General features: G+C 44.1%; 1 protein-coding gene and 1 long non-coding RNA gene across 3 annotated transcripts; one reads left to right on the top strand and one right to left on the bottom strand.

Annotated features, from left to right (window-relative positions):
- Positions 1 to 34004: 34004 nt before the first annotated feature.
- Positions 34005 to 71393, top strand: lrig1 (leucine-rich repeats and immunoglobulin-like domains 1). Its single transcript, XM_034584914.1, has 18 exons — positions 34005 to 35015; positions 45682 to 45753; positions 46534 to 46608; positions 53012 to 53149; positions 53537 to 53680; positions 54837 to 54980; positions 55552 to 55695; positions 57449 to 57592; positions 60286 to 60366; positions 62669 to 62740; positions 63257 to 63328; positions 63571 to 63734; positions 64034 to 64387; positions 65201 to 65482; positions 67003 to 67437; positions 67923 to 68057; positions 68307 to 68585; positions 69307 to 71393. The coding sequence occupies exons 1-18, from the start codon at positions 34813 to 34815 to the stop codon at positions 69507 to 69509; spliced, it is 3141 nt and encodes a 1046-aa protein (XP_034440805.1). The 5' UTR covers positions 34005 to 34812; the 3' UTR covers positions 69510 to 71393.
- LOC117761218 lies at positions 40158 to 49674 on the bottom strand. 2 transcript variants are annotated; one of them, XR_004613809.1, is made up of 3 exons: positions 47748 to 49674; positions 44280 to 44543; positions 40158 to 40498 (listed from the first exon to the last, which is right to left on the bottom strand). It is a non-coding gene; the product is annotated as an uncharacterized LOC117761218 (long non-coding RNA). The 2 variants fall into 2 exon arrangements; XR_004613808.1 differs by having other exon boundaries at positions 44440 to 44543.
- Positions 71394 to 72089: the final 696 nt, after the last annotated feature.

The following is a 72089-nucleotide window of genomic DNA, read 5'->3' as shown; positions in this document are numbered from 1 at the left end:
TTTGTCTATAGGAGGGCGCCTGTTTATGGACTAATGGTTATCCTGGTTGTGTGTCGATGGCATGAGTCTGACAGCCAACTGTTTGACACTGAGGCCACAGAGACAGATGGCAACCAAATGCCTTTTATTGCCTGCCTTTAGCACTTGTGTGTCCCGATCACATCAGTCATGAGCACTGCAGGGACGCCATGACATGAAGCTCTCTCTCTCTCTCTCTCTCTCTCTCTCTCTCTCTCTCTCTCTCTCTCTCTCTCTCTCTCTCTCCCAAATCTACAAAGTTTCCTCGGCCTTCAGCCCATCAGATCAAAATGAATTCTGTGATACAATCAGTGATTTATGCTTTTCATATTCAAACCTGCTGCATACTGCATGCGTGTCAGTGTACATCTTGAATGTGTATTTCTGTGCACATGCTGCAAATGTTTGCGTGTGTTTGTGTGCGTGCGTGTGTGCGTGTGTGTGTGTGCGTGTGTGTGAGTGTGTGTGCGTGTGTGTGTGTGTGTGTGTGTGGGTGTGTGTGTGTGTGTGTTCCTGCTTCACAGTGTCATATTGCCACAGTATGTGCTGACACAGCGCCTAGAGCTACAGGTTGCACCTGGTGTGTGAGAGCAGTTCACCAGCTGCTGATGCTTGAGTGTCAGATGCATACACACTCATAGACACACACACACACACATGCGCACACAAACACACATTCATACCATATCCACACAACTGTATATTTGTTCATTCCATTCCTTGCACATGTGATCATTGCACTGACATATGGTCTTTCGTGTCATGCACGGTCTGTAATGCATGAATGCATATTTCTAAATTCACAAATGAAACAAAGAACGACACAAAGAACACTAAGATACATACATACAAATGTATGTATGTATCTTAAAAGTGGTCTCCATATTATTTATCAAGGGAATATGTTTTTGCTAATGCTAAAAAGTCAACATTAGCATTAACAGGTGTTTATTTACCATTTACTTTGTGAGTTCAGCATCAGTCTTCATTCTGTTACTTCCCAACAGCTGTCTCCAGATGTGGGAAGCAACGCCAATAGTAAAAAATGTAAATAATGCAGGGTCAGGAGGATAAATGTAAAGAGATAATTTCTTAATTCTTATAATAAACCGTACATAAATCATGTTAATTACAGTCTAGCTTCTAAATATAAACAAGGATATTACACATAAGAAACACATATACACATGAGAAACAAACTAAGTATTGTTGTAATGCCTGATTACGCTCTCAATTGCAAACACTTCTTTGGCCACAACATAAAAATTTAACAAAGACATACCTTTACCGCAGGGACATAGACATAAGTGTGTGGCAGAAGTAATGATTGTTTGAAAAGAAACCAATAGCAAATGGTGACCATCACCACCTGCTCTCAGCAACAAACCATTTTGAGTGAAAACTTATATATAGCACCTTTAAATGTGTTGTAAAGTTATTCACAATTTTAAAAGATGGTCAAAGATGGTTTTTCAAAATCCGATTTTTTATGTAGCTGTTCACATTATCTTTTAAAAAGTGGGCTGGTTCACACTCTGGTCATGGCCCTGATGTGACCCGCATGCGCAGAAGAACAACACATCACACGCAGGACGCTGTGTAAGGAAGTAAACAAGAAGAAGTCGATAATAAACATGGAGGCCACAGATGTGAGCGTTTAGAGTTAGATTTTTCTCTTGATATGCTTTTAAACATTTCACCCCAAGTAATTACGAAGTCTAAAACCTTACTGTCCCTCGACTGACTACCTCTGTTGCAGCTGTCTTCCAATGTTTGTTTGCGCTGGGCGACTTCCGCCTGCCCTTCGCCTGCGCACAATTATGAGGAATGTTGATGTACAGTGACGTAAAGGTTGCATTGAATTCGGATACGGTCACATGGCTGTTCAGACTGAGGTCGCACTTCAAAGAATCAGATCTGTATCTGATTTAGAACCACATTTGAAAGTGGACCAAATCTGATTTGAAAAGATCACTTTTCATGTTATATGTGTATCATTAAACAATCTGTTCTGGGTCACATGGGGGGGATTCGGGCCCATAGTCATTGCCTACTGTGCATATATGTAGTGTATAGGCAACCTACACATAAACACATTTTACACCTTACTTTAATATCATTCTGAAATCAACATCATCATGACATTCACTTTCTTATTGATAGATTGACAAGATTTGACTGGTTACTATTCTTGAGAGTCCATTCAATCTGCAGCCAGCTCTCAGTTAGCTTAGCTTAGCATAAGAACTAGAAGCAGGGGAAAATCTGCTTATCCAAACCTCCAATGCTCATTAATTAAAACATTATAAACCCTTCATATTTAAAGAACATATATGAGAGTGGTTGTTCTCATCCAGCTATTGAAAAAATGTGAATAAACTTATTTCCAAACAAAGTGGAACCACTACTTTTAATATAAGTAAGTAATTTCCTGTTAAATTCCCTGGTAGAAAAAGGTGCTCCATTATCTTTCATGTAATAACCTCCTCCAATTTTTATTCAAATAAAAATGTCACTTTTGGTCTTGCTTTTATTTGTTTGTTATTAATGAATAATGCTCGTTAAACAGTAGGCAGGTACACTGGGTCTGTGACATTGTAAATTATCCAAAGCTCAGCCTTTGTGATTCTTAACTCGGTCATGTTCTTCTGGCTGTTTACTTTGTCTCGGCCAAGTTCCAAGTCACATGTGTAGAGGTTTGTTCCCTTATACGCACGGCTCTGCACTGATAGCACGGTAAGGGAATTCACACATTGTCCTGACCGCTAACGCAAACAAGACACGCAAGATCAAAAGACTGTCTAGACTCATAACCGCGGCGGTACTGTGCAGTCAGAGTGGAGCGCCGAGTCGCCTGACATTTTGTCGAGATAAAAAACTGACACGTCATGATCCTGAATGAAGCAGCAATTTGCCAAAAGTGTGTGGCTGAAGTTGGAGATAAGGAATCAAAGTTGAGCGGGCACCAGTTGAGCCACCGTTGGGGCTTGGAAGGTGACGCTAGCAGAGTTACTATCACTTTCTCCCAGCGCAGGCTAATCTAATCAGCTGTATTACAGTAAAGACAGACTGGAGGTGACACTGCACAGACGCCAGAAGTCCAACACTCCAGAGATTAAACTCACCTCAGACGAGACAGGAAACAGTCTATGTGAATGAATCAAAAGACTATAGAGAGGGAAAGTGGCCCTTTCATTGCACACAAATGAGATTAAAACTAAAACTATTTGTAGAGGATATGTACTATAGCAGTTGAGTCACAGCACAAAATGCTGGGCCTCTCCTATCGGGAATTTCCTCCACGCTCTGTACTTGTTGACACACATTTGTTTGTGGTGGAGGCAGGGAGGAGAGAGGAGGGCGAGGTGAGAGGAAACCATCATACCCCCTTCCGAGATGGACAAGCCCCTATTATCCCCTCATTCACCCTCCCTTCTCCTTCTCCGAGTGGGGGCTCATAATTGGACCTTTGTGCTGTGTGTGAATTCTTCGCCTGCACACACTTTCCCAGACTGTGTCCGGCCACCAAAACAGATGGGGTCTGTATGCACAGGGCACACACACAAACACATGCACGCACATACACCATGCGTTGGTCCACAGGACATGTCACACACCCACGCCAGACCCTTCTCATGCCCCATTTTATAGAAAAAATGCAGCAAAATAACAAGAGAAGGGGTTTGAGGAGCTCTCAGCCCCTGCGAGGAGGCCGTGCACCCCTGAATCAGCGGCTCTGAAATGCACAGAATGTTCAATAATGTTTTTGTAACTGCGACATTTGAAGTCATTGAGGGAGACTGCATCATTTTTGGGGAAAGGGGGGAGAGAGAAAGGCTGTGGCTAAAGAACCATTGTTGGGTCTTTCCTTGTCTTTGTTCACATTATTGAACATTGTCCTAAGTAGCATGGCTTGGAAGAAAGAAGCATATTGCCACGGCAACCAGAGCCTGTAATTGTGTGTTAGGACTTTAGAGCTTGCAGCTGCAGAGGCTCTTCTGTGAAAGAGCCCTGTTTTGGCCATTGACAATAATGGTGGTGGAGGAGTGTGTGTGTGTGTGTGTGTGTGTGTGTGTGTGTGTGTGTGTGTGTGTGTGTGTGTGTGTGTGTGTGTGTGTGTGTGTGTGTGTGTGTGTGTGTGTGTGTGTGCTTGTACAGATATCTTTGTTAAGAACATTTTAAACCTAGAATTTATGTATTGAGGAGATTTCAAATAAAAAGTTGGTCCTCACTTTCTGACCCACTCTCATAAGTACGTTTGAGGGTTAGAGTTAGGTTTTGGTTAGGGTGAGGAATTTAGTTGTGATGTTTAGGATTAGGGTAAGGGTCTAGGGAATGCATTGTGCCAATGAGTGTCCTCACTAAGCTAGTACAAGTGTGTGTGTGTGTGTGTGTGTGTGTGTGTGTGTGTGTGTGTGTGTGTGTGTGTGTGTGTGTGTGTGTGTGTGTGTGTGTGTGTGTGTGTGTGTGTGTGTGTGTGTGTGTGTGTGCCCTTTATCAAGTTTTCCCCTCCTTCATGCTCTCTTCTGTCTCTGCACCTACTCTCTCATTTCTATGGCTTGTTTCTGCCATTCACTCACTTTACAACCTCATCCTTCACTTTTTGACCAGCTCTGTCAAATGCCCTCTTTACTCCTTTCACTCACTCTTCTGTCATTCAGTCCCCTTGTGTTTTTTTCACTCACTCTCTCCCTCTGTCAGGTACCTCTGCATGTGAGGAGATAACCGCCCTGCACAGCCGATTTGTTCAGTAGGACTTGTTGAAGCTCTACGATTCATATCTTCTGAGCCACGCTGGAGCCATATTGTATCAGCAGAGTGGCAGGAAAACCTGCACAGGGAACGTTAGAGACAAGATGATGTGATTTATGTCCTGAGTCAAATATAAGGAGTAAATTGTATGAAAAAGACAGAAACACATTATAGGGCAAAAGAGAACTAGGGAAAAGTGCAAAAAGTGTGCCAGCTTACCGCCGTTTAAGTGCAGGACATATGGGAGCGGGACACTTTCGCAATTCAAAGCAACAGCATGATGGATTCTAGCAGGGATTTCCTCCAAATCAATAGTCATGCTCTTTGGGATGGAATGTAGCTGGAACATCTGCTGCCTGAGGCTGACCAACAGGTGCTGCGGAGCGGCACAGTGTCGTGAGAACACAGAGCCTGCTGGGAGCAGGGCAAGGCCAGGTGCTCCAGAGCCATGTTCATCTGCGAGGGGAATCCGCTTTATTAAACCAAGCAGAACTGTAAACTTGATCCAGGACAGAGCAGGGTTTAACACGGGGCCAGCTCGCCCACGCAGGCCAACGTTGCCACATGTGCCCCTGCACAGAGAGGAGCAGCATTACTCATCGAGCATCTTCAAACTCCTGCAGATCCCTGTCACAACCACCTCTGCTGATGCAAAGCAAGCGAGGGGAAGACTAATGTCCAATTTTTATAGGAAATGTGGAACATGCAGAGGAAAAATACTGAAATATTTGCAGGAGAATAGTTTTGTCTAGCTGCATAGTCTGCATACTAGGGGGAAATTTACAGAGGGAAAACTATTCAGAAGAAAAAAAATAACTGAAACAACACTTCACCCAGAAATGTTTGTTTTTCACATTTTGGCGGTATTGACATAGCTGTTCTTTCGTTCCGGCCTGTCCTGTCCTTTCACAAACACACCCAGGTGCATGTTGGGAGCGCAGCAGCCAGCCAACCTTGTCGCTGCAAGCCTTCACCACGGCAACAAGCCCAGTGGAATTGAAGATTTTCAACACTTCACCCTCAGGGAGTGTGTGTATAGATCGCTGCCTATAGGGACGTCAAGGTGTGTCTATGTCAAAGAAGAGACTACTACCCACAAAAATATCAAATCCTCTTGAATTCAGCAAGTGATTTTCACACAGATGATTGCATGTTCCCCTGAAACTTGGTATTCAGGCGTGATGAGCCAATCTTTTTTGTTAATTTTGGGATATTGCTGCCAGAAATGTGGTGTGATATTTCACTTAAAGGGGAGAAATTGTAAAGTCCAGCTGTTGGGGTTTGACAGTTTTAGGCCACAGCTGGTCTCGGGTGTGTGTGTGTGTGTGTGTGTGTGTGTGTGTGTGTGTGTGTGTGTGTGTGTGTGTGTGTGTGTGTGTCTGTGTGTGCGTCCATGTGCGTGGATGCGAGTGCAGTACTTACACAGTGGCTCATATCCATTAATACCATTTACTACAATTTGAGTAAGTTCTTAAAAGCTGCTGTGATGAAATATAATGTTCACCAATTCATTGTACCTGAGAAGTGATGCATGCAAGATTAAGAAAGACAAGAAAGAGAAATTATCAGGTGTGAAATTAAGGTATAAATGACTATGAAATCCATCATTATTTAAGCACCTCTGGCTTGGACTAGCACTTTGCAGAATATAATAGTAACAATGTAATTATGAATATTTGATTCACCCAATTCAATCCTGAAGACTGATACAATCTTTTCTATGTCATCAACACTATCTCCACTTGCTCCTAGCTGTGGGTCTCCAGTGGATGGATGGAGGGAGGGAGGGAAGGAAGGATGAGTGAGGTAAGCTGTCACGTCCCCTGGGTGTGCTGCAGGGCTGGATGTGCCTCGACCGTTCCCCACAGGGATCAGACGCAGCACTGTCAGACCCAAACACCGTCCTCTGCACTTCTCTCCCCCCCTCCCCTCGTCTCCTCCTTTCTCATCTCCTCTAACCCCATTGTTCTCACCTCTCCTTCTTATCTGATCGGGCATCCACTCTCTCCTATTTGCAATTCTAATGAAAATCAGACACCTGCCCTGCCAACCTTCGTCCCTCTCTGTAAATCCCTGCCACAACAACCAGGAGAAAGAGACAGGGAAGAAAAGCGGCCGGGAGAAAAGCGAGCGAGGTAAAGAAAGTGGGAGAGAGACCCTATCAGAGGAGGGATATTGTGTTACTGCTGGCCCTGGTAGATTGGATTGTCAGATGTTCCCAGTGAGGGAAGAAAAAATGGTCCCTTTCATTCTGGGTTGCTACGACAGAGGTCTTCTCACACAGTGGAAGAATTACGATATGATGTTGGCTGTCAGACTATAGTCGGGGGACCTAATCACCCCCGTGGGAGGTCTATCACTTGGGTGACCCAGGCCTCTGTCATTCCTCTGCATGTTTAGGGAAGAGGTCAGGTTTTAAGGTGGTGATGTTATGAAGTCCATAAGGATTGTAAAATAATTAGCGCTGATAGGCGTCGACAAATCGAATAGGAGCTTTTAGTTTGGTGCAACCTTCAGATATCACCTCCAGATTGTCATTTCATTTTGTCAATGATATTGCATGATGTATAATGCCTGTTAATATCACAACACACAATCTGCACCTCACTCTGGCCCTCACATGCTGATATCCCTGGGTTGAGAGTATCAGCCACCTTGAATGTGGCCTTTAGAAGACAGCAGACTAAGGAGAGGGAAAGAAGCAGGTGGGGAAGTATAGGGAGATCAGCACGATGCTATCAGTCCATTACAGACCAACGAGGACAAAAGCAGCTTCTCTCCCTTTCAGTGTGGCCTAGTTGTGGCCAATGCAGGACCACTTCCCTGCGCTTCACATATGGGTACCTGGACAAAGACGCCTTGATCCAGGTGTCAAGAGGTGCCATTCATTTTGACTGGTCTGTGTGCTGAGTTCAACGCTTGTTTTAGGTTACTCTGCAGAGGGACAAAGCAACAAATTCCCAAAGAGGCCACTTGCCTTGGTCATTCAAAAGAAAGACCATTATATAAAGACCACCCTAAATGTAAGGACATATTCAAATTAAGCTCCTGATTCAGACTTTGTTGTAGCCGCTGGGATGCATATGCCACAGCCATAAAAAGTACTCCAACAATCAAATTTAGTTCAGCCTTGACTTTAACCAGCCCCTGTTTTGTCCTCCTCCCAATAACCTCAGTGCTACCTTGATGGGACAGAGAGAAATGGTTTGTGTGGGGGCCTCAGGGACAGCTAAGAAAAAGCAACACACACCTGTTTCATCCCTTTTAATGCCTTCCCCACCCCTTCCTTCCCCTTGTGGAGCAGCTTCTGGGGCACGGAGAGTGGACTGTACCGGTGCTTAATCCGAACGGGCGAGGACAGTGGTATTGTCACCTATTTAGAGGGTGCCGGGGACACGTGGCTCACCCTTTAGCATGCTCGAGGGGCTGTGGGTGAAGGCAGGCTGCGGGCCGCAGTGGCAGGTGCTGTGACGGATGTCCTGTGGAGTGCCAAAGCAAACACAGGGAGGCGAGGTGGGGTCAGGGTGGGGCAGTCAGAAGGGTAAAGTGGGTATGGGAGATTAGTGTGCTATGGCCCTGCCCTTTAAAGTGAGGGGAAGGGGAGGGAGGGTGTGCGGGGAGTGCAAAAGAGAGGTGTCAGGACATAGGGTCACATTCTGCTGCATCACGCCTCTGGGTTTTCGAGCAAGTTGCTGAACAACTGACTTCAGAGGAGAGTGCAGTATGAAATAATGTAAGGGAGAAAATGAGGAGTGCCTCAGTAAGCTTTAATTTCTCGGCCAAGTAAAGAGGCAGTTTTGGATCGGCAATTATCTCTCCATCTACTCTTAAGACAACTTTGAAGTCCAGCTGCAACTTGCAGCACCGGCAGCAGTGACAGGAAGTATGAATCAGGTAGAGTTTCACTTGCCTCATGTCCTCTAATGGCCCACCCAATCACCAGGACATGAGCATTACACAGAACATGTGCACAGGAAGCCTGGAGGTATTGCTGTTACACAACAGAAACTGGATACGCCTTGTTCGCTAACTTTGGGTCCCTGTCCTGCCCTCGGCCCCCCTCACACCATTATGAGGGCGACGAAAGAAGAGCACAGAGAATGTGTGAGCTTGAACCTATTCTGGACCCTCCACTGGTGGGCAGCTCCGCAGGCTATACGGACAAACTGTCTGTGTGTGTGTGTGTGTGTGTGTGTGTGTGTGTGTGTGTGTGTGTGTGTGTGTGTGTGTGTGTGTGTGTGTGTGTGTGTGCGTGTGTGTGTGTGTTTGTGTGCGTGTGTGGACAAAAGGTTCTATAGAGGTTGTGCATTGCTAACTAAAAGTCTGAGACACATCTGGAAAAGTCTGTAAGGTTTCCATAGCGATGACATGCAAGGGGGTGGAGTGTTGGGTAAGGGATGGATGTGAGGAGAGCATTAGACGAAGCAAAGGTTACCCTGCAGGATGATTTGATCAGGCAGTACGAGGGGCTTATACAACTGTTAGTCTGGGTGGTGGTGTGTGCTTTCGAGAGTGGGCACTTTCGAAGTAGATGGAAGAAATAACCTGATCACAACTGCCCAAATATAATGTGTTCTCTTCTAGATGAGCACCGTTGTCAGGTCCGTCATCACATGGGGAACCAGGAATGAGAGTAGCAGGTGGCAGTATAACTTCCAGTTGCTGGCCTTGAGTGAGCCACGCACCTCAGGGAGCCTCCAGTCAAACTCAATGCAACTCCTTCTCTGTTGTTTTAACCTTTTTCTATCTTTTTCCTCTACATGCTCGTCTGACTCTCTCGTCAGTCCTCATTAAAGCTGCCATTCTCTGTGCCTCCACACAACACAGCTGACCACACGTGAAGGTGCAAGTGTTCATAGCCGTTTGAGACAGCCACACTCAGACAGCCAGATGTAATAATCGCCAGTTTTCTACATGATTTCCTGAAAAACATTCACATTGTTGCGATCATTTTAACAAATATCCAAAATGAGAGAGGTCATTTCAGATATGAGGCCAATTGCTGTTAATGCAGGCAACCTCCCCTCAGTTTCGATGTTTGATTGTTGTCAGGAGACGAGATGTCAGACACAAGCACTTTGGTGGAAGCTTACAGCTGCCTTGTCCAATTTTTCATTGTGTATCTGCAGCGTGCTGTTCCAAAACCAGGGCTGAGATGTCTAGTCAACCAAGCAGCATACATGAGCGCTAAACATGAGCTGAGGAATGTCTGATAGAAGTTCAGAGGTCAGAACGAAGCATGCCTTGGCAGGGACAGAGGGACATAGCCACCTGGTCATCTGGGTTAATTATAAATGAGGCAGGCCGCAAGGGGGGAAGATGAGCTGGACAGCTGTCTCTCCAGACACACACGTATAAACACACACACACACACACACACACACACAGGATCACAGTCCATATGCACAGTCCGCTCCACTGAGCACCAGATCCCAGGGGCCCGTCGTGGCTGAAAAGCACTCCGCTGCAGCCAGGTGGAACTGGGGAAAAGTTCACCATCACAGCCGCCAAACTCTGTTACACTCACTCTCTCACTCCGTCTCTGTTTCTCTCTTATAGCCTCTCCCACGGAAATACAAGACGAAGTATGTTCCTTGGATTCGTCTATTGTAATTCTCTGGTATTCTCATAATTATCCTGATAGAAAATAGACTTTAGGGGATCTAAAGAATTGAGTGAGTACTGGTGATTGGCTGAGGAAATGAGCTCGATGCAAGAGAGGTGAAATTCTTATTATACATGTATTTTTAAAAAAGAGGATAGGTAGTGTCTGGTTGGATTGTCTATTCAGACAACAGAAATCTGGAAACCCATAGGAGCGACTACTAGACACACACCAAAAGAGAGAAGATGTAATGATGAAGAGGAGGAAGAGTAAGAAAAAGCAAAGCATCGTGAGAAAATGAGAAATGGTAAAGGTGACGGGGGGAAAGTGACGAATGGGAATATGTGTTAAAGAGACACTAAGAGAGTGAGAGATATGAAATTGAAATTCATGCAAGAAATGGGAGTAGGAGTGATTATTTGCCGAAGAGACTGATACCAGCCAAATGTCTCCCTCGCAGGTTGTGAAACTGGACACACGTCGGATTCTGAATATCAGTCATATTCGGCACCTGTGTTATAACTTGATAATATTTCCCCGGCTGAGTGTTGATGGAGGTAAAACGATAAGGCAGATTGTTTTTTGCTGATCTTGCACATAAAGCGACGCGCTGCTCGAGACATAAGTCACACTGAAAAGTTAGACTGTGGTCAGCGCGAACGAGCTTTGCAGCCTGCAAGTGTCCAAGTGTCGATGGAAAAGCCATCGCAATAAAGCGGAGGAGTAATCCTGACAGGGCCTGTCTTTTCACTTAGGAAACCCATAAGAATCCAAGCCTTGAGCAGAATGCCTCCCCTGACGCCCATAGCTGAGATAGCAAAGACAGCAGCAGGGCCACTGTGTTTGAAATAAACACAAAGCCTGTGTCCACTGGGGACAGTAAGACTGATGCTGGCTTAATCACTCTCATGGCAAAGAGACAATACTCTCTGTGTGTTTCAAACAAGTGAGAGTGCAGGAGCAATAATAGCATGCATCAAGAAATATCTGACATTTCATGAAGGGTCAAAGTGCAGAATTTGCGGATGCATCCTTGTTCAAGGACTCACCACATTAACATGATACCCTTCCTACAACCTTCTGGTTGCATCAATGACAAAAAAGTAAGAATCTGCCCGTCATTTCTTTTGATTGTCATACCAATCTGCCTCTTTTGAAGTCCAATCCATATGGATCACCACACTTCCCCGTAATGTGGTTTGTCAGATCAGAGCAGACGAACATCCTTAGCCTTTCGTTTTCAGCTGCACAATGACAGCTGGGGGGGGGGGGGGCAATCTGCTGAGTATCATCCACGCAGAGCCCACTTCTTCTCACGAGCATCTGCCTTTGAGAAACGACAATGTCACCTGTCACTCATGAGCGCCATTATACTAAATGGGAGATCTGATTAAGTGGGACTGCCAGCCCCACTTATCATGGTTGAAACCCACTGTCAACAGCACACAGAGGTTGGCCAGAAGCATAAGATGGATGGGGAGTCTCGTGTAGAGATGTGGTCTGATTGAAATGTTTCATGGATGCACAGATTAATACCAAGGTGTCAGTGGTTTAGTTAAATTGTGTAATCTGTCCTCAAGAAGGATCCATCCATCTATTATCTATACAGATTATCTTTATTCTTGTGTTTATATATGATGTATTGTAAAATCCCCTTAGGTGTTTGGAAATGCATCATGAAGTGAATTTTAATATTATTGCTATTATTATCCACTGTGGGCGAGAAGGCACGTTTCAATCACAGGACAGATGAAAAAAAAAACAAGAAACAAATATCTCAGGATGAAAAGGCGGTGCCTTACACGTAGAAGACACTGATGAAGATATCAAGAGAGTTTGTCGTGACAAGAGCTGACGCCGGTCTTGTTGTGCTTAAAATAAAAGCACGTGATCCCTGCAGTGGAATTTATACATTATGTCCTGCCTCTACCTGCTGCACCACAGCTCACCTGAATGCTGCGGAGATTTTTTATCTCAGTAAGTTTTTGAATGGCTCCCAGCTTCCAGGCTATGCTGTCACTGACCATGAACTTTGAACTCACTCAAGTACTCAATATAAGCTTTTTAATCGTTTTACTAAAATATGTCTTAGAAAATCAGCACTTTAACTGTCTGCGTTGGACTGGCGACCTGTCCAGGGTTTACCCCGCCTCTCCAGTGTCAGCTGATTGGCTTCAGCTCCCTCCATGAACCTCAAAAGGATAGGCAGCATGGATGGATGGATGGACTTTAACTGTGTCACGTCTCAGTCTTAAGCTACATCCACACCACTATGTTTTCGTATAAAAATGCATCAACATCTACAGCAATACGTTTGAAAACAATGACGTAGACACTCACAACCACTTGCTTATTGGATCTTTTCAGTCATAATGTAGCCTTCGCTGATTTGTCAGGTTCTTATCACATGACCCCCTTCCGGAAGAAAACAAATGACATTAGCCTCGCCATTGTAGAACATAACATGGATATTCAATTACAAGAGTTGCTGACCATTGTTGTCTTTGCTAACAGCTGTTGTGCAGTTAAATTCGGAACTTTACTGGAGCAATTCCTGCATATCAGCAAGCAAATTCCTTCCTGTTTACACTGGCATGCGCATGTCCACTGTCCGTGAGTGATGTCACATGCGTTTTCAAGTGCGATAGTATGGACATAAAATTGATGTTGAACCAAATAGCTCATGCGGACAGAGATTGTTTTAGTTTGAAACTAGAACCATAGTGGTATGGATGTAGTAGTATGGCTGTAGCCTTATATAGGCACTGACCACGGCCCCATGTCAGCTACAGCAACCACAGCCAAACCAGGGGAAAAGTTCTGATGAGCTGCAAGTTGAGCCCAGTTGTTGCTGGGGCTGGGAGACGGGGAGCAGAGAGAAGGGTGGGGCGGCGACTTAAAATGTGCAGCACAGGGAAAAGGGAAGAGGTGGTAGTAAGGTGGTGATAGCGGTGGGAGTGCAGCAAAAGGAATACAGGTGATGGGTTAGGCATCAGGCTGAAGTGTTGGGTGAGGGATCGGGTGGTGTTTGGCCAAGGCCTGAGGAAGTATCATATGCGACACCATCATGAGAGAAGGTTATTCCAGGCTGAGGCAGCCTCCTGGACCACAGGCCTCAGGAAATGCTTACGGAAACACAAGTGCACACAGACAAACACACACACACACTGCTCACATTCACACATACTCAAAGATGAAGGCAGTCACTGAATCACTTTCTCAGCTGTTTGCCAGCGCACACACTCATTGATTAATCCATACGGGCGAGCACAAACACAGCAGTTTCTAACAGCTGAGTGGTGAAATCGAAGGGCTCCACCCAAACAAAGCTTAACAGGTCACACTGAGTTCAGTAGTCTGCTGTCCCTCACAGAGCCTCAGCACCACGGCAACTCCCGAACAATCACTTATAATCACATCAAAATAGACATTACATTCAAGTGATGCAAGTATGTAAGCAGTAAGTAATAGGATAATACAAAACAGAAGTATCGCAGCAGACGATGGGAACATTTGGCATATCAAAAGCCAGACTTTCGTCATGATGCATGAATTACTTCTAATGCAACGAGGATAAAAGAAAACCATTTATCTTAAATGTCAGGTCAAGTGTGCATCCATCCTCATGACAGAGATAAAAACAACACTTTCTATTCTATCTATAGATCTATCTCTCTGTCATCCATCTATCCATGCAGGATCAGCTTTAGCTCTTATATTGTGCTTTCACTACAAAGATAACTATGCTGAGCTTTGACAAACTCCTTTCCCTCTCAGGCTGAAGTGTCCATTCAGCAGGTGGTCTGGAGATTGACATCAGAGCGAGATGTGATCACAGATAGCCCTCCCTCTCTATTCCACCTGGAGTTGGCCCGGCGCTCGTGACTGACAGCTCTGCTCTCAATAATTCATCTGGCCCTGGGTGTCTGAAGGTCAGGAGATCATCTGCTTGAGGCTTGGGCGCTGAGGAGAGGTGGCACTGTCATCAAATATTTATTGACCCTCTGTACTCCCAGCACACGCTCAAAATACACAATCTCCTTCGCTAAACACAGCACAGATTCGCACCCAGCAGCTTCGGCGGAATGGCAACAGCTACAGATACTGTTTGGCCGGGCGGGAGGCTGGCTGCCTGCAGAGGTGGGGTGCAACGCAGTGTGGATATGAGAGAGCCAATGTGCTATCCTGTTTCAATTGTACAGCCAGATGGAAAATAGCTTTGAATGCACCGACACTCACACATTGCAATGCTGATAATAATCCAGTATTTTCTTTGGCTTTAGGGTGAAAATTGCATGTACTGAATGAGAAAGTCTGATAAATTCATTATAATTATGATATTTCTGTCCATTGTCACCATCAGTCATAAATTGTTTACTCGCTGCCTATTATGTGGAAAGATGTGGGAAAGATGAACTCCAGAGAAAACACGGCAACACTGGGGATAAGGACTGCGAGCCTCCGCCAGCTTTTCAAAAAATCTTGTGTGTAACAGACATCATGTTAGAAGCAGCTGTGGCTCAGGAAGTAGAGTTGGTCGTCCACTAACCAGAAGGTCAGTGGTTCAATCTCATGCTCCTCCAGTTTGCATTCCGAAGTGTCCTTGGGCAAGATACTGATCCACAAATTGCCCCCGATAGTTTTGTTAAGTGTATAAATGGTGTGTGATAGAAAAAGTGTAGCATATAGAATGAATAGTATGAATGTGTGGGTGAATGGGTGAATATGACATGTACTGTAAAGTGCTTTGAGTGGTAGATAAGACCAGAAAGTGGTGCATTAATACAGAGCATTTACCATCTCAGATCCATGACAATGCTTGTAGGTGTTAGTGAACATACATATCACTGGTCAACTACCTCACTAACCCCACACTCTACTTTGTATCCATTGACATGCAGCCATGCTCTGCTATCATAGTGTGGCATGTGTAAGAGGCAGGGGCGTTACAAGGGACCCAGGGGGCCCTGCACAAGTGAACTAATATAATCAGCCGGTCAGGGGGGCCTCCTTTGCAGGCATTTGCCTACTTTGCCTTCTCTGTCGCAACGCCCCTGGACACATGGTTTACTTTCAATTGCAAGAGTTTGAGATGATTTCTGCAAAAAAGTCATTTTTACTGAAAGCTGTAGGAGGTGTATGCTTCCTATCCTGATCAATGTTCTTCTTGCTAACACCATTCAGCTCTATAAACAGTATTTATTATGACTCAGGTCATAATTGACCAAAATAAAATAATAATTTGACAAATACTGAACCTCCCTGTAATGAAATACATTTGTAATTCCATGTACATCATTATGCCATTCAGTGTTTGTTACTGAGGCAATAATAGGCCTCTGAAAATCTGTAACCAATCATTTGACCCATTATACCCCAGAAAGTCACATTTCTGGTTTCAATTCATAGCAAAGTGCTGCTCATATGAAATATTTTGAGAGCAGCAAGAACCTCCATATGTGGACATGTCTCCACCAGTCTCCCAGCAGCTGTGGAGACGCCAGCAGAACTGATGACCTAATGCTAGTCCTGCTTCATCACGATCACTCCTGAAGGAACACACACACACACACACACACACACACACACACACACACACACACACACACACACACACACACTCAGGCACACACACACCGAAATACACACCCTCTCTCTGAAGCCAAGGCATTACGCTCCACTCAATCCCAGATTTCAGGCAGGTGCTGCTGTTTGTCCGAGTGTTTGGCAGCACAGTCTTGGATTGCAGCATTTCGGTGCATCTGTATCAGTTTGATATGAGCGGTTACGTGTTCCGAGTGGTATGCCGCAGACCCCACTCGCAGGGCCTCGCTGTTCTAGCAACAAGGTCTCTCAGTCCGAAAGGAGAGTCCAACTAACTATCTAACTACGTATATTCAATGACTTTGTATGAACTTGCATGTGCATGTGTAAATGTGAGTGTACGCACAGTGGGTGTGGTTGTTCACGTTCTTATACAGCACGGAGGTGTGAAGGAAAACAGTGTGTGTTTCCTCCAGGTTTCTGAGAACGAGCCATGCAGCAAAATAATGGGGGCCCCTGCTGCTGCTGGTTATAAATTCTGAATTCAACAAACCAAACTGAGGGTGTCAGGGCACGCAGAGAATATCAACACACATATAGGTGTGTGACTCCAGTAAGAGTGTGTGGCGGTACGTGCGTCTCTCAAGCAATTAACTCTGCTGGAGAGAAGTTTCCATTGTAAATTACAGAGTTGATCATTTATTTTATTCATGAGATAAGACAGGGATTGGTTATCATGCGGTAGGTGAGTGAATATGTGCCTCAGATTGAGTTTACTCATGTGTGAGTAATTTTCACCTGTATAGAGGCTGATGAGTTGGGCATGTTTGACTAGAGGCGTGCACAATGTGTCCGCAGCGACACACTTGTGGTGCCAGAGAGTGGGAGTGGTTTCGAGTGGGGGGGAGAAAGAACTGGTTTGTTATCCCACAAATTAATATCAGCAAACACAGCTCTATCCAAACTTTTCATTTAGATATTTTTAAAGCAATGTTATAAATTAGTTCTACACGTCTGGGTGCATAGGTTGAGGTAACTTATGTGGTACAGTGTGATTTAATGTGCTGTCATTTTATATCCAGGCCATGTAATTTGCATCACTATGACTTTGTCATAATAATAAGTGTGATGTCCTACTTGGCATCCAGCTCGAGACGCCACGGCTTCTCATTCTCTTGATAAATTTACCTGACATCAGACAAACAAAATGATTTATAAAATAAAATAAACTCAATCGCTAAGCTATTAACTAGGACTACTAGATATACTGTTTTTATTGTTTTAACATTGGCTCCCAGTTTGTTTTAAGATTGATTTAAACATTCTATTGATTATTTTTACGCTCTTCATGGCCTGGCCCCAGAGTATAATTCTAATCTTGTAACTCCCTATTTACCACTGCAATCTTCAGGAAAGGGTCTGCGGTCACTTCTTGAATTCATAGGCTGAAAACTAAGGGGGGGGGGGGGGGGGGGTACTTTATGTACCTCCTTCTGTAATTTAATCAACTGTTTTCTTTGTACTTTTATGTTGATAATGCTCTAAAAATAAATTATTATTATTATTATTATTATTATTATTATTATTATTATTATTATTATTAATAAAGAAATGGTTGGTACATGTAGGAGATATGCAAATAGAATATTTGGATAAGTAGTATTTATGCACATACTGAATGTTTTTACCCTTTTGTCTGAGTATATACATGGCGCTCATGCAGCTTTTGTCGCTCACAAAATTCTGACAAATTGTCGGGGCATTAAAGTGTTCAGAGAACAAGCTGTGACAAACGACTGGGCATTGTCTGAGGATCTATGGAAGATACGAGCAGTTGTGCTGGAGCTCAGGGTGTTGGAGCCACAGGTGTTAAACAGCTAAGCACTTTAGCTGCTCCGGGGGAAAAAATGTTATTGAACCAGAAAAGGCTTCTAAAACAGCCCCTCTCTGCAGGGCAACCCAAAGCCCAGGGGTCAAGGGTCAGGTGAGCAGCAATGGAAGCCATTTGTTTGGTTGTCATGGCTCAACAGGTGAGCCCTGGGTGGAGGGAGCAGGCTTCTCAAAACATCTCACCCCCGGCCAGAGGAAGAAAAATAGCACCAGAGGCTCAGTATCAGGAATGTCCACCACACACGGTCACTCACTCACCACACACGTCACAACAACCCGTGTTTACCCTTATTCCACCCACTGTTCACACCACTGTGTTTGCTTTGTAGCCCTGTGAGCGTAGGCTGCCCCCAAAAGATGCAGGGAGAAAAAGAAAAAAAATGCAAAGAAAACCACGGCCACCATTGGTGCACGGCTCAGTGTTTGTTTTTGTTTGAATGACATAGGGCCGTTTGTCTTTTTTGTCTGTTTTTCAGAGGGAGCCACCAGAGCTGCACCTGTGCTACAAGTGCCTCCGGATTGGGAGCTCCAACGTCCAACTGGGTTGTTTTGAAAAGGATGGACCCTCTGGGTTCGGGCTACAGCAGACTAATCATCACATTGAACATGTTGCTGCACACATTCCTCCTCCCATCAGCCCATTGTACGAACTGTGTGGCCAGTGAAGCATTTTCTATAGAAGCTGCACAGCTCATTTATACAGCTTTTGGGTGACTTCCATTTCTTCACAATGAGACCTGATTGCTTGTTGGCCACAAGTCATTTAAAGCTAATTTTCAAATTATGTCCTACATTTATGGGTAAATGATTTTCTGTGGACGGTTGCAATGTCCAAGTTATAGGATGAAAAAGGGGATGGGGCATGAAATGCACAGTGGGAAGCAAATGTTATGATTTTCGTAATTATCATGAATAATGGAACATTACGAAATACACAGCTAGAAACTGAACTCAAACTATCAGGAGTTTACTCACAATATAAAAAAAACCTGAATATGATGAAATGTCATAATATTAAATTCATTTAAAAATTTACTTCAATAATAGCAGCTTTCATGTCAATGCATCATTGAAGATATCTAATGATTATTAAAGCTGCAGTAATCATATATAACAAACTATTTGTATTTTAATGATAGTATTGTACAATTGCTACTAAAGGGTCAGAATAATTCTTCCACCAGCTGCATGTGTAGAAGAATAGATATCTTACAGGCTTCTTAATGCACAGCCTGTTTTTCAGACAGCGGAGCGGTCTGCTAACAAGCATGAAGTTAGGGTCCGGAGCTGAACACGACAGCGCATTAGATGAATTATCAGAAGGGGCCATGACTATTTTAAAGCTGTAAAAACAAGGCGGTGCACGTGAAAACATCTGTTGTGTGTGTGTGTGTGTGTGTGTGTGTGTGTGTGAGAGAGAGAGAGAGAGAGAGAGAGAGAGAGAGAGAGAGAGAGAGAGAGAGAGAGAGAGAGAGAGAGAGAGAATGAAAGACAAAGAGAGAGAAATACAGCAATTACACACCAAGAAAAATATATGGAACATCATTATCTCAATTTTCGGGCAGTCAACAGGCTCAACAGCAAATGTGCAAGTGAACACTCACACATACACACACACACAGATGTCCTGTGTCGTCCCGTCCTGATGGCCTCTGCGATAGAGATAATTATGTTTAAATGCAGCCGTTTAAAGATAAATGAGCAATAGAAAGTAATGCCGGCTTATTTCCCATCTGTCTGTGCATCGCTCGGCAGCTGAGCCTCGTGAATGAGCGTCAGTGTTCTCGAAGCACAGAAACTACTTCAGAGCCACAATTTTTCTCACCAGTCATAAGCGCGTGACATCAAGCGTGCAGCAGCAGCTCAGAGAACGGATAGCACGCACGAAACAATTGTTAGAGAAAGTCACACCTAGAAGGAGAAAGATATAGTTGCAATTTTCCGTGTGGAGCGAACACGAATGAAAACCGGTTGAAGGATGGACTTGTTGTTCTTTGTTACCACAACAGTCTGCCTGGTTCTGAAATTGTAAACCAGACAAGAGAGACAAGAGCGTTCAGGCAGGACTTAATGCTTTGCAGGTTGATTGGAACCAGGCCACTGACATGTAGGAGAAGGTTGTTGGGCTGATTGAAAAAGCAACTGTGCAGAGGGAAAATAAAAACGACGGTCCCGGGCTGCGTGAGGAGCAGAGGCCCCAGAAAACATCCTGCACACACTTCAACAGAAACTTTACAGCTTCTCCCAGAGAGAGCGAGGGGGACAATGGCCGGCTGGAGCCTCAGCCACCTGTGTCGATACGTTACTCTGCTTTTGTTTGTCTTAGATTCATCTCTTTTAATGTCTGTTTCCCCTAAACATGTTTCCCTCCTTCTCTCTTTCTTGTTTTTCTGACGTGCTTTTTTCTCTTCCTCCTACTTTCTCAACTTGTCCCGCACGCACACGCACAGATGCCAAACAAGTCCGGGGCATGCAGGTGTGAAGGTTGTGTAAGCAGCTTATCCCAGGTGCAGATCAAATGTTTCTGCTATGACAAATGCTGCGTAGCGTTTCCACATTCCAATACATTATTAATCTTCTGTTTGGTTCTAATTGTTTGAAAAGGCAGGAACTGAATGGCTGAGTTTGCACATTCGATACATCTGCTGTTTATGTCATATGATACGGAGACTTCAGAGATGTCTCGACAAGGTTAAGCTGGCTGTAAAATGTGTTTGGGAAAGAATGAAAAACAGTTACTTACATTTTCTCAAGTCAGTTCAGTTCCAGTAGAATCTCGTCCACTGTTTCTGGCACGAGTTCCGCCAGATTAAAACCTTGTAATGCAAACTGAAAGCAGATAGAATAAGTGTTTGGTAAAATTGGGTGAAATATGTGCTTAACTTTGCGGAACAAATCATGACGCACAGTCTACTGAGCCTGACCACAGTCTGATTGATAATCTTGTAAAGAGGAATTATATTGGGGACGTAAGCTTGTCAGAGACACACTGACTCCCATGTGGCAGAGCAGAAGCCCATATAACTGTCACCAGATGCAGTGTTCATTAAACTCTGTAGAGTTATGATGACAAAGTGGCACTGTAAAGTATGAGAGGGTAATCATTTCCATAAATTTGCAGGTTAAACAACTTTGTCTGTGTCTTAATTGACCAATTACCTTTGACATATACTGTAATTTTAATCCAGCGTTGAAGGGTTGATGACAGTAATCGTGTACGTACAGTTTATCTCAATACTTGAGGGAATAAAACCAAAAGCACCTGATGAGTGTAAGACATTTTCAGCCATACCAGTAAGGTTCCCTGGTCTCATTTGCACTGTACAACTGGGTGGATTGCTCTCGAATTTTGTGCAGAGCCTCATAGTCCCCAGAGGATGAATCCAAATGACATGATGGTGATCCTTTGACTTTCCCTCTAGTGACCCCATCAGGTTAACATTTGTGTTTTAAAGGGAAAAATCTCAATTAAGATAGGATGAATTTCCATGAATTCTTCTTGTCTTGTTTTTGTAAACTCTTGCACAATATCAGCTTTTCCTCTATTGCACATACCATACCTTGCTGGATGTTTGATTTCTATTGGACGCAGAAGTGTTCATAAAAGCGCGTCATGGTGAAAGTTCAACAATGCTGAAGTTGCACTGTGCTTGCGCTTTGCTCAGTGCAATGAAAAACCATCCGTGCACTCGCCATTGAAAAGATTGGGTGTCAGAGGGTAGCGGTGCCGCTCGTGCATTCTATGTGAAAGGGCCTTAACGATTTTATTACCCGACAGGCACAAGGAGAAACCTGAAGCATTTTTTTTTGCAGAGGACATACATTGGCAGCACAGCGGGGAGTTTGTCCCCTTACCTTCTCACATCTTCACACATTTCTTCAGCAGCTTGAAGATGCTTCGTTAATCTGTCCAATCAGGCAGGAATTTCCTGTCCGACCTACAGTCAGAAAGAGAGGAGAGGAAAGAGGAGAGGGGAGGAAGATGAAAGGGTCAATAATGGAGAGAGATGGGGAGAAATCATGCAGGAAACATTGGTGTCATTACTGCGGCAGACTGTGCATGTCTGCAGGCACGCACACCCACATTCACGCCTGCATATGGGTCAGTAACACTCAGACCAAATGTTGGCTCACATGCCTGCATGTATGCATTCATGCATGTTGACATATGCACACACATAATGCGCAGGGCGTGTAGAGAAACACAATATGGCAAGCATGCATGTCCATAGAAACCTGACAGACAGCAAAAGTAAACAAACTGCACACTCACTGTGGAATAAATATGTTTAAACGAAATAATGAGTTCACAAATAACTGTACGTCTTGATTAATGAATTAGAACTCCATCTAATTCATGCAGAATAAATATGACAGGTCCTGGTCCAGACCAGTCCAGTAGGAAATCTGAGATGAGTGTGTTTTAATCCAAGACAATTAGTCTTCTCCCCTCGATGACTGCCACACTTCAGCACTCCCCGTCTCACCCACACCCCGATTTGATTTCCACTGCAAATTTCCTGTTATGGTCATGTTTTAATCAGCCTCGCCGTGTTTAGGCTCCTCACAGGTGTCAAGAAATGAGATTATTCTTAGGACACAACGTTTGACTTCCCCCCTGCACGAGATGAAGTATCCAGCAGAGGCCGGCATGCTCAAAATATGCTCTTACTATCACAGGAATGCTGTTTTATAAGAATAAAATACAGGGGTGCCGAGTGTTTGTTCTACTGTAATGGATTTTTAAAAAAAATTTAATAATTTTTCCACAATTTGATTATTAAAATAAAGTTGTTTGTGATATTATAGTGTATTTTAGGCCTCTGCTTTCAGGCTGTGCATACAGGAGAGCAGGATATACAGAGACAGAGAAAGGTTGTGAGAGCTGAACTGTGCTGCATCTGCCTCGTCACACTCGGACAGCCTGAGGTGCCAACGCTAAATAAGCATAACAAATTCATCACAGGAGGGTGTGTGTGTGTGTGTGTGTGTGTGTGTGTGTGTGTGTGTGTGTGTGTGTGTGTGTGTGTGTGTGTGTGTGTGTGTGTGCGTGTGCGCGCGTGTGTGTGTGTGTGCGACAGGAATGGGGAACATCAGCCAGGCTTGACAAGTAGCAGCAGCACCTCACCGGCAAAAACTAATCACCACGTCATGTCTGCAGTGCAAGAGGTTAAACTGATCTGCAGGAGTTAAGTCGAGATGGAAAAGATCCAGACGAGTGTGAATGACAATTCATTCCCGTCAGAAGCTGTAATGAGCTAATGGGGAATAAATGCAACCTGTTGAATGACTTCAGCAGTGAAATAAAGTGATGCTCACAATATGGGTCTCAGATGTCAAAATCTCATTCTGAACTTGAATTTAATGCCTCGCCTCTTCCAGACATCTGCTGCTTATTCATAGTTACAGAACATATTGAGCAACACAAAATCACTGAGAAACGTCTTATTCATGGGTGTTCTGAGGACTGAGTTTTGCAGTCTGGCATATGGAAGAAATTGTCAAGAGTGAGTGTGTGTAATGCTAGATGTTCAATTATCACATTTCATGGCGTGGAAAATTTAATTTTGCAAACTTGTTTTGAGCAGCATTTCGAATTTGTCAAGGTGCAGAGGAATGTCTATTTACACCATATGGCTGATTCCTATTTTTTACTTTAAGATGATGATAGTTTTATGTTTCACCCTAATGATGTTTCCTATCCCTGAATTTAATTGTGTGTGTGTGTGTGTGTTTGTGTGTGTGTGTGTGTGTGTGTGGTATTACTCATGTTGTGTGGACCTAAACCTGTTTACATATAGTTGCATTTTAGGGACTTGTTTTCCTTATGGAGACAAAAATCAAGTCCCTATAACATAATCATTACATTTTAAGGTGAAGACATGATTGAAGGTTAGGTTAAAGTTAGGTTCAGGTTTAGGTTAGGGTTGACTTAGTGGCTTATTCCTCGAGACTGTCTTACTAAGAGAGTCCAGAGGAAATAAACCAATAAGCCAATGTGAAGTCCTCTGAAGCCATGGAGCTATAACGGTGCGTGTGTGTGTGTTTAAGACAGAGACCACGTTCTTTAATGCACGTCAATAAAAAAGTGTGTGCATTCACACATTAGTATTTTGGCTCTAAATGTGAAGCTCTCACTGTGAGACCAGCATTCTTCCAGCTCCAAAGAATAAAGTAGAGGTTCATGCTCAAATGTTATGAGCATCGATCGAGAACTTTTCCAGCTGGATGCACAGACCTGACAGTTTCTGGCTTTGCCTTTGCTCCACTTTATCTCCAGTGTTTGCTCCTTTACGGGGGAGAAAACATTAGCAGAGGGAAATCTCACTTTACCTTTTCCTTTTCACTCATTCCCCGGGTCTCTTATAGACGCCTGCCATAGTGGTAGACTCAGACATTGTTTCAGGGAGAACTTGCCGGCATCAGAGCTCAGATGTGTGGCAGGATGTCTGCTGGGCTGCAGAGGACTTGGACATGCACCAGGAGCAGAGAACATCTGCTGTGCAGTTTAAACAGCAACCACCGAATCTGGCCAAAAACTCAGGAAACATTATTGTCTGCATGTTTCCGAATAAACAGATGCAGCTAAATGTAATATATTTTCAAAACACTGTAAATCAGGCTCTATCTCACCTGCTTCACTGTTAAATTCCTATGATATACAGTCTATAAAAGTGTCCGCAATTTATCCTCCAACCTCTTACTTAGCTTTTAAGACTCCGACCAACCAGTTCCACAAATTAAAAGCCAACCTCTGGATACATTTTCATAAAAAGCTGTTGATAACATTATCTAAACGTTTAAATAAACTCTATTCAGAATGTATATACAGTTGACAAGAAATCAACAAGCTCCTAATTACAGAGTATGAGTTACAGCACACAGCCCCAGGGCTGAGGAGCCATGGTAAATGGCTGAGGGATTAAACGCTCTTAACTGGGCTTCTAATAAAGCCTGAGAAGAGAATGGTGAAAACTTCGTAACTGTGGTTACGATGTTTAATCGCTTGTGGAATCCTACGTGTGTCAGTTTGTTAAATTAGACTTTTAAAGGAGATGTAGAAATTCACCCCCCGCACCCCTGTGCAATCCCTGCAAATGCTTTTAAACACGTCCTGCGTTCCCCGTCAGCCCGATGGAGCAGGAAGGCACACACACACACATACACCTACACACAGCCCTGAGCACTGCTCTGTGGGTCTTAAGTGTGCATAACATGGCAGCCATTATCCTATTAGCAGCAGCAGCGCCCTGGGGGCAGGCACGGGGGAAGGAGTGAAGAAAGGAGTGAGGAAACTGGCACTAAAAAAAGAGGAGGTACAGTCAACGGAAGGTGATGAAGCAGCGGCCTGGCCGAAAAGAGGGAGGGAGGGAGGGAGGCAGATATTGATGAGGGAGGTAGAGAAGAAGGAATGAGAAGTGCTCGGGGGAGGAAAACAAGCTGACATGAGCTCAGCAGCTGTGGCTACGGCCGTGCAACAGTAAAAGCAGAAACTGTAATGACAAAGACACAGATTCATATAGGATAGAGGAAAAATGGAGGAGAAATGAGACAGAGATGGCGTGAAGAACATTGAGCTCTAAAATTAAAGCAAAAATAGTTACTATAACCAGGATATACCCACAGAAATGTACAAATGTCCTTATGAGAACGAACCAGGGGAGCTGCTGCGTGAATATCGTTTGTACTGTACCACTCATGCATTTGAAAGCTCTTTAAAATACTTATTTTCTCTTTGAGCTTCAGCAGAGGCTCTGCCAAGCTTGATTTGGCCGGCATCCGCAGATCCCCGCTCCAAAGTCAATCTCCCCTTTGAACTGCCCAAATAATGGACTTCTCCAACCGCTTCATTATAACATGCTAATTTCCATTATGATTGATTAAACTAAACTGCTCTTCCTCTCTGTCACAGACCAACCCCAAGAGCTCTGTGCACTGCAGGGGCATAATGACGGACTTATGCAAACTCTGTACCCTCTCTACTCCCAATTACCCCCCACACACACACAAATACACGCACACACTCAGCCCTCCTCGCTTTTTCTTTCTTCCTTCCTTCCTTCCTTCCCTGACTTCCATTCCTCACTCTCTCTCCCCGTATTCAGCCACCCTGTCCAGGCTCCTTTCACAGGGTCTCTATTGAAGCCAGGGAAAAAGGCTCAGCAGCAGCAGCTGGCCACTCTTTTCACCAGGGCAGGTATAGAGGGGCTGGGAGTTCTCTGCATGAGTGAGCCCCACTCCTCCAGCTCCATTCAGCTCCGCTATTTTGCCTCCGCTATTCACCGGGGCCCTACTTTGTCAGGAACGAGGGAGTGCAGAGAAAAAGGAGGGATCACCCTTTTCTCTCTTTGTACTCTGCATAGCCATGCAAGCCTTCCCAAAGCCTCTGCTAATGAGTTGGCCTCCGCGGTGTTGTGAGTGGAGAGCGAAGCAGGTTTGTGTAAAGAGAAAAGGTTTGATTGATATGGGTTCATTCTCCTCACTGATGGAATGTCAGTCTTCTGTTCATTAGCCAACTTGGTGGTTTTGCTTTTTAAGTGCGTCTGTGTACACCTGCTTTAAAGTTTTCAGATGGAGAACTTGGCAATTAAATGTTTTATTAAAATGCACAAGTGCAAATGCAGTTAACTGCGTTTTTTTATGGAATCACTGTAATTTGTGTGTGTGTGTGTGTGTTTGTGTGTGTGTGTGTTTGTGTGTGTGTGTGTGTGTGTGTGTGTGTGTGTGTGTGTGTGTGTGTGTGTGTGTGTGTGTGTGTGTGTGTGTGTGTGTGTGTGTGTGTGTGTGTGTATGTGTGTGTCTCTCTCTGTCTTTGGCATCAGTTAACATACCATCTAATTGCCATTTCCCCACAGTTAATGATACACTCAAGATAATGTAATGATGCTGAATGAATTGCTCATAAACATACACATCGCACACCAAGGGAGAGGCCATATGGTCAGCCGTGCAGTAAATGGGTATCCAGTTACTTCAAATAAATTGAATTTTCCACCTATGGCCTGTGGTGCCATTGAGTGTGTTTGAAGGCCTAATTGAATTTAGACTGGCGGACCATACTGATTTAGCTGGCTAATTAGACCACTCAGTAGATATCTGCACGCCGGGGCAATATGTAACCAACCGTGAAATGTGACAGATCAAAGGCAGATCTGCCAATTTTATTCTGCATTGGTTTAAATATAATAAAGTTCAATATGAAACACCAGATAAGAAAATGGCTTTTCTTACGGCGTATTAGGGCCAATTAAAGGGAAAGAAATTCAGAGATTTCAAGAGGAGTCATAATTGTACTAGAAAAATAGTTGTAATTTTACAAGATTAAAGTCTTAATAAAACAAGAATGAAGTCATAATTTTAGCCTAATTGTTATTTGACAGGGGGAATATCAGAAGATCAGCATTAAAATGAGGAATCGGGAGCATCTTGTTAAGTTATACTTTAGTAAAAGTTTCACAAATAACACAATCTTTTCACATATCAGTACCACATTATCATACGTATGACTTTGAAAAGATTGTGCAGGAAACTTAGTCTATTCTTAAGAAAGAACACAGACTTGGAGGATGTTGCCTCTTTTGTGGAGGAAATGTCTGGTCGTGGTTGACTGTAAGGCTGTTGTTAGTCACATCTGGGGTTTCGTAGTTTCTCAAGAAACAATGAGATTTTGGATCCAGAAAGAGTGGAAATAATGGGTTCTCCTCGCTGCTTATTCCTAAAAATATTTTTGTCTTCATTGTCGTAATACTTCATCTATTTTTTCTGTGAAAATTTAAACTTTATTCTTGTAATATTATCAAATATCTGTGACGCTTCTCAGACATCCCTGTCATGGAATCTTCAGGAGGTGAAACGTCTTCAAGAAACAGAAGCAAGTCCAGCTGCCTATGTTGTCCAACTCCTGAAGTAATATTATATCATTTGTCTTCATTAAAGTACAACCACATTGTCGTAACACTACAACTTTTCATCCTCATTACTACTTTATATAACAACGTTATTCTCGAAATCTCAAGAATTTTCTTTTCTTCAATATGGCCCTAATACTGTGTCGTACTGCAATTTCAAATCTAGGTTTTTGTAGTGAAATATGCAGAAAGGGCACAGAGCTTAACAATTCCAACAGTGATAATTACAGTATATTCCATGACATGACAAAAGCTATGTTTAAACCACTGTATAGAGAAAAGAGAGAATGGGATCGCTTCTTGGTGCAAATGCACTCACACTAAAAACACAAAAACAAAGAGTGCTGGCAGACATGAAGCTGTTTGGCTGCCGCAGCCGTGCAACACAGAAGTCACCTTTCAAAGAGTGAAACGAGCACATTCCTCTCCTTGCACCGAACAAAAACTGTTCCAGGCCATTGCTTCTTTTATGAAATATTCAACTGACAAGGCCTATTAAAACAACCATAGCCAAATCCACAAGAGAGTGGCCCTTCCCCACACTGCCTGTCAAAAGAAGCAGTAAACCAACAAGGCACGGCTTTGATTTTGGTCTTCGCAGGGTGAGGATGTGAGCAATGTGGACACAAGTAAACACCTGCTGAAAGGACATGGAAACAAACTTCCATTTTGCCCCTACATTCAACAATGCATACCTTCATCGTGGCTGACACTTGCAGCTTGAAGTGTAAGCAAAACAGACTGGGCGAGCACCTCCAGGCCACGCCCACCTCATGATGGAACAGGTTGGGGAGCTGGTATGGTTTGTCTCTCAACGCTTGCCGTTGGGATGCCGAGCCGCGAGCCTTACCTACTGACAGGAACTTGGCACGGCACAGGCTGATTCACTCTCCTCATTAGACAAACAGTGATGAGAAATGTAAATGTTAGCACACACTTTCAATATAGATAAAGAAAATATTACAGGGAGAAGAATAGCCAGAGCTGTGTTGTTTAGACACCTGCACACCATGTGGTTGTGTTGAAGACAAACCACAGTTGAGTCTCCTTTATTCAGATAAGCTTCTTTTAACAGTTGTTTAGTTTAGTTCATGACCTGGTTGAAACAGAAGTCCTTCATATGGCTGGTCTAATTGGTCACAACAACAATTCATTTATTTGACCAATTCTTGGATTTGTAAAAAATATACTATAGGGTAGTAGTGTAATACAATAACAATGTATTTACAACGGTTTTAGACAACATCTACTTCTTAGTTTTTTCTTTTTAGAGCGCTTTCACACCTACCTTGTTAGGTCCGGACATTCAGACCTTTCATTTCAGTCCAAACCAAAAGCGATGGTCTGGGAACCATGGTTCAGTTCATTTGAAGCTTGAAAACTCTTTTTGGGATCAATCGGAGTTTTGGAACATCTGCAGGAAGTTGAGAAAGCTTTAAACAATAGAAGAAGAAGCAGATGTAGAAGCAGCTCACTGGACTGATTGCGGTCAACGACAACACTTCAATTTAATGTGGGAAGTGTTTTGTTTGGAGCACATCAACACCAACCTCCTATTATAAACAAAAGTTCTTGAATCTCTTTGTCTCTCCAAATCGACAGCCGACTTTATTTCTGCGGTTGTAGTTAACATTTCCATGGTTACAGCAAGCTCCAACAATCCCAGATGACACTATTACAGCTGAGAATTGTGGGTAGTTTAGTACTTCTCATTGACATTGCGAATAAAACACCCTTTCCTTTTCCTTTCCCTTTTCCAGCTCAATTGACATTATGAACTTGTGGCTACTACAGGAGCAAATAACATTGTTTCACAATCTCTTAGCTTGTGATAAGTCTACCTTGGATGGTTACAATATTATGGCCAGTAATGAAGATCTATATTCAGAAAATCAATGGGAATTTTACCTGCAGAACTACACTGTTGAGCTCTTTAGGGGGCTGGCAGGAAAAGTTTGGGATAATGTCAAAAGCCTCTGACTTTGAAATTTGTGCTCTCACATACAGCCCCTACAAAAAAATCAAGTGACCTATATACATATGTAGTTTAAGTTATTAATGGTAATGAACTGCTAATCAAGTAATCAGTGACTTTTGTGTTGCAGCCAAACAGGAGAGGTAAAACAGAGCCTTTAGTTCAGATTGTGTTGGACAAGAGATTTGGTCAGTTCCCCATGAGTCTCATCACTCTGCGTTTTGTCCCTTTACATTTTTCCTTTTCTCTACATCTGTCTGGCTTTTCTCTTCCCCCGCTTCACTCATGTTCTCCCCCTTGTCGGCCACGCATCACGCCACTTAGCAGTCAGCCTGCTATCGACAGAAATGACCATGCTCTTTCTGCTTCCTATTAGCCAGGCATCTCCGCGCTCCCTGCAACACCCGTTAGCCACGCAGTAAGAGTATGATGAGTTGGCCGGGTTTCACGCCTCTCCATTTTATAGTTGATGAATAGCTGCAGCAGATGGTTTGTTATCTTTGAAGATTCCAGCAAGACGAGCGTGATGAATTGCTCCAGGCCTTACACAGTCATCCCCCGTCTCACCACCACCACCCTCACGTTACCCCTCCAGCATCAGAAAAAGTGAAATGCGAACAATATGTAGTTGACTCATCAGACGCACCTAAAGAGCTACTGCTTTCTCTTCTCTTATACCAGCCTCAAAATCTTTAGTCCGCACTGACACCTTCATTCTAATCCAGATGTGTAAACACTATTATGGTTGGTTTAAAAACAAAATGCAGCAAAAAGAGACAAGGGCTCATCTGGTGCAGCCATTATCTTCTTTACAATGCACGCTTATGACATGCACTCTTCTCATCAGTCACAACTTCACACAGCAGCACACGGGAGAATAAGCCGGGCAGTTATGGTAGCAAAAGCTGCTAATGCTTTCCTTACAGTGTGAATTCTTTGTCGGGCCCTCTGTTTCTCAGATCATGCAATAAATCAATCAATACCCGGAGAGAAATATCACCTCAGGCTGGTGCCATGTGAAATGTCTGAGGCCAGGGAAAGACACTCGTGGGTGTAAAAAAGGGGCGCACATGTTCGCTGCCATTAACCTATGACAAATACCGTATAAAATGAGTACAGTGCACACATGAGCAAAATATCCATGCTCATTAAGATATAATATGAATTAAGTCCCCTAAAAATTTGTTTTTGCAGCGACAACACATGAAAAATGTGAGTTACTGTGTAATGCAGAACATTGCAGCATGTGCTTTATCAGTGAGAAGAAATAAGATATTTAATTCATCATGTAGAAATTGGTTGACCTTTATCAGGCTGGATTTACAAATACAACAAGTCCCAAACTTTTATATTAATGCACAAACATTTCTCGCGAAGGACCCTTGAACCTGAGCTTAGCGCGCGTATTAGTAAAGTTATTTGTGTGCCAAGTCATCCTGAGCGGGTCATCCAGCAAATAAATCACATTAAAAGACGTGTCAACAGTCCCCTCGAAATAGACCCCCCCAAAATACCTGGTCCACATGTTCCAACTGTTGAAGGAATGGAATCAAAATGCAGGGTTGAGCATACTTGGGATGGCTGAAATTGTCTGCATCCTGACACTTGGGACCAAAATGTGCACAGAACGCCTGAAATACTGCGACAGACCTGAAATAAAGAAAATGTAAGTGCAAATCAGTCTGATCATCAAAATCTTGTGAAATTTTTTTTTGAATTCAGTAATTCTATTATTCATAGATGCAAAGTGGGTAGATGGTCGATCTTAGTTCTGAAAGACACACTCGAAAATGTTTAGTTCTTGTCTTGATTAATTAAAACTCAATGCATAATTTCAATTATTGCGCTATTATAAGTTGCCATAATATACTTTCTCTACTTTTCAAAGGTACTCATATCAATGAACAATTTATCATTAAATTCACATTTCAGAGTCTAAAATTACATTTTTAATCTTGGGATCCATTAATCATGTATTCTTTCCAAAGGCGTTTTACAAACAAGCTCCAACTCTCCGAGTATTACGATTTCCGGACGAGCCCTAGAAATTAGTCGTCCTCCATTGCTCTTTTTTTCCATCACCAGTGAATTCATGTTTTAACAGCGTCTCATTGCTCAGATATTTTCCTTCCTTTGCTACGAAGAGTCGGAGGCCTCACCTGTAGGCTACTGTGCTCACTCACACATGCATGATGCAATGTGAGACCTAACTGAAAAAGGAACAGGGAACCGTGCCACTGAACTGCCTGCAGTGCTACAGGTGTGAATATCTGTCTCCTCGCCTACTGTGATTAATTGCAATGAAATCTGGGGACTTCTCCCAGTGTGAAGTGATCACAATGGCTCTGACAAAGATCAATACCATCCGTCAGTGGGAGGAAAAATAAAAAATGTGATGAGAAAAAAAGTGTTCATGCGGCCATGAGGCTGACAAGACCACTGATTTACTGTAGATGTGTATTTTTTAAGAAAACGTCTAAGCTTGACTTCAGCCTTTGGGAGGACTTTTGTGCTATCATGTTGCCATTACGTGGCATATACTGAGATGGTGAAAGGAACAAGCAGATGCATAAAACACACATGTACATGGGTGTGCCTGCACAGAAAAGTATACACACCTTGTTAGCACACAATCAGGAACGCAAGATGCTCGGATACTCCAGTGGTGGAGGAGGTGTTCAGCTCCTTACATAAAATTACATCAATCCTATTTAAATATACCAAAAAACAAGTAACATTTGCAGTCAAAATTTAACCAAAATTAAACTATACTAGTAAAATGTAAGTATTAAAAATGAAAAGTGTTATTCATGTATAATAACTTATAAGCAACATTTTAACAGTTTTAATTAACTAATGAATCATTATTTATTGGTTATAGATCAAACAATGTGGAAGTAGACAATGTAAAGTAAGTGATGTGAGCCTCACCTTTCCCAGCCACAGCGTTAGTGATGATTACACATGAATGCATCAATAGTTACAATCCCTTAATATGTATTATTGTGAAATGGACCATTTGACATAATGATAACTTTTGCTTTTGGTACTTTTAAGTATATTTTGATGCACGTTTGTGATTTTGTTGCTTTAACTTAATTTAACGATCTTAATACTTTTTTCGCCACTCCAGCTAAAGAGTAGAATGTGTTGCTTATTATTGTATTACAATGGGCCCAGTGTTGATAATAATAATAATTTTGCTATATATAACACTCATAGGCACTTAGGTTAAAAACCTTAGAAAGCAAATAACTATATATAACTATGAAGTACGCTTCTATATACTACTACACATATACTCCTATTACTATTTTTGCTACTATAAAATGCACATAATTAATGACATTAAAAACTGTTATTTGCAACTTTATTTGCAAAGCAAGTAGCTGTAGCAAGTGCATTGAACAGCACAATGCTACCAGTCAGGCCTTAGAAGAAGAACGGAGTTAAGTACCATATTTCAGTAAATGCAGCCTATGCTGCTTTCCACTGCTGCAGCTGCACACTCAAAACAAACAAACAGTGCACAAGAAAATTCACATTGTCAACTGAACAAACGCATCCAGTTTTGTCGGACTGTGCAGTACATTTAGAAATAAGTTTAGGCACACACACCCAACGCAGTTTGATTCAGTTGCAGTTATTTCTCCATGCACCTCACCGTCTCTTCACATTTTCTCGATAAATCACACTCTCAGATTATAGCACTTTAAGGCCACTTCATATCACTTGGGTTCAATACTCTGCCTCAGTTACTTGTGTCTTTCAATCACCTAATACTTAAAATATTGTATTGTCAATATCTATCTATCTATCTATCTATCTATCAGGATTGGGCTATAAACAAACACTAGTTGCTTTGCAAATCCCTTGTGTAAAATCAGGAGAAAAACATGACACACGCCCTCCTCTCTGACTTGTTTCTTTTTTTACACATTTGAAGACAAACACTTTACACGGAACTGTTGCGGCGGCACAAACCAATTATGTTATTATGGCTTGTTATAATGCGATTACAGCGCCTGATCTGGGTGACGGTCTCTTTAAGAAGCAGTGAGAGTGAGGAGGGCGGGAGGAGGAGGGGGGGAGGGGGTGCGGTTTCACACCCCGGGGTGGGAAACGGGGGCGGGGACACAAACCGCTGAGTGACAGCCGCTCAAAGGGCTCCCCGACTCCGCGAGGCGCCGGCGGCCCGCCACGACCAATGGGAGCGGAGCTTGACCCGCCCGTCAAATCCCACTGGCCAATCGCTGCGAGCCGGGGGGAGGGCTCACTGGGATCGCTGTTGTGCATCCAACGTGGGACTCCGGAGGATCGAGCAGGAGAAAGGAAAAGTAACCGTAGACAGGGAGAAACTCATGGTGGAGGTGCACGGACAGAAGGAGGCGGACTGGGCTCTACTATTAACCGGATCGTCGGGATTTGGCGGCCACACATCGCACCTGATAAGCTGCTGGCGGACTCCCTCTCTTATCTCAAACTTGGATTTACTGCGGCGGCGGCGGCGGAGGAGCGCAGCGCAGATTTGGACTGGAAGCAGCGCTCGGTTTCAGGGACTCGGGAGGTTTCGGCACGGCTCCCGAGGGACTTCACTTATTAACGACCGGCTCCACTTCATGGTGGACACCACGGCACCGCAGTTCTTCCACCGGGCTCCAGCTTCAGTGAAGTTTCTTACAACAGTTCCGCTGCTGCTCCGCGGATCCACAGTTTCAGCGCTGCCCGGTGTCCTCTCCCGCTGGTGCGTGTTCCCAAACATGGCACCCCGAGCTGTGGAGAGAGTAGACTTCTAACATTTGTATGAACGAACTCTTTCCAAGTGGAATTGAAGTGAGGCGACATTAAAGCTGCCCGCTGTGAACCACCTCTGACTTTTTTTTTTAGCCTGCGTCGGGGAGCGGAGGAGAAAGTTGGACTGGGAACTTGTGTCCTACACTGACTGGGATGGAAAAGGTTTCATTTCCTGAGCTATGTCGTGTATTGGCCAGTGGAAGCTGGAGGAGATCATTTAATGTGCTGTAAACGCCATTCAGCCCCAACGAAGCTTCATTAATATCCCGGTTCGTGGGGTTGCGAGGAGAGAGCTCGGCGGCCGCGCTATTAAAGCTGGATACAAAATGGCGGCTTCCCTGGGACGATTTGGATGTGTTTGTGCGTGTGTTTTTTATTTAATCCTGACGGTCGGACTGTTCGGTACTTGTGGACTGGGCTCAGACCTGCCCTGTGCCCAGAACTGTACCTGCAGCGGGGATTCAGTGGACTGCAGCGGCCTGGAGCTGACGGAGACGCCCGTGGACCTTCCTGCTCGGACCGTCTCCTTGTAAGTAAAGCGCTCAGTGGCCCCGCAACTATTTATTGACCAGCCCCATAACGGGGTACCACCACTGCTTATTAAGAAAAGAGAAAGTGCAAGATAGCATAGAGACTGTAAAAACTTTCTCAAGTCAACGACACAACTAATTCGCAATTATAAACGGACCCAAGCTGCTGCAGCGTTTCTCTCCAGGAATCTAGTCTAATTAGATTTTTGTGGTAATGTGGTGAGGCATAATTGTCCCTCATCTTCAGCAGGGAGAGGCAGAACACCAGTCACAAAAGTTATGTCAATTCCTTCTTCATTATAAAAACTTTGACGTGAGTCAAATGAAACTGATCCCCTTTTATTCGGGGACCCCCTGTTACCCCCACGAAGTCCCATCAGAGGTCCCTGCACCCCACTCTGGAAACCAGTGGAACAACTCCACTACCAGCATTTGTCTTTGCTGAGGAAGTTGTTACACACTGTGTTTTGATTAGGATTAACGTTTATTCAAAATTCACATCAACAGGCAAAGTGGAAACTTATTTGCGAGCAAACCACCTGTAGTATTTTAGGATTTATTGTGTTTTTCAATGTTGTCTAGAAGCTTTTTTTTGTATTTGGTGTTTACTAAATTGGACTTGCTGACTGTCAGTCATACAGTTGTTTTATAACTTGCAAGAAGGATGAAGTGCACAAACCTTTCATATATAGCAGGATGGTGCACATCAGAATACTCTTTACTGGTGAAATGCCTTGCCCAAGAGCATAGAAAATGATTGTGTCTGCTCATTTGAGAAATCCGTCTACATTCTTTTTCAGCCCATAACTTCTTAACAGATTGGCTTGTATTTATCTGATATAATATACCTTAATTTAAAGTCAACTTTCATTCAAATGTAACCAAGTACTAGAAGTCTAACTTAATGTTAAAGACCGTCCCTTATCATTGTCCTGTGCACTCTGTGAATTTTGATATCTTTCATGGTTTCTGACACATGGATACCAGATGTGTGCATTCTAATATAGCTATCTAAAAATGAATTCATGTTTACAGTATCAGACGAACAAACTGTCCTCTCAGGGTGCGTAAACAAATGGGCCCAAACGTGTCATAACAAATAAAGGTCTGCTTTGTTCAGTCAGATTTATGATGGGTATTATCCTAATTCTTGTTTCAGTGTTTCTAGCCATAGTTCACAAATCACATTTCTTATAAATGAAGCATTGGTCAACCAGGGCTGACAACAGTTGAAACATTGTTTGCTGACTCGTTTCGAAAATGAGCCAATTTGAGGCATTTTTATGAAACATCCTCCGGTGCTTAGGAAACTTAAGCACTTATCAACAATTTATTTACAGACAACACTACCCTCTGTCCTCCTGCTCTCACGGCACTGTATTGCAAACACTACGACCAGTGGCAGTTGTGAATCCTCACTGACATTTCAGGCATCTGTTTGTATGTGTTTCTGGGAACGTGGTGCAAAGACTCTTCTGGCTCCCAGGTTCCAGTGTTAGGCAGTTTTTCTTCTCCTGGGAAGGGAGGAATGCAACTTTTAAAAAAGTTCTCAAAACACATGAATAACTGCACTTGTGTCCAGGTAGCCTCATTGCCCCGAAGCACCACTTAGCCAAGTTCAAGTGCAGACGCTGTTTATCACGCACGTACACAGACACACTGCTCTTCCTGTCCTCCTGGAGAGAGGACAACTATTGTTGGACGGCTGTCCCAGCTGAAACAGCTGCTGTAAACCTTCTGGTTTGTGAGTCCAGTCTCACTCCATGCCGACTTCTTTTTATCTCGGCCAAACCTTATCGGCCGAGATTTAAGGTCCCGCAATCTTGTTGTTCTCAAAGGGAATGGCTTCATGGCTTTAAATTATCTTTTAAAACACCTAGGTTGCATATTTCCACACCACTTGTGATTGTCACATTATGTTGGCAGGTAACTCAAAGGGAACCTGTTTCAATTCCCCTGAGGTCTCCAAACGAGCTTGATCAGTAGATGATTACTGTGAACCCAAAAGACAACATTTTGAACAATTTCACTTGTGGCCTAATGCGATCCTATATGTTTACTCACGCCAAGTCCTGTCCACATGGATGGAATGACCTTGTGTTGTGGATTTAAAGTTATTTTAGTTTTTGAGTTCTGCCTGTGCACAGAAGTACATATGAGCTGGTTGTGGATACAAGTGTGATACTATTGGAAATAATATACAAAGGACAATGCGGTAACGGTAATAACTGTATTCTTTCAGTGTTAGTGTGCACAGTGCCTTAGTTTGGAAAAAAAAAAGCGTGTTTATTCTCCTCTACCTCCCGGCATCTGAGCCAAGTGAAATCAGCGTGGAGTCAACTGTCTCTGTTATATTTACCCCAGGGAGGGAGCAGCAGCAGTAGAAGCAGCAGCAGTGGTAGGGACTAGGGAGGACAGTATTGGGTGGCTTTCTGTTCTACATAATGCAGATGTAAGACTTGGAGGAGAATCTCAATAACCTGAAACACCTGTAGGTTTTGGCAGTTAAATAAGTAGTAGTACAAGGCTAAAACATTTTATTGCAGTTGTTAATCAGTAAGAATCCTGCCAATTAGTTATACATATACATGTGGTTTGTACAACCACTTGCAGACTTGAAAAGTGCTCTGCGTTCTGCTCTGCTCTCTGTAAAATTAAGATTACTCAAGCAGAGCGGACCAATCCAGCTTAAAAACGAAAGGACATTTCCCACCCTTTTGTGGGTGAAGAATGATTGCACTGTCAGGTAGCTTTTTGCAGTTACATCTTTACAGGCTTAAAATTGGTTTTACAGTTATGAACACTGCAATGGTGCCTCAGGACTTGCATTAATACTATCAGAGAGGAACATTTGTTAAGGAGAGTCATCCTCTCTCCTCCAGGCTGTAGGGAAGTTGCAGACTTTTTGGGGATTTCAGCAGGTAGTAACGAATACGGGCAACATACTCACACTGTCTAGTGGATGTATTGCTTTGACAGAGAATCTACTTTTACATTAATGCATGCAATTAAAGAATTGTTTTGGCTAACCCATAATAGGCAGTGGTATGTCAGCATTTGGGCTCTGATGTTGTTGGTGTTTTTTTTAGGAGTTATTCTTAAACCCTGAATGAATGTTTGTCCCAAGAAGATAGATGGTTAGAGGGTACATTGGGGTAGTTTATCCATCACAAGCTGTCCTGTGGCTTTAGGTGAAGGAAATAAACCTAATGCTTTCCACTTGTCAAAATAATCTGCCTTCAGGACCCTGATTTTATTGGTCCCCTGTGAGAGCGTGGCCTTGATGAGGATCGGGGAAACAATCATGTTGGCACATCCTGGCTGTGCAGACGGAGTTAAAAAGGATAGATGGTGAAGGGTTGTGGTTAAGACGTGTGCTTGAATTAGAATGAAACATACCCTTGAGAAGAGAGCATATTAACCACGTAAAGGAATGCTAACTCCACTGATAATTATTGCAGGAACATTAACCATATTCTATTGCTTCACATTTGTTCCGCCACTGTATTCACCAGCATGGTGCAAACACTTGAGGTTAAAGGGCTAACAGCTTCTTTAAAGCCTCTGCAGTCCTAAATTTCTTTTTCGGACACATCCTGTGCTGTCTTACATCAGTGCGTGTAACATTTAATAAACTGACCACCAGCCTCAGATGTTTTTCCCTTGTTTCTGATTGATGAATAGGCTAATAACATTCAAAGCAAGTTTGCTCTCACACAGTCACATATAGCCTCTCAGGAGTGGTGCCTTATCTTATTTGTGAGCTGGGTAATGTGTATAAAAAGCATTTTTGCCCACAGTGCCACTGGCGTAATGGGATTTTGCAATTAAATAAAAGCATGAGCATTACTGATTTTGCCTGCGATCTCTGTGGTTGGCTAGAGATAAAGCAGATACATGTTTCCTGTTAGCTTCAGAGTTTTTCTCATGTGAGAGTGTAAAATCCTTTTTACTGTTACAGAAAAGCCACAGATTTTTATGAGGTTTGTCTTTTATTATCATTTGTCAATGTTGTGTCCTTCACCAGAATGGTAACCGACCTGCGGCCACTCTGGTGAGAAGCAAGAGGAAGCCTGATCTTGATTGATCACCCTCGTAACCTAGCATTTCCCAAGCGGTTTCCAAGGTTTTCCAATGTACTGGCCATAATGCATGATATACACCAAAAAGTTTTTCTGTGACTCAACCCCAAGCCATAGCCTTAAACCTCACAGTACAGCCTTATTGGTAAACACTACCCCCAAAAGTTGGTTTTGGCTTCTGCCCACAGGAAATGGGTTTGTGTTGGTGGTTTCCGGAGAGAGGCTGGGAGCTTAGCTGGCTGGTTGCGGACTGGTCGGAAGAGGGTGGAGATGCACATCACCTGGCCTGGGGGAACTGAAGGAAAAGTTGAGGGAGAAGGGAGGGGGGCTTTTTCCACTCACTGAAAGGAGGTGTTTTGTCAATGTCACGGTCTGCTGCTGCTGCCTCTGTCTTCAGACTGGTTCCACTAGTTTGTGAAAGTCTTGTCGCTGGTCAGAAACCTCATCCACTGTCACATGTGTTTAAACACAGTGAAGAAACCCAGAAGAAATTAAACATTACAGTTCTGTCTACTTGTTTGTCACTATTAATATTATTTTAAAATCTTTTCTCTTAATCTTACTTATTGATAATAAGCATGTTAACTAATCTTTTACAATAGGACTATGATAGGTTGGCTTTCTTTCACGAGCAGTTCTGTTGTTTATAAGTTTGAACAAGGACTGATTAATACATGAAGAATAATCTTCATAAATACTTCCTCTGTAGATGAACCTTTCAGCAGTTGCTGCAGAGCAGCAGCAGCAGCAGCACTCAGTAGGGCTGTGCCCCTTGTGGTTTTGAGGGCATTTCTCACTACGCAGCCTTGTAATTTTGTGGTATTGCAAGTGATTTTTTACCAACTTTGTTTATTGTCATAGTTTCCCCGGCCTCATGACTTGCACGTTCTCTCGCAGATGTTTTAAAAGTCACAACTCAAGCGTTTGAAAGGGTTTTGGGTGATATTCTAATTGCCACAGTTTTTTATTGGCTATTTGTGTTAAGTTGCGTACAGTGATTTTCCCAGATGGAGATTTTGAAGCATACATTTTTCTTCATTGTATGTGATCCTCTTTTAACCAGCTGAGATGGTTCATGCAAAACATAAGTTATGAACAAATTACAAAGGAAGCACTAAGGTTGAGCTCCTGCTCTTATAACAGATAAAGTCTGACATTAACATGAAGATATGGAATGAGCTCATGGCCTTGCACTGGCTTTAATGACAATCAAACAGCTGCTGCCACAAGTCATCCTGCAGGAATCCAGTCACTGAAATGGATGGGCCCTTTTGTGAAGACACTTCAGTGTGCCAAGTTTTTTTTCCACCTTTCCCTCTCCCCTGAAGTCGGTGTCTACAAAGTGGGCTTGATCGATGAATCATCTGTGAATTCTCTACATCTGGTAAGAGTTTGGAAATCTGGAGAAGGGGTTAGAAAAAAAGCGTGACTTAGACAGCGAGTGAGAGGTACTGTGCAAGCGAAGCAGCTTCTAAACCCCAGAAAACAGGCAGTCCTTCGAGAAGTGAGTGAAGCTGTGAGGCCTGAATCAGGCCAATTTTTTTCTCTTGTAGCCCTCCCCCCAAAATATGCCTTTGTACTTTCTGATTCTGCAGAAAGGAGCATCTCACTGTCTAGACAGCCACACATTTGCATGCAATTAGATTGTAAAGATAGCATGGTCCACTATTTAGACACTTCTTTCTCCACTGTCTGGAGTGTAGTTATTTCTCTGCTAGTATAATAAACAATAAGTAGGGGGAAAAAATGTCGAACAATCCGTCTTTCTTTCTTCACTTTGAAGTTGCGAGCATAAGGTCAGCTGTCTGCACAGTACTAAAACAGTCCCACTATAGAGACATACAGTGTTTATGTTATTTTTTCAGATTAATTGTGGACACTCATTTCCTTTTTCTCTTAATGAGTAGTCTGGCGCTGGTCGTTGCAAATTACAGTGTTATCGCACCAGAATCCAGTGTTTAATGCATGAGCATGATCTTGTGTGTGGACAGTGTGTGCAAACACTCTGAAGGACATGCAGTGTGGACAGCATGAGCGTTATTGTGGTTTTCATCTGGAGTGTCCAGGCTGGCATCGCAAGGTCTGGCCATCGGTTCATACAGTGCCTGGGGCTAGTGCAGACCCCTTTCCCAACCTTGTCCCTGTTTGTTTTGAGTGCTCCACTTCCATCTCCTGCTTCAGACCCAAAACCAACCAAGCAGAAGAGAGCTGCAGTGCACATGGCCCCAAGATGTGGCTCGCCTTCCTGCCTCGGAAAACTTCAGAAACTGAGTCACGCTCCTACGCTGATTTCAAGGGCTCGAGCAGCTCCTTTGTTGTGTTGTGTGTGTGTGTGTGTGTGGGGGGGGGGTCTCTAATGCAAATGTTAAAATATGCTGACCCCCTTCAGCACTACACATCTTTGATCTTTATACTTAGATACTTCTCAACCCCCCCCCAAATCTTACATTTACGTATTCTTCTTCTCTGATTTTAAAGAATCACATTTATCATTAAAATGGCTCGTCTTGTTCATCGGCTCAAGCTTTTAACCTTGTCACATGTGGTAAGACATGGTCTGTCTTTTTCTCTGGCAGTTTCCTTCCTCTGTTTGGCTGGTGTATAAAAATGGTGGGCTGAAGCCTTGTGTACACTCTCACTGCAGTTGCCTGGCTATAAACTGGTCTTTAATGACAGGAAGAGTGGTGTGTGTGTGTGTGTGTGTGTGTGTGTGTGTGTGTGTGTGTGTGTGTGTGTGTGTGTGTGTGTGTGTGTGTGTGTGTGTGTGTGTGTGTGTGTGTGTGTGTGTGTGTGTGTGTGTGTGTGTGTGTGTGTGTGTGTGTGTGTGTGTGTGTGTGTGTGTGTGTGTGTGTGTTCCTCCCTGACACAGGTTATTATTTGACCAGTTTTATGATGCTCTGAAATCGACCACATTAAAGGGCCTTTGTCTCCCAGCTGGGCTGCAGAAGGCTCATCACTGACATCACTTCACACTTCCAGTGAGCAAAGTTCACGCTGCATTTATCTACATTAGAAACAAGGAAAGATAATGATGATATATCTCCCTGTGTGTAAGTTCCCTCTCTCATCCTCCTGCCCCGCATCTCCTCTCTCCCACACGCAGACTTAATGCTGACTTACAAGCATAGTGTCATATGCTATGACATCACCCTGCACTCCCACCTTTCCTCTACTCCCACAGCACCAATATGACAACTTTTTCGTAAAGCTGTTTAATGAGATTTATATGTCAAATCAGCTGCATGGTCCAGCAGTGACCATCTACTGCAGCCTCCCTGCCCTATTTTTCTAGATTTATCTTCCAGGCTGAGTTAAGATTGAAGCCAATGTTTCCTTCCAGTAGTTGACTGATGATCAGTTGATCCAGCAACTAATTTTGTTCAGCCTATAATAATAATGATGATAAATGCCCTTCTCGAGAGAAAAGCAAAGAACCTCTTATCTTAGAAGTTGTAACAAGCAAACTTTGTTTTCATATTTGATAGATTACTCAATCAATGATCTAAGTAGTCATCAAAAAAGATTTACCAATTAGTTAACTAACCTTTAGTTTCATGACTAGTATAGTGACATGTCTTCATAGCAACAGGTGGTTGATTATTTGTATGTCTTTGTGATTTTTTTATGTTGGAAGCTAGTTGTTTCATTTCTGTTGTGTTTAATAGAGAACCTTCTTCCTCCTGATAAGTCACTCAGTCTCAGTGTTTGTTGTTATTGTTAATGATGTGTGTGTGTGGGCTGGTGCTGGTGGTTGGGTTGTGCTGGCTCTATGGGGTTAGAGGGTGGCAGTGTTTTTCAGACCAGCCCTCACTCCAGTTGCCCTTGTTTTTTTGTGTCTCTGCAGTTCTGCTGACAGATAGGTCATGTTGACCTCTATGCTCAGTGATTGTTTACTTGAACACGCATGTAAACACAATGTGCAATTTATCGAAGTCAGCAAAATGATCGAGTTCATGTTTATATATCGTATGAAAAGTCGATGGCCATTGTGCTTGGAAAACATGAGCATTAAATGTGCAATTAATACATTTATTTTAGTAATAATTTAATGAAATGAATGTAGAAAATCAGTCATTGTTGCAGCAGTCACATGAGCTTGAATTCAGTGGGGGAAATGTAGTACTGGGCTAAAGATGCAGGCTTATTATCACTCACTTTCTATGATTTAGTACCTGGCAGAGAGTGCTTTTGATTTTGATCCCGCTGACTAATGTCAAACAGTGCTGCCCCTTTGTATAAACTAGTTGTACCATACAGTGGAATGCAGTGTTTGAAACTTTCAGGGCTTTCAGAACTAAATTGCTTTGTAGTATTTGCCATGTTTTTAATCACGGCGCCAGTTCCCATTTCAACTATGCCTCCTGATTGGTAGAATTATATTTCATTAACTTGTTCTTTGCATGTAGTGTAGAGTTTGGCAGGTTATTTGGATGGTTCTTATTTTTTCTCAGTATGTTTGTTTCTTGGTGTGTACGTCTCGCCCTCCCCCCCAGTAAAGAAGTCAGAAACTCTTAATGACTTCTAGGCTTCTGATCCCAGCTCGGCAAATTCTTGCAGAAACGGCACGATTGTAAGGTCACTTTCTGGAAAGCATTAACCACGCATAGCACTGGCGTCTCTCCCCGCCACCACCCCACCCCCTCTTCAACAGGGAGAGAAGGGGAGGAAGCAAGAGAGGGAGGGAGAAGCAGCGTTATCACCGTCCCCTCAGACAGTAGGTGTTAAAACACTATGAAACTTATCTCATCTGATAGGAAAGAAAATCAATCTGGCTGAATGAGATGTAGAGAAAAAGTTATGTAAACACCATAGGGGACTGAGAAAGAGGCACATGTGCGTCTGCGTATGCACACAAAGGACCAGTTTTGTTTGCTGCTGTGGCCTTTAGCACCAGTACGACAGGTTTGGCTCTCAAGCGTGACTTTTTTTTCCTTAGTCCTTGTTCTTTATTTTAAGCTTTGACATTCATGCCTGTAAATATGCGCAGACAATTTCCCTCTAATTAAAGTCATTTTAAAAAAGCTGTTAGGAGGCAATGTTCTTAAATAACATTTTATATGCTCATAATTCAAAGTTCACTAGTAAAATTCCTTGAACATTTGAGCCAAATTTAGTCCAAAAGCATGACAGCACTCCTGTCTATGCTGTGTGTTTATGTCTGTGTGGGCTGATGATGCGTACCTGCAGGCAGAGGCGGCCCATAGAAAAGCTGGGTGATTTTTCACTTAACTTCACCATAACGAGGTAATTGCCTTCTCTTGCAGGGGACGACAGTTTAGTGATCAGGGCAACAATGGGAGGTGCCCTGGTAAATGATCATAACATAGGCACATATGCACACCTCCTCGTCAGGCCTGTGCCTAGAGGGCAGACACAGGCTCTGCTATTATCTTGTCACACACACACAAGTAGAGCGAAATAACTGGGGAGGGAGACTGTCATTATCTGCAATCAAGCAGAGAAGACAAGAAAGGGAAATTGTAAAGTGAGACACAGATTAAGATTGATAGGCATAAATAGTATTAAAAAACTGAAGTGTGTATGATGTAAGGGCTTAACGAGTCTTTTGTTATAGTATTGACCAATCTCCTCAAATTATGTCTATTAAAATTAGGAATCGGCAACATGAAGCAACATTATTCCGCTTCTGTCATGGTTTTTTATGGCAATGGGACAAGAGCATGAGGAATGTGTTCATCAGGTAAAAGTGTCCCCAGCTTCTGGGAACAAGCAGCCATCTCTCTGCAGGCCTGTGAAACATTCCTGGTGTGTCTCTCACGTCTGGACAGTGGGACGGAGGGATGGGAGGCAGGCGGCCCTGGAGCTGTGGGCTCCCTTTGTCTGGCCCAGCCTAACCCCAGTACACAAACACAAACACCGCTCTCACTGCAGCCTCCTCTCTGCCAAAAGGCAGGCTGCATGCCAGTCAAGCAGGAGGTGTGTGTGTGTGTGTGTGTGTGTGTGTGTGTGTGTGTGTGTGTGTGTGTGTGTGTGTGTGTGTGTGTGTGTGTGTGTGTGTGTGTGTGTGTGTGTGTGTGTGTGTGTGTCAGAGATAGGACTTGTTTATGTGTGAAATGGATTTGATTCACAAAGCGTGGGAAGCTCAATCTGAAATGCAGATGTGTGTGAGGAGCGCACACATACCCCCCTCTGCCCCCTAACTGACAGCAGTAACGCTATATCACTGGAAAAATCACTCTCTAATAAGCCTCTGTACGAGTCAAGTGCCAGCTATTAAATACGCTGTTAGCCTAAAGTGCAAATTGACTGCTGCAGATGAATGGCCTGTGGGTTATGTTTGGAAAGTGAGCCAGGAGAGAGACACGCTCTGTATCAATAGTATCGACCCGGCCCTCTTGAAGGCCGGCTGAATTGATGTACTGCAGTGTTTTCAGGCATACTGTACTTAATGTGGACGGATGAGGCTGTTTGTCAAATGGGTGAAATAATTCTTGCTATTGATCAGGCTCCTTATTTGAACTTCTGAATTATAACAATTGTTGCACTGCTGATATTTTGATTGTTGGTTATTCTGCAATGTCTGATATTATAAATCAAGGATTTCCTATTTTCTTTTTCATAGAAATCTTGGCCACAACAAGTTGATGGCCATCAGCGCTGAAGCCTTCTCCAACCTGCCCAACTTGAGGGAGCTGTAAGTAATCATTCACACAGTACTCACATGATTTATCAATTAGGCAAACAACTGAACACATTCTGATGGACGAACCTAACCCCACTAAATCTTAAACTCAGGTTTAGATTTAAATCCAAACCACGATTGTGAGTTGTGATGAGTTTTTATCAATGACTTTATTCTGACTGCCGTCCATGGTTGCCGCTCCACTTCCTACCAGCATCCTCGTATGTGTTGCCTTGAACTAAGTCCAATTGAGAATAAAGTGGTGGTTTTCTATATTAAGGCTCCCCTACACCACCCGATACTGTGGCCAACGCTGGCCTTGTAAATATTTTATATGGTGAGGAGAGGGCTTGGCTCTGTGTCACTCAGCACCGGTACACAAGACACATACACACACATAGACAAGCTAACTGGTGATACACACCCTGGTGACATCTTTGGCAGGCTGGCCAGCCAGTCATACACTCCTCGACATCTGTTTTAGTCCCATGCTATTTTAGATTTTTTTTTAAAGGATGATTTGCTACTTGCTCTGCGGCAGAAGTGACAAGTTGTGTTTGAAACCCTTTGATTTATATAAGAGTTGATTGAATTTAGCCTCAAATGTTGTCACATCTCAAGTGGGCTTCAGTTGACATAATCTCTGTTTGTTTTTCTGTCTTTAGCAGCAGTTTTTTATACTGCCTTTGACCCCCAAACAACATCATTCTTGTGTATTTCTTTGTGTTTTCCTTTCAGAACACAGTTATGTTCTCTCTAACCTGCTACATTGTGCGTGTTTGTCACTTTCAGGCGGCTGGACCACAATGAGCTGACCTCCATACCACATTTAGGACCGGCTGCTTCCAAGATTGTATCGCTCTACCTGTGAGTATCACCCCATTTACGGCCTGACATAGTACCAGAATTATCTGGCTCTCTGTTACCATATTCTTAGGTCAGTGGCCTCTTTGAAATGCCCCTCGAAATAGTCTCTTGACATCTGTCGAGGATGCACATGCCTGTACGTCTCAGAGGTAACACTGCGTAAAAGTTACCAATGAGGGTGACTTTATTATGTAAAACTACTACAAAAAAATCCCCCTTTCCTGGCGTAAATATGGAGCTCTGTCATGAGCCATTAGCATGTGGTCAGGTAACTGACTAGTCTTGTTAGCTGGCGGTGCTCGAGCAGCGCTCGCTGCTCAGTGTCAGCTTGTGTATAATTCCAGCTTGGTTGCTCCCAGTTGTGAAACTGTGCCTGTGGGGACTGCCCGCACTGGCATCTCACTGGGGATTTACTGCCCTATTTGGGAAGGACATGTGTGCGCTTGTGCATGTCACAAACGTGAGCTCGGTAGTCCGTCAAATCTCTGGTTTTAACACCACTGAAGGACGCTCATGGCAAGAAAGTGCTAGTTTGGGCATTTAAATCAAGCTAAACTTTGAAAGCCAGTGAATGCAGCATTTGTGGTAAATGCACAGGAATGTTTCATGTTAAAAAATTTGATTATAATACAGGTGGAGTTCATGATCTTTTTTGGATAGAAGTTGGTGATAATTGAGGAACTGGTACTTTACAAAATGCTTACACACCTCATTATCCACACTTTTTATTTTAGTCTTGAGTGTTCCCTCAGTACAGACAATTTTCTGTTAGGTATGATGCTCAAGAATGTTTAAAGGAATGTAGGGCAACAAAACAAACACGGTACCATGAAAGGCTTTCTAAGGTTAGCCCAAAATAAGTGTAAGATGAAAACCAAAAGGCTGGAGCTGATAGGAAGACTTGTTAAAAATCCTTTAACTGGATAATTGGCAATGCTTATGTTTCTGATACAAGATAAATATACACACACACACACACACACACACACACACACACACAGTTTTCCACCCAAATCATCTGTTGGGTGGACTGTTGTTTTCGACCAGGCTGCAGTTTTCCCCCCTCGTTTGACCAGAGAACATTCTTACATATCGCTCAACCTTACACAAGAAAGTTAATTCTGTTTTATCTTTCCCACCTTGCCAGCGTGCCAACAGACTTCCTGGTAGTAAAGCACTCAGCTGCTGTTTGTATCGCCGTCATCACTTTCTGTGGTGAGCACTGTGGGAGTCGTACCTTTGCCTCTCTCCCTGTGTCATCTGCCTGCTTCTCAGAATTATCATGATGCACCGATGTGGGCAGAGTATGTCTGTAGGCTGTGGGCAGTTAGTAAGAGGGGACATTTGAGGTTTGAGTAAGCAACTCTGACAGCTGTCTGTTAAAAGTGTGTCATGTTTCCCACAGGTTTGATTTATTATTGTATCATGTTATATCTATCTGCCTGGACCTGTAGGCTTCACAAACTGTAGGCAGCACAAACGTCCTACTCACTTTTGGTGCAGAAGGGATTGAAGCAAGTTAACCTTTACTTGCACAAACTGTGCCAAGTCACAGCCCCTCCAAATGATTGGGGTGTCTTTTTTTGGCCTGACTTGAGGCCTGTTGCTAGGGGGAGGCCTGTTGGCCTGATGGGAGTGGAGGCTGGAGGGAGGGTCGGATCTTTACAAAGCCATGCAGCTGAAGCGAAGGCCCGCTGAAGCACTTGCAGCTGCAGCTGTCAGTCACATGGCTTACAGTAAAATGGGTGACAGTGAGCAAGGGGGAGGAAGAATGAGAAAATAGGGAGGGAGTGAGGGACGGGAGATGTGAATATGTCAGATCAGGGTGACATCACATCATGTTAAAGAGGAATAGTTTGAGAGAATTTCGTAAGGAAAGAAAAAGAGAAGTAAGAACTCAGTTTCAGGGATATTATATGTAAATCCAATTGCTGACTGCCACCAAGCCCCCTGGAGTGTGATAGCGCGTGTGTGCCCCAGTAGAGGCAGCTGGATAGAATGCAGGAAAGTGTTCCTGTGCCATTAGTTGGAGATAGTCTGGAATGTTGTCTGACTACAAGTTTGCGAGAGAGCGGCTTACACACACACACACACACACACACACACACACACACACACACACACACTTGTTTAAGCAAATGGACACAGAATCTGTCGGCAGCCCCTCAGCCAATAGTAAACGCTCCAAAAGGCTCAGCGCCCATTAAATGTGGTTTCTACCGTCTGACTGTCTGACTGTCTGAGTCTTGAGTGTCAGGCAGCCAATTGCTGACAAGGTTTGCTCTGTCTGAAGGAAATTAATGAAGTTATTAAAGTAACTAGAATTTAATTTATGCAATAGCTGAAGTACTTGACAGGTTTCCAGGATTTAAGGCCTGTAAAATGTTCAATTATTCTTATATTTCTGCAGTGTGGGGAAAACAAGGTACTAGAAGTGATGGCCATTTTACTACTGTTGTTGTCTTCCTAGATACAGTTTTGTCAGTAATTACTAGGCAAAGATACAAAATTGCAATTTTCTTTTGTAAAGACAATTCAAAATACAATAAAAAGATTTATAAAGAAACTTTACACATTTCAATATTCAGTGCAAATATCAAGATTACGGATGACTAAGTGTTACCAAGATAATCATCAGATTATTATCTTTTTAAGCCAAATGCTATTCTGAGTATCTGATTCAGAATCTGTGACAGTTTGTACTTACAAAGAACAGGATGACTTGTCACCGTGGGTGTTCTCGATGTACAAATGTATTAAGAAGATTAGCAATCATGTGTTTAAATAAAAAGAAGAAGTAGGTGGACTAAGAAGGGATAGTTGAGTGGACTTGATTTCCTTTTTTTTCCCTCTATCAGTCTTCTTCTTTTCCCTACCTCCAGCTTCCTTTACCCCCCCAGCCCCCCACCCTCATCATACTCACATGTCTGGCAGCTCTTTTCAATCGCTGCAGCTGTCATGGAATTCATAAGGCACAGATAAGCCCGACCATATGGGGTTGTATTGCTGCAGTTTTCATTTTTCTTTAGCCAGTCACTGTCATCTTTACATACATCAACCAATCGCGACAGAGCTTTGAGAATCGTTTATCAGGAAATGCATTAACGTTAAAAACAGATGCATGTGACCCACCAGAGCCCATATGCCAGGCTCCCACAGTCTGACAATGCACATTGGCAAGCCCACTGACATCCCACAGACTCCCAAAATGCCACAGCAGGATGGCAAAAAAAGAAGCAACAAAAATGTTTAAAAACACAGTGTCAGCAGAGCAGCACAAACTTTCCCATTGTGCGCATCGCCACTCCAGTCAGCATCAAAGGGGTGTGTTAAAACAGCTTTGGGTTGGAAATCATCTGGCCCACTGGATCATCTGATTTTGAAATAATTCTTCTTTTGTCCTGACCACCAGCTTCAAACAGGAAGGAACAGGCCAAACAATCACCCCCCAAAGCAGACACTGGAAATAGCCAGTGTCTGCTTTCCATACATCAAAAAGAAGTGTCAAAACGAGCCGGGCTCACTATGATCTGACGGTCAATGGGGCAGTGTAATGAGACTTGGAATTAAATGGAATCAAGAGGGAATAAGACCCCGAGACATGAAAGAGAACAAGAGCGGACCGAGCTCCGCTTTATCAGAAATGTCACTGCCCGTATGATAATCAGTTTTTATAAACGCTACTACTCTGTGTGTAGGGACTTCAAACACACTGAGCGCTGAGGCTTTATCTGTCTCTTACACACAGCTGGGCTCTGGGCTGTGGGCGGGAGAGAGGAGAGGGAATTTGGTTAGAGCAGTGGAAGAAGAGCGGGTGGGGGGGGGGGTGGGGGGCGAGAGAACGAGTGAGAGAGGTCAACCTCTCCCACCAGTTTGAGACTGATCTGTTTTTCCCAGCAAAGGTCACCAGCTGTTGACCCCTTCACTCCCCTCTCCTTTTTCCCCCCTCCTTCCTCCCCAATTCTTCCCCTCCCCCTTTGCTCATGCTCACTGTAGCCACTGTCTCTGGACCGTGTGTGTGTGTGTGTGTGTGTGTGTGTGTGTGTGTGTGTGTGTGTGTGTGTGTGTGTGTGTGTGTGTGTGTGTGTGTGTGTGTGTGTGTGTGTGTGTGTGTGTGTGTGTGTGTGTGTGTGTGTGTGTGTGTGTGTGTGTGTGTGTGTGTTTGCGCAGGCGTGCTTGCATGGCTCATCCTTACTGCCACTGTTTATTCAGGTGGGCCACTGTGGTGAGACCCCTCCTCCTCTCAGACACCAATAAATGACTGTGTGTGTGTGTGTGTGTGTGTGTGTGTGTGTGTGTGTGTGTGTGTGTGTGTGTGTGTGTGTGTGTGTGTGTGTGTGTGTGTGTGTGTGTGTGTGTGTGTGTGTGTGTGTGTGTGTGTCCATCTGCTGGCTAAAGGCTACAAAGGAGGGACAGACCTTGTTTTGACAAGTTTGACTGGCAGAACACCTACCTTGTATCAGCCACACACACACACCAACATAGGTAGTTGCTGTGTGTGAATGTCAGTCAGAATTATACTTTGAGCTTTGCTGAAAAATACAACAACATTTAATTAGCTTTCCATGAATCATGTGAATTACTCTTAAGTGAAATAGTTCAGATTTCTTGTAACGTGTGTAATAAGAGGTCAGTATTGTACATAGCTGGCCAACCTCTGAAAAGACAATGCACTGCCTGATTTGCCTACTGGTGGCATCCTGTGTAATTGGGCTGTGGGTCATCAGATTTGGAGTGAAATAATGTGAAGCAGGTCACCTAAATTTTGTTCACTAAAACACAAGTCATTGTTGTAATAGATAATATAACAGGGAGTGTGTGTGTGAGAGGGAGTGTGACAGATTTAATAGCATTAGCTTGAGTTTAAGGAGAATGCTGTTGAATGAATAGTTTGTAATTTTGGGGGAAAACACTAATTTATTTTCCTGCCATGAGTTAGATGAGCTGATTCCACTCTAACTCTCGGAGATTAGCATAGCATAAAAGTTGGAAACAGGAAGCAGTTAGTCTAGACTTTACATCTCATTTGTTTAACCTGTACAGAAAACTATATGTAGTAGTGACCTGTTTTACAAGGGGTTAGGTGCCTTGTCCACAGTGACCTCCTGGAGTGTAGACGCTACTGTGAGGTTGCCAGGCAACCAGCAAAGATTCCTAAAAGTTACTATTTACAACTAGTAATATCGATCTAGTATCATCTATCACCTGATGAGAAAGCAAATAAGCTAGGGATAGGATTATGCTACAGATAGAACATTTTAATTGAGTCATCATGTAAGTGCAGTCATCAAATTTGATTAAAAACTGTTCATTTAAAATCAGATGTTTGACTTAGAGGTGAATGTGTACTTTGTGTTTTCCCATCTCTGTGCTTTGCATATTTTATACCTACTGTATTCATTCCTCATTTGGGTTTCTTGTGTGTCCCGTGGCCTTCCTGGAGCTCTGCTGACACGTGGTTCTGTGTTTGGGTGTCACTGTCACCAGTGTTTCCTACAGGCATCATCTCCTTCAAATTGTAGGATATGTCAGGGACAGCATCTTTTTTATGCATTAGTGCCAGCGACTGCCATGGCCAGAGGCATTATATTTTCGGGTGGTCTGCTTGTTTGCAGGAACGCAATATCTCATCTCCTCAAGGGAATTTCTTTAATTCAATTGTTTCGCACAAACATTCCCTGGGACTGAAGAATGAAGTGATTTTGTTGGTCAAAGGTCATATCAATGTGACCTCACAAAAGTGATGGCATTTGGATACAAGATTTCCTTGCGTAAAGACTCACAAGGGATAGCATTTCTTGTAGTGAGTGTAGAAAGGTGTCTTTTCTCCTCTTTGAGTTAGAATTCTTTGTTTTGTTTGAATGTTTTTTGTGGTGAAGTGGTTAGATTTTTTTCCCAGTCAGTTATTTCTGCTCCTGTGTAGATTAGGACTTTGATAGTAGATAGAAGCTTTGCTCCTTCTTGAGAATCACACAGCCACTGCTCCATTCCATAACACACTGAAGTACTCCAGTACCTCTTCAAGTGGCTCTGGTTGATCATGGAGGCCCCGTCTATCTAGTGGATTTTAAGAGTGAGCTCTGCGGAGAAGCACAGGTGTCCTTGGAATTGTTTAAAGAAGGCCAGCCTCTGTTTGGAAGCTCTCAGAGTACACATTTTGTGGTGGATGTAGACCACTTTGTTCTGTGTACCTTTCTTTCTTTGTGCCTGAGTGGGCTTAGAGAAGTTGGGGGATTTGGAGTGTCTTCCCTCCTTGAGTGATGGGAAAAGGACACTGAAGTTGAGCAGGGTAATATTTTTTGAGATAGCAAGGTGGACAAGGTGGATGTAGGGAAAAGATGCAAGTCTGTGAGAGGGGTTGTCAACAACAACTAATGCCTTTTTATGTGTGTTTTTTTTCCAGACATCACAACAAAATCCGCAGTATTGACAGCAGGCGGACCAGAGAGCTGGTGTCTGTGGAATCTCTGGACCTGAGCAATAATGACATCAACGAGCTACGAGGGCACAGCTTTCCTGCAGGCCTTCAAATCCGAGACCTGTAAGTGTGATGGATTATAACTGTGGCACATAACAAGCTAATCTTTAAAAACTTATTAACTGAAATGAAAGTAAATAAGGTGAAACCTTTAACAGTGCCTGTAAAGAAACAAGGTAGCAACAGTCAATATTGATAGAAAAGTTAAATAAAAGCAAAAACAGTGCACACAATAGTGTTGCAAGTTGATATTCTTAGTATTTCAATCCAAAATGTCAACACCAAAGCTTCATAGAGTGTATTCATGAAAATGTACCGGGTTTAACAGATTCAATTATAAAACATGTAGGTAAAGAAACTTAAGTGAGACAAAAACTGAGGCATTCATAATCAAACATTTGAGGTTTGTCATAAATCTCTGATGTCACAATGTGCTGCGTCCGTTTCCAGGTACCTGAGCAACAACAAGATTAGCACTTTAGAGCTCGGAGCTCTGGACCACCTGGGCTCAACACTACAGGTCCTGAGACTGAGCAGAAACCGCATCAGCCAGATCCCCGTGAGAGCCTTCCAGCTCCCAAGGCTCACCCAGCTGTGAGTACCACTGGAAAAACAATACATTTTAGACATTTGTGTTAGGTCTGAAAATGAATGGGTTTCCCCTTTTAGCCCCTGGAGACATTGTAGAACTGGAATGAATTAAGAGTTTGAACCAGGGGGAGTTTGTAGTGTCTGTTGATTGAGCTCTGTGTGCTCAACATTTTAAATGCTATTAGGGTGAGCTCTTACTCTAGGGATGGATGTGGTCTGACAAGGTAAATACCAGAGCAATATTATTGCTGATTTATAGCCTTATTCCATATCCCTAAAGTGGTTTGTTCACTTTATTCCCCACACTGTGCTCCATTATCTTTGTCAAACTTCCCTCCAGCGAAACAGTGACGTCGACCCATTTGTAGATCAACGCCTCCATTCTGGGGAGTGAAGGGACTCACGCAATGGTAGTCTCCCACATTGTGGTTTCCCAAAGTGCCTTTTGTCGGCCAGGTGGCCCCGGTGTCACTGTATCTGCTCATACCAGTGGTGATGCACATTAGACACAAAAGAACCTGTGTGGATGTTTATCTTTGCCAACCTGGGGGCTTTTACAGCCTATACACACACACACACACACACACACACACATATCTTGGATAAAAAAAAATACAAAACATTTTGTTGCACTTACATGTAGCACTTTGTAGTTTGGCTTTCTTGAAGCAAATTGTACTTACTTGATTCAGGTTGTTCTGGATTTGTACCCTCATGGTTGAATGCACTTATTGTAAGTCGCTTTGGATAAAAGCGTCAGCTAAATGAAATGTAAGGTAAAAATGTAATGTAGTATACACAGAAGAGAGAATGACGGCAGATCTTATACCAGGTTTAATTTGAAGGTTCATAGCTGTAACCCTTGTTTGTAAGCTTAAGTCTGCAGGTGTGGCTCTTTACCACTCTGAGGAATGCCTGTTAAGCTGGGGGTTTGTTAACGACAACATGCGTCAGCTGAAGCACAGAGGCTACTTGATTCTTTTGTTTTGACTTAAGTTTGATGGATGCTCATACACAGAAGAATGAGGGCAAAACATTCAAAAAGAAAAGAAATGAGGGGAAATGGTTCCCCTGATTTTAAATGTTTATAAAGTATGATTAAGTGCCTTTCTGCCTTTCTCCCATGACTATTTTAATTTGTCTTGTATGTTTGTCTCAGTGAGCTGAACAGGAACCGTATTCGCCAGGTGGAGGGTCTGACCTTCCAGGGTCTGTCCAGCCTGGAGGTGCTCAAACTGCAAAGGAACAGCATCAGCAAGCTTACTGACGGTGCCTTCTGGGATCTGGCAAAGATGAAAGTCCTGTATGTGAAAGAAAACACTGAAAAATTATTGATGCATTTACACAATCAGACAAAATAAGAAAATACATTTCTCATCTGACATATCACTTTTCTGCAACTAACTTCATCTGTGCAAAACATTTAGCCGCCCTATCATAAGACATCTAATCTCTAAGCTAATTTCTCAAACTAATCTCCTGATTTATTGAATTTGGTTGTAAGCCATTGCTTGAATCAAGCACTGATAGGCTAATCCTATTTGTCTCAGTTAGTGACTATTACAGAAACATTCACCAACAAACCACAGAATAATAACTATTTTGTACACTTACTGGAACTTGGGCACAATCACAACAATCACATATTTTCTAGCCAGCATGCAACTTGTACATATTGCCACTATTACATGCACAATTTATGACACAGTAATTGCCATTAATTACATTGTAAGATTTCATTGCTGCTGCCGATTTTATTTCAGGGTTTTAATAAATGCCACCTGACATCCTGTTGCCTGCAAACGTCTTTACAAAGTTCCCTTGATTCTCACTAAACTAATACCCACATTTCTCAATTCTTTTGTCCCATGTAGTCACCTGGACTATAACAGTCTGACGGAGGTGAACAGTGGCTCCCTGTACGGCCTGTCTTCCCTTCAGCAGCTATTCCTCAGTAACAACTCTATAGCCCGCATCAATCCTGATGGATGGAAGTTCTGCCAGAAGCTGAGGGAACTGTGAGTACCAGCATTTAAATTGGCCTGAACTCCCAAACTCCTCCTTCCAGATGTCCTCTTGCAAACGACTTCCAGTAGGCTGTGGTTAAAACTCCTAAAACTGGAATGATAACGGTTATCAGGGAGAGTTGGAGGCAACAAACAGAACTACAGCACTTTAAGTATACTTTTAATAAAACATAAAAGTTGTATATTCAAAACTGTATTATGGTATTTATATGCAAATTCTTAAACCTTTTTGGTCTATCTTAGGGTTTCTAAACCTCTTGTCTTGTATCCTGAGAACCCAACACTCGCCACCCCCACCCATATCATCCATCTACCTTCCCCAGGGTTAAATGACATTGTGCTTTAACACTCAATATGCTAAGCTATTCTCAGGATAAGCCTGTTTATCCCATAATTAGAGCTGGGCTCAACAGCACTCAAGCACTTCGACAAGAGTTTTTGTGCTAAGTTCTGAAGCGTAGGGGTTTGGCAAACTGGCGTGTAATCCTCTTCCAGTTGTGTTGTGGTAATTACACAAAGGGATCGCCTCCATGGCCTTTGTCTACCAAATGAGGAGTTATTATCAGAGAGTCTTTCCTGTTCTGTTGACATGACTGTCATATTGCTCCTGTAAAGTGCTCTGCTCAGCTGAGGCGTTGCTAACTGCGAGGTAGCCTTGGGAATGTGTGGCGCCTCTGTTTGTTTGTGTGTAACAGTCAGTAGGAATAAAGTGATAGATGGCGTTCATGCTAGTATGCTCTGTGTATGTCAATGCCATTTCCTGTGCGCAGGTATTATTAATGACAGATTGCTCCCAGTGCCATCCTTGAGTCATCTTGCCTGAACTGCACCAGTGGTTCTGATTTTATTATCTAGAGTTATGATAAACCCCATGGCTGATAGAGGAGAGTGACTTGTCTTTATGAGGAGCCTGTTATTGCATTCCCAGTGGGCCAGGCTGAGCTGGTCAGCAGGGAGAATCTCTGCACACATGACTGGTCAAGCAGACCTAAGGTCTGGCCACAGAGACAGACAGCGAGGCCCATAGAGAGGGAAAATACACAATACTGCCTTTGACCACTGTTTGAAAGATAGCCTTATGGGATCATCGTTTACAATCAGGATTTAAGAAGACGTATTATATGCATACTATGAAGAAACATCCTTTCAAGTCATTTAAACAATCTTTCACTTCATTGTCACTTGATTCTTAACTTGTGCCAACAAACCAGATTATTATTTCTTTCCAAATCCCAAAAAGGGAGTAAAACTGCATTTTAATCCTTGTGGTGTTCTCATCCCGCTGGGAGCTGGATGTGAAAATGAATAATATTTTGATGGCTGCAGAAAACCTGAGTGGCAGTATATTCCCCTGGGGTTTACCACATACTTAAGTGGGCTTATAAATGGAGGTTGTAGACACATAAAGTTCAGACCAAGAATTTCTCTTCTTCCCTGTCAATGGTTAGGTCCTCAGCTGAGCTCCAAGTTCTGCAGAGCCCATTCTCTGTTAACATCTTTTGACGGAAAAAAGGCACAATGGAAAAACACGCCACAGCGTGGCAAATAGACATTGAATCAGCCATGAAATTAAAGTATAATGATGTCGCGAGCTGCCTCAGCATTCTGCCAACCTGTCATCTCCTTCCAGACCTCACACAGAACACGTCTCTTTCTTTCCCCCCTTTTTTCCCTCTCCCTCTTTCCGTCTCTGTGTCTGCCTGTGTTGTCTTTTCTCCGTCTCATGCTACGTTTCTCTCTCCAGCAATCTGTCATACAACAACTTGACTCGTCTGGATGAAGGCAGCCTGGCTGTGCTGGGGGATCTCCACACCCTCCGTCTGGGCCACAACTCCATCAGCCACATCACAGAGGGAGCCTTCAGAGGCCTCAAGGCCGTACGCATCCTGTAAGTACACTCCCCTGCACCCGCCCGCTATTACCGAGCCCAGAATAATCCCCAACAACCAACTCATTATGGTTTTGCACCTGCTGGCGATAAGGGCTAAAATGTGCCACTCGGGAGCTGTGAAAGCTGAGATCTTTAATATTGGTGTTGCCTGTGTGATATTTGATATATTGGCTCACAAAGTACCTTCAGTTGACTTTAGAAAGTGGGGGTTGTTTACTTTTCAAGCTAGGTCTGATCTCATTTGCCTTTAACGCTCTGAGATATGACCAAAAAAAAAGTATTTTCATATCCAGATAAATCTTGGTACTCATACCTTTTTCTGTAGACGTGAGTTGTAACACAGTTGTTACCTCCTGCAGGCAAACGCCTCTAGCTGCATCTGAGTTTTGTTTTTGTTTTGAGCAGTCGGCTTTACTTTGTGGCTCTCCTTCGCCGACTCTCTCTGTCCTGTTTCACATGACTTTTGTGTAGAAGGTAAAAACAGGTCAGCAGTGATTTGCTCATATCCAGACCACGCCCATGAGACAGAAGTAGCCCTTCCTCGACCTTCTTATTTTGTCTTGGCTGGTTGGAGTCCTGGTTGGAAGTACCATGTTTTGTATCACGTTCATTATCCTCCATGTTTGCGTGACTTTGATAAAAATGTGGATCATGTGGAACACCAACAAAGAAAAACATTTTTTTCCCTATCGCTACACAATCATCATACTGGACAGCCCCGTTTGTGTCAATTCACAAGTTCTTTGTAACTTTTACAAGGTGCTGATGCATCACTATTGTCTTGGTTTCTGTAGCAACCTATTTATTAGCAGCCTTATTTTTCGTGTCTTTTCTCGCTTTGTTCCTTTTGTCTGGTTTTGTTTGGGGTTTTCTGTTTTGTCTCAAACACTGTTTCCCAACAAACTTGGCTCTGAAAGAGTTCTGTGTCACTCACCTCCCTGGAGAGATTCTTCCCTGCTTTTAGGCCATGAATAAAGACAGGGATCTCTCTTCCAACTGATCCACTTTTTGCACAAACAGCACAAACAGGGCTGAAGAAAGAAAAGGAGGTAATGAAAGGGAGAAAGTCAGGGGATAAATTCCGGCGACCGACTTGGGGGTCTTGCTTTCGAACCAAGGTCCCCTTGGCTGTGCCTCTTCCCAGTGAGAGAGCCAGAGAGGAGAGTTGTGCCAGAGCTTGCTAGACAAGCTCCATCTCTCAGCGAGGTGACAAGCCAAGGCACATAAGGCCTCTCTCTGCTGGCTCACTGGGTGTTAGATAACTAGCTACAGAGGGAAGTAGAGGCTGGGACAGGGAGCTGAGCTTGTGTCTGCCATATCGCTGCTTCTCTCACATCTCTCGTGTTTTTCTTTCTTGACTCTAATTGCTTACTTTAGGCTTTTTTGTTGACACATTAAAGGCCCATTTCTTCCCTCTGATATCCTTAGCGTATTCTAGCATCTCCTCATTTCATCCCCAATGCACTCGCTATCTTTGTCTTGATTCTACATAATCTTTTCACTCCTTGTATCACTCCTGCGCTGTGTGTCTTTGAGGCAGGCCTAATCTAATCAGTGGTCGGGAGGACAGGCATAGGCTGGGCCCTGAAAAGGAGCCGGGGGAGCTTTAATTGGGTCCGCTGCTGGCCGTGCTGGCATGGGGCCGGAGCCTGCATCGGGGTGTGAAAGCTCCAAACAAGCCATCCTGCCCTCTAATTCGTCCATGGTGGGGAGGGGGATGCCTTGGCTCATCAGAGCCCACTTCTCTGTGCCCACTCTCCCTGCTCCACAGCCCCCACCACTGGCTTTGCTTTAACAAGACAGCAGCCATTCACATCCAGCCAGCCAGAAAGAGTAGGAAATTGGCAGCCCCAGTCCAGTACAACTAAGACAGCGGCCAATAGAGACTGAATAGAACCAAAGGGGGATAAGAGATGCTTGGAAAGCAAAGGGAGGAGGTGGAGCGGAGGGTGCTATTGTGGAGGTGGTGGAGGGTGTGGCTGACCAATAACCTCAAAGGCCCTTCTCAAGTCTTTTAATTGTTCAGAGGAGACCTCTGATCCTGTCGTTTTTCTTTTCAATTATCATGCTAAAGTGAGGAGTGGTGGTTCCTCCGCAACTATGACTTCACCTACAGAGGTATTTCTTAAGAGGTAGTGAGGGAGGAATAATATTCATTCAACAAGCATTTGTAAACCTCCAAAAACTGAAGAAAAAAAAACCAGGTTTCTCTTTTCCTTCTTTCACTGGATCCATTCTGTCTTTGCCTGGCCACGGCTAAGCTTGGTCCTTAACCTTGTTGTCACTCTTGGCTTTGACTGTACCTGCCACCATCGGACCAACAAACCCAACTGTCTGGACTGTCACACGGCATTGTGTTCGTGCCAATCCCTCCATGTCGCCATGAATTATACATGTGTTTCCCTGTGCTGGAGCTTTTCTCAACACACCAACACACACACTCACATGCACACTCCTTCTCCACCCTTCTAAGGAAAGAATGCGCTTGGTTGGCAGAGCAGAGGGCCACAAAAGGCCAGGTGCAGTGGGGGGAGGGTGATAGAGAGAGTGGGTAACCCGTGACTTCCAGACCAGCCTCTGCCAGGGCTGTGAAACGCTTCAGCGCGGGCAGACTCTGTCCCTGCTCTCCTCCTTCCCTCCCTCCCTCCTTCCATCTCTCTTATCCCTCTTTTTTCTCCCATTCTCCACAGGGAGCTGGACCATAACGACATCTCGGGCACAATAGAGGACACCAATGGGGCCTTCTCTGGATTGGACAGCCTCAACAAGCTGTGAGTGTCTCCCCATCGTTCTTTCTTCTACTCCCTCTGCCTTTCCTTCTCTAACAACCCCTCCTTTTCATCTCTCTGTCCTGGCCTGTCACTGTTACTGGGATTCTCGCTGCTGTTTTTCAAAGACAGACGATCAGAGAACCAGAGGAGTGAGCGTTCTCATTTTTCTCACATTCAAAATCTTCCCTCCAAATCCCCCACTCGCACTTCATTGCCAGCTAAATTTAACCAGTCCAGTTGAAGGCCACAGAGGTCGAGATATCAAGACCCCACACTTCTCTTGGAGAGGAAGTATTCATGGTGTAGGATGATTTATAGGACCCCCTTACTTTTTAACAAAGCTAGTTCATGAAACATCGAAGGTAATAATATAAAATACGTTTTTTTCCTCTCTTCATCCTGTAGAAGTCCAGGATAGTTTTTTATCTCCAGTTCAGTCTGGCTTTCATCTTGTGATTTCATTGTTTCACTGTAGTTTTATGGCCAAACCGGGTTCTCTGTGTTGGTAATTGCTCAAGAAGGACATGCAGTGAATTCTTTTTTATCTGTTTTTCATGAATACTCATAGAAAAAAGTTCAATGTCAAAACCTGACAAGTGAAGAATTACAGCGGACATGGAGTTGCTGGCATTGAGCGACAATCAACAACCTGCAGCATGAAAAGATGGTGTCCAGCCAAGATGGTTCCCAGTATGAGCAGGGCTGAAAGAGAAAGAACGGGAGAAAGGGCTTTTCTTCGAGCTGGCAGGGGTTCGCTCTCCAATAGGCTTATTTCTATTTCTTCTCCATGCCTCCGCTCCTCTTGTCCCCTTCCCAGTCCCCGTTGTTAGGAACTGCGAGAGGGTGAAATTGAGGGCTGCATTCAGTCATCAACATCAAACGCCTCACACGCCCCGCCCTCTGACCCTGCCCCTTTTGTCAGGACGTTGGCGGAAGCGGCCCACTGCATCCCAACGCTGGCGAAGCTATGCCTGGGAAAAAAGAGATACAGAAAAGAGAAAGAAGGAGCGAGTGATCAAAGGGCCTGTTTAGACCTAGCGTTAACATCCGTCTGTCCAAGTAAAAGTGTGAACACACACATTGAGGACGCATTTGTGATCGGATCAGTCAGACTTCATCAAGAGGTCGACTGGGACACATGTGGACACATTCTTTGAGCAGCGTGAACGCAAATGTGTCCTGGGCCACATTGAAGGACCTCCTACTCAGATAACGTCCTCTGACCCGCTACAGTTTCACAATGAACCCAAAGTATTTTTACACCTCTCATTCTTTCCAATACATTGATTTTCTATTTTCTTTTCAACTCCTTCAAATAAGGAACATTTTATTTTTTAGAGCTACATGTGGTGCATTGATTTGCTCAGCCCACTCCTTGGCCTCACAGTGATGCATTTACCTACACACACAAACATATTTAAAACAGATGTGTTTCAATGCCATGTTGGAATTGGATTTAAGTTGAATTGAACTTAAATCTGTCCACTAGTGAGCAGAACGCCCGAGACAGATGTTAGTACGAGATCTCAACAGTGACAAGTGTCCATCACACACTGTGAAGGGAAGTAACTCTTACAGTCCTAAGCCAAGGGAAATAATTAGATTTAATTCAGTCTCTATTTGTTTTCATTGGCTTCTCTAATTCCAAATAAAAGTTACAAAAATGACAAAGTAGCCTTCTTGTCATTTCTGTGACAAGACAGCAGTTTGTTTGTGTGAACATGTGGATGAGTTTGAACACTGGGGTCTTCATTGTGAACCAGCCAGCCGTGTCTCCCCTTCCTGTGAAGCAGAGGCTACAACAGGAGAGGAGCGAGCGAGGTAGAGGAGGGAGGGTAGAGGGCGGAAGAAGGGATTAGGACCCTGAATCAGAGGGAACAGCAACTCACTTCTTGGCTCAAACAAGGCTTGACATGGACAGATACACACACATACTCACCGCATGTCCTTACTAGCTCTGCAGGGAGAACAACACACACACACTCACACAGCGCCTGGTCATTCTATTACATTCTAATAAAGATAAAAGTGGTCTTTGAAGAGCGGCGCCGAGCCCAGGTGCCCCCACCCCCCATCTCAACCCCATCCAGTCTCAATCACCCTTCCTCCTGGCTAATCTCCATGCAGTTCAGATTTCCAATACCTCAATCCCCTCAATCTTATCAGATTCAGCCTCGCTAATTGTGCCTCTCTCCCTCTCTTGCACTCTCTTTTAAACCCCTCTTCTCACCCCCTTCTCCCCCTCTCCCTCTCGCTCACTCTCTCTTCATCCATCGACACCCTTCATGTTTGGAAACGGCAGGACTCTGTTTGGAAACAAGATCAAGTCGGTGGCCAAGAAAGCCTTCGCTGGCCTGGAGACCCTGGAACACCTGTGAGTATCCCACAATGCTTGGCTGCCCCTCCTCCCAGCCGGAGTGAGTGTGAGGGAGAGAGAGAGCGGCGTGTATGTGTGTGTTTTTGGGGGGTGTTGCCAAAAGTAGCTGGCAGAGAGGAGGCTGCTAGCAATTTAATAGCGTCTTTGTAAAAGGAGAAGACAGGGGCTTTTGCAAGCGCCCAGCTGCTTCTTTCTCGTTAGCGTAGCACAATCTCAACTTTGGCCTTTTTTTCCTGCCTCCACGCAGGAACAGAGTTATTGAGCATATGGCGAGCTCCGTAGAAGAAATGGAATTCCTATAAGCACTTTCACAGGCCTTTGTCAAATGAGGGCAGTGAGAGACGGAAAAGACGGAATGTATGGTCAGAGATATATACCTAGATATATACCTATACACCTAGATATATTTTCACCTTGGTTAACAAGGTTGATCCTTGCTAATGAGAGCCAGGATGCAGGTATGGCTGTGAAGTGTATACAGTTGATGAATAAGGCAATGTAATGTCCCAACAGGAACCTGGGAGAGAACGCTATTCGTTCCATCCAGCCCGACGTCTTCAGCAAGATGAAGAATCTCAAATCCCTGTGAGTTACACTGGTGCATTTACACAACCGCGCATAATTTATGTGCACAAACCCACACACACAGGAACAGCCAGCAGCGCATATACACCCACACGCACGCCTCAGCTCAGAGTGAAACACACTCCCACTGTGTTCTTGGCACCCACGCACTTTTCAGAAACACATATTCAGTTACAGCTGCAACAGTTGTGATATATACCACATGCACTTACTTACCGCGCCTCTCTCCTCCTCCTCCTCAGTCTCATTGAGAGCGACAGCTTCCTGTGCGACTGCCAGCTCAACTGGCTGCCCGACTGGTTGGTGACACGTGGTCTGCAGGCTGGAGTCAATGCCACCTGTGCCCACCCAGAGAGCCTGAAGGGCACCAGCATCTTCCAGGCCCCGGCCAGCAGCTTTGTGTGTGGTGAGTTGTGTGTGTTTCTGTGTGCATGCATAATCTGTGTTTATGTGGGTGGCTGTGTTGAGCAAGAGGAGACACAGATGGGCCACACTGACAGCTTGGCGCTCTTGTTATTTAGATACTCACACATATTTGTTTGTGTGTGTGTGGTGTTTTTGTTTAGCTTTGCATTTGCTAATGGATCCTTATGGTCGCTTTCTGTTTTTTTTATGTCTTCCCTCCCTCCACGCTTTTCTTCCTTTTCCCTCACCATCTTCTACCTTCTTCCACTCCTGCTTTTTCGTATCGCTCTCCACTGTCAGATGACCTTCCAAAGCCCCAGATCACGGTGCAGCCAGAAACCACGGTGACGGTCCTCGGTAGCAACGTGCGTCTCACCTGCACGGCTGCAAGCAGCAGCTCCTCCCCCATGACCTTTGCGTGGCGAAAGGACCAGGAGCTGCTTCAACACGCCGAGACGGAGAACTACGCCCATGTGCAAGCTCACCATCAAGGCTCCACACAGGATGTGCCTGGTGCAGGCGGAGGCGTGATGGAGTACACCACCATCCTGCACCTGCGACACGTCACCTTTGCACATGAGGGCCGTTACCAGTGCATCATCACCAACCACTTTGGCTCCACCTACTCCAGCAAGGCCCGCCTCATTGTCAATGGTAGGTAGAAACTGAATCCTGTAAAAATGTCTTAAAAGGAGAGTTAAGTCAATGTGGTTATAAAAGGAGTAATGGCAACTAAAATGTGTCAAGACAAGATGGACAGAAAAATAAATGTAGCTCAAGCTGTTGATGTGTGTGATTACATCATTTCCATGAAATAAAACACCTATGTTAAACTGATCATTTTTAATTGTCCAGTTTGACAGAAGAGCGAGATAAATGCCCATGCTGAGTTCTTTTCGTTCACTTGAATAAAGTCGTCTCTCTTGCTTGGCCTCCTCCATCTCCTCCAGGATGGTATTCGGAACAAATTGATTTAGCTGCATGTCGGCGCTAACAGAGGCCATCTCCTCTCCACTCTGTCATTCTGCTTTCTTACAAACGGAGATTCTTTATCTAGAGCTTGGTATTTTGCCCAAGTCTCTTCTTCTTCACTCACACTTCTGACAGAGTCATTTTTCTGTCTGTGGTTTGGTTTGTTCATATGGATGTTAAGAAGCGGAAATTGCCAAAGTTTCCTATAGAGGCTGGTGACTGTGGTTTCTGACCGGAAGTTTCCTGGTTTGAATGTCAGCACCATCTGGAAAAATGTGGTCGGAAGACATGAATGAGTAATGTTTTGTAATCCCCAACAACTGCTGTCGAGGTTCTTTATCCATGAGTCCTCCAGTGGAGCTATTACTTTCTCGCAGGTGTGAAAGTTTAGAACTGTACGAATATCTATAAGGAAAAAGTGGACAGTTGACTTCCTCTGAATGTCCTGCCATGGTTAACACATACTAATGGAATTTGTGTATTTTTCGTCCACAGTTCTTCCGTCCTTTATGAAGACTCCTAAGGACAGCACCATCAGGACAGGCCACACAGCCAGGTTGGAGTGCGCCGCTGAGGGCCACCCATCTCCCCAGATCGCCTGGCAGAAGGACGGCGGCACGGACTTCCCTGCCGCCCGCGAGCGGCGAATGCACGTCATGCCTGACGACGACGTGTTCTTCATCATGGACGTCAAGCCGGAAGACATGGGCGTGTACAGCTGCACCGCTAAAAACACAGCAGGCACCATGTCTGCCAACGCCACCCTCACTGTTCTGGGTAAGAGTGGTGTGTTTCTGTGATATTTTGATCTTGTTATTTTGTAGATCTAATATTGTCCCACTTTCGACTCGCTTTCCGCACTGATTATATTCCCACAACCCCCCTAAAAATGAGCACTTGTACATAGCTCTGCGCTCAGTTGGGAATTGAAGAGTCCGAGGCCGCAGAATGAGAGGCTTTATATTTTTCTTTTCTCGGCAGCTGTGGCCTTGCTGCGGGTCAGGGGCCAGAGGTCACAGTTGGAGGTCAAAGGGGGATGGTGGGGGAGTGAGAAGGACTCATAGAGGGGTGTTTGTTAGGCATTCCCACCCCCGCCCCCTGTCTTGGTGGGAGGGACAGTCATGGCTGCTTCACTGCAGGCCTCAGTGCTCCCAGTTTATTGGCTGTTTTACACTGTTAAATCAAACAAAACGGAACTGCTCTCCTATAACCATCTCGGCACATAGATCATCTTTGTCCTCTGTGTTTGAACTCAGCAAAGCAGCCCCTTGTTGGACAGAGTTTTAAAAAAGAGTTTGGGGGTTTTTCCTTGCTTTGTTACCAGCCTGAAATTCCCCCTATAGAGCTGATAAACAACACTGTCTGTATGTAACATGACTGGTGCTGTAGGTATTTTAGCAACACATTTGCATGTTGTGCGACTCGTTCGACTGCACAACAGTTCAAGTCCAGTGCTAATCCACTCAACAATGTGGAATATTGAAGCGAGCGACTGCGCCTTCGCACTGACTCTGATGTTTGGGTTGAGAGAAGGCGGCGGCGGTGGTGGAGGGGCTGCAGTCGAGGGGCCCCTGTCTGGAAAAGAGTGGCGGGGGGAGAAAAATGGGAGCCAAAGAAGAAGTGGAATGGTTGGAGTGTTTGTGTGGGGGAAGGTAGGGGAGTGGGATTTAGAGAGAAGAAAGGTGGGAGGAGGGTGGAAGGGAGAGAAATGTGGATTGATGAAGAGGGAGAAAGTATTGATAGAAGAGTGAGAGGCGACTGAAGTGGGTTAAGTGAGATCTCTTAATCTGCGTACGTCCCACTGTGATGGGAAGTGCTCAGTCTGAGAGGAAAGGCCTACACACACACACACACACACACACACACACACACACACACACACACACACACACACACACTGTGGGCTCCATTCAGCAGAAAGTGAAGTTGCCGGGGGAAACTGTGAAAACATGGAGGTGGAGAGGATTGTGTCTTGTCATAATTAAAATGTGTTAGTTAAAGTTCAAGTTAAATTCTCACAGAGTTTGTTATGGTACCAGATGTGAGCTCAGATGTATAAATGTGATCGTCATCATGAGATGACTTTCAGTGGTTGGATATCAAACTCTCACTGGTCTCACTCTGTCCAGCTGAATCACCATGATCCCACAGTCTGCAGCCGAGAATGAGGACGAAGCAGAAACCTGAGACCAGAAATCTAAAACTCTGATGCTACAGAATAACATCAGAATAATAGAAAACACTGACCTCAGGAGTCCTGCTCTCGATTTGAACCCTGTCTCTCCTGTCCCCTACAGAAACCCCCCACCTGGCCCAGGACCTGGGGGATCGCAACGTGGTGGTCGGGGACACGGTGGCCCTGCAGTGCAAGGCCCTGGGCAGCCCGCCCCCCCGCATCACCTGGCTACGCAATGACCTGCCCCTGCGCCCCTCCGACAGACACCACTTTACCCCGGGGAACCAGCTGCTGGTCATCGGCTCGGCCTCGCTCGAGGATGCCGGTCGCTACACCTGCCTCATGTCCAACACGCTGGGCACGGAGCGCGCCCACAGCAAGCTAGTGGTGACGCAGCGCAGAGGTCCCTGCACCGCCGCGCCGGGCCCCAGCACGGTCACTATTGGGATCATCGTCATCGCCGTGGTGACGAGCATTGTGGTGACGTCGCTGGTGTGGGTGTGCATCATCTACCAGACCAGGAAGAAGAGCGAGGAGTGCAGCGTCACCAACACAGGTGAGCTGCGTTCACTATAAACATATAAAGAGTCAAAATAGTTGTTTTTTAGGTAATGTGTCTGTAAATATTTGTCCGGCTGCACAGTTCTGTGAGCATATTTCAAAAAGAGCGATTCACATTTAGCTAACAATTATTTGCTATTTTTACTCAATTTTGACTGAAAGTTGACAGATTATCAAAATAGTTGCCTTTTAATTGTAAATTGTGTAGAACTACAAATAAATAATTACTTTCAGTTCTTAAAATGTCAGAAAATAGTCAAAAAGTCTCACAGAAATCACAAAAAAAAACTAAAAACTCCAATATATATATTTGAGAAGTGAATCGGTGATTCTTTACTTGCTAAATGACACAGATTATGTAGTAGAATCAAAGTAGTTAAATGAATAATAAAACCGACAATGAATCCTGCAGCTCTGATCTCAGTGTCCGCAGCCCTGGTGTTGTTGTCTCATGTTCGGATCTTATCGTCTCTTTCCCAGATGAGACGAACGTTCCTCCAGACGTGCCCAGTTACCTCTCCTCTCAGGGCACTCTGTCCGAGCGGCAGGATGTGTGTATCCGTGTGGAGGCCAGCGGTGGACCTCAGCCCAACGGACACATCGTAGACACCGCAGGTAGCCGACGTTCAACTCTCTGCTCAGTCTCCCAAATGTTTGCGCTCGCCGGCAGTTTCTCCCACTTCCCATGAGCAGAGTTGCTGTGTTGCATAACGATAAAAGGCTTGCTGTCCGTGAAGGCCTGCTCAGCATCAGAAATAATTACAGCAGTCGCCCAAACCACTGTGTTGACACACAGTTGTTTATTATTTGCCTGTGAATCACTAATTCCCCCCCTCTTATCCCCCCCTCCCTCCCTGGCTGCAGGTTTCGACGGTGCAGTTGTGTGCACAGATTGTATGGAGAACAGTAACTGCTACTCCAAAGATCCTGATTACCTGACGCACGGTTTTGGCCCTGCTGGAGGCATGGAGTACCAGCAGCACCCTGTCCCCCCGCCTTACTCTCACTTTTACCCAGCGGAGCATCATGACACAGGGTCGACGCCACTCTGCAACGGGACGCCCAACGGGATCCGGAACAGTCAGGAATCCACATTTCGAGAAAACCACAATACGTTACAAGTGAACCATCATGATAAAAAAGGTGAGACGATCAGAGATACACCAACAAAACTAGAATCGCACTCAGTAGAGCACACACCTCTCCAGAAGCTCAGATGGCCACTGCGATTCAATGAAAATTAGTCTTAAAGATATTAGTCCTCTAAACACGCCTGATTATTCCCTGGTTAAAATGTCAATGTGAAAAACGCCTCCTGATCCGGATCATCGCCAAAATGTATTTAGTTATTTCTTTGCCTGTGTCCCATCCTTCAAACTAACAGACAGGGGTGAAATATATAGTTCTTGGTGGAGGTAATGGTTAATCCAGTAGACGTCTACAGCCCCAGTTCTTCTAGGAGTATCACTCATATCAGGTGATACCATGAGGAAGAGGAAACCTTTTATTAAGACAAATTCTTGAGTACATGATTGTTGATAGATTGGCTCCTCCCATTTGACAGTGTATCATAGTTGCGTTCCCAGAGCCCCTCGGGATATCTCTGTGAAAACAGTAAAAAGTAGCACTGAGTTCTCTCTGCTGCTGCACGTCGGGGCCTGTTCTGGGACTCAGCTTCTTTTTATAGTATTACCAGAGGAATTGGCCTCCGAATACCAATTCTCACCTCCACAGGTCCACGCAGCCCTATACACACATTCCACAGCCACTGTATCCTAAAGCTGAACATCGCACATTCATCTTCACACACGTCATTGACTCTGCCTGTTTCTAATTCCACCTCCTCCCCCTCTGTGTTCATCAGGGAGCAGAGCGGGACAGACGCCGGCGTGCTCGCCATCGCAGGAGGAGTCCTTCCATAAACCGGTGAAGCTGGCCGGCGTGACGAGCAACGGTCGCTCCGACACGGACTGTGAGCCTGAGCTCAGACAGACTCTGCTGTCCAACGGACACGCCCTCAGAGCGTCTCAGAATGAGAGCACCCCCCTGAGGAGAGCCAGCGACTAGCGTCAAACCCAAACACGAACTCGCAGGAGATGGACTTATTTTTTATTTTTTTGCACTGGGAAATAAACTGCTACCTCATATCGAGGCGATTGATCCTGCGCCTCCTGGATAAAGACTGACATGAAGCGCCAGGGGGGGAAAAATCAAACGCAGGCGGCATCCGGAGTTTGAAGGCGGAGCTTGTGTGGGTGGCGTCCCATCTGAGCGTATCAGCTGTACATAGTTATAACCTTCCCCTGGGAGGTGACTAATAAAAATTCTAGCTCCAAAAAAATGTGACTTGCATTTGAAGCATGTAAATGTAGGGAATCTTGTACATTGTACGTATGTGCAGGGGCAAAAAAGAGAAATATACCTTTGGACATTGGACTGTACATAAGAGTTTTCTTATATTATATATTATATAGCTTTTACAAAAAGAGTATTTGAATTTATGTGCATGACAAAGAAAGGAGTGATGGTATTTTTATTTTTCTTCAAAAAACAAAAAAACAAGACAAAAACAGCCTTTTTCAGCTTTTACCAACATCCAGCTGCGGTGCCTTATTGCATGATCAAAGAAAAGTCAACCTGTAATAACATATATCAACAGACTGTGAGAGATACTGGTTCACTCTTGATGTAGAAAACAAAACACTTGATTGCACTTGAATGTTTCTTTTTGTGACAAATGCTGCCAATCACGGCCTTACGGAAAAAAACACAGTTCACAGCCGTTATTGTATGAAGGAGGAGCTTTGATTGTCAATTATGTTTTGGTACGTTAGACGGTTCATGGTGCGATGATTTGTGGAGCGGGTGGTGAAAAGCACTTTTTATACTCACTTCATAAACAAGCAGATTCACGACATCTGCCAATAGGAAAACAGGAGCCTCCTCTGCACGAGGAGACATTCCACATGTGACACGTTCAAGTCGACAGGTCCACTCTGTAACGTTAAGGCTCTTCCAGCTGTTTCACATCACTACATGTTACTGCTAAGCTGCTATGAGCTCTCTCTGGGGAAAGATTCTTCTCTTACTCCAGTCAGGTTCTTTATTTTTATTTTTCCAGGAAAAGTCACTTTGGCACCAGTTTGTAACCAAATGTGGCCGAACATCAGCTGGCAGCTGTAACGTGGAGCTGTGTCTTTAATAAAGCCAGTAATGATCTGTGTGTGGACACAGGACACCTGTCAGGAGAGCTACAGCTATGGGCCTCGGAGCACTGACGTGTAATTGGCCAAACTCTGAAGCTAAATGAAAAAAAAGATGGCGAATCAGGGAGAGTGATGTATTGTGTTGTTATGTTACTGCTGTAATGTTGCTCATGATCCACCGTCGTGCATCCAGGAGCACATTGCTAGTATTCCACCTCTGTCTCAGTGAGGCTACAGGTGAATCACGCTTTGTGCCCCAGGTGAAATAAAGGTGCGGCTTGATGCTGTGAACAGTGGAAAATCTTGTGAAATGTGCTCGAACCAAACCTGAACCCACAAACTTACACGACCCCGACACACACAGGGTCTGACACCAGTAAGAGGAGCTGCATCCTGTTTCCCCTCTGTGTGCCCTTGTCTGAATTGTATTCTGTTAGCAGTGGCCTTATCAAGGTGAACTAGAGGACACGTTCCTCTGGTTACACCTGACAACACCTGTCACGGGTGATTTTGATTTAGATTTAGATTTTTTTACCGGGACGACCAATCAAGAGAACCCTGGTGGGGAAAAAACAATCTCCGTTTGCAGCAGGTAAAAGGGACGAGACGGAGCGATGGTTGTGCAGTTTGAGTAATTTATTTGAAACAAAACTTGTCTGAAACCGTTCTAATGGCGTCGAAGCTGAAACGGTGAAGTCTAACATGGCATTGAAGAGTCTAATAAAAAAATCACATTTTGCTATTATCACAAGTGTTTTCTCTTGTGTGTGTATGTGTATGTGTGTGTGTGTGTGTTCCTGCCGGGGGGGAGGGGTTTCGTGACGCTGACTGTATCACAAACAGCTGAGTTAGCATTTAGCGCTGAACACATGTCACAGTGAATATGGAGAAGCCATTAATTCAAATGGAGTGAAGACATGAGACCTTGATCTTCAAAGCAGCCAAGTAGCTATACACACACACACACACACTAATGTTCTGACCAGGAGGCTCCCTGAAGCTCCGAAGACAGCAGGCATATTTTGTCTTTCTGTGCGCTGTCTAAAATATTGGCCATGGACTCCGAGGGTCAGCGAATGGCCAGAATGTGCATTCCAGATGGATATTTGTCACCACGTGATTGACATGCCCCCCGGCTGTGGCCTCCACCAATCACACGCCGACCATTGTTGTCCACGGGCCCAGTGACAGGCAGCATGACAAACACTCCCACCTGTGCGGCCATCAGTCTCCCTCGGCCCCCAGCAGGATTTAGCAGGTCTTCAGTTGGCCTCCGTGCCGACTGCTGAAGGCCGACACTGAGCCCATTCACTGGAAACTCACTGACTGAGGCTGAATGTTCCTGCACATGTCATTTAGAGCTTTCTCCTACAGTCCGACACACCGGAGGACTTTCTTCATCATGCGAGAACTTATCTTCAATGGTCCTCTGGTATTTTTT

The sequence above is a fragment of the Hippoglossus hippoglossus genome, chromosome 5, assembly GCF_009819705.1.
Source record: "Hippoglossus hippoglossus isolate fHipHip1 chromosome 5, fHipHip1.pri, whole genome shotgun sequence".
Classification (NCBI taxonomy): domain Eukaryota; kingdom Metazoa; phylum Chordata; class Actinopteri; order Pleuronectiformes; family Pleuronectidae; genus Hippoglossus; species Hippoglossus hippoglossus.
The sequence above is the reverse complement of the archived record's forward strand: the minus strand, read 5'-3'. Positions and strand labels throughout refer to the sequence as shown.

What these genes read in the sequence shown, in the direction of transcription:
- lrig1 (XM_034584914.1), top strand. Translation starts at nt 34,813, where the DNA reads ATGGCGGCTTCCCTGGGACGATTTGGATGTGTTTGTGCGTGTGTTTTT. An exon ending in ATGAAGAATCTCAAATCCCT is followed by an intron (nt 63,329 to 63,570) that starts GTGAGTTACACT and finishes CCTCCTCCTCAG; the next exon opens with TCTCATTGAGAGCGACAGCT. An exon ending in ACACATCGTAGACACCGCAG is followed by an intron (nt 68,058 to 68,306) that starts GTAGCCGACGTT and finishes CCCTGGCTGCAG; the next exon opens with GTTTCGACGGTGCAGTTGTG.